Genomic DNA, 72,089 nt, shown 5'->3' on the forward strand with positions numbered 1-72,089 from the left:
TGCCAAAAGAGAATAGTGTGCTCAATGTACAGCCATAGCTCTTTTCCAAATGAGCAAACAGTCAGGAGGATAAAGAACTTGGTCAAACTCACACAAGTAAGTAGGACAGAATCTGGTCTGTCTGTCCTAAGCGTTGTGTTCTTTAACCACCAGGCTAGCTTTTCTCAGATCTGATTCATGCATACTGTAACCATATACCTCTGTTTGCCTCGAAACTTCCCTGTTTATACGTATGCCTGCTGCCGTTTTAAATACGGCCCACTTGGACTCCCCAAAGCAACCGAGAAGACACAATCATTTGGTCACTCTATACATGGACCACTGTGGTGGGGCTGCCCAGGAAGCTTACTTAAAAAGTGCAGCTTAGGGCTTCCCTGGTGGCGCAGTGGTTCAGAGTCCGCCTGCCGATGCAGGGCACACGGGTTCATGCCCCGGTCCGGGAAGATCCCACATGCCGCGGAGCAGCTGGCTCCGTGGGCCATGGCCGCTGAGCCTGCACTCCGCAACGGGAAAGACCACAACACTGAGAGGCCCACGCACCACATACACACACACACACACACACACACACACACACACACACAGACACACACACACAAGTTGAAGCTTCCTGAGCCCTACTCCACATCTAGATAAGTTTTCTGAGGGTTGTCTCAAGAATCCAGGTACAAGTCTTTTTAAGTGCTTTTGTGGAACTCCCCAGGTGAGTCTCTCACTCTCCTAAGTTAAGAAACCATTTATTCGGCCTCCCCCAGGTGCCCAGCCAGGTCCTGTTAAGGTTGGAGTCCCCGCACCACATCACAGGGATGCTCCCAGCCAAGTGATCTCTGGAGCCTTGGAGAATCTGAATGGTCTCATGCTGGCCCACCTGCCACGACAAACCTCCTCCAGAGCATTCCCCTTCACACTTCACCTTCTACCACTCCCAAAGGCAGTCTGCTCCAATGAGGCCTGACTTTGTCTGTCCTAAGGGGCACCCGCTGATTCAAGCACTTTAGGAGAACAAGGTGCTGTGCTTCTCAACCAGGGTGGCCCGACCTCTAAAATGGTAGTCCAAGCAGTCTCTACCTCCTGGGCACATCCGCTCTGCAACAGCCCAAGTACACGAATGTCCCATCTTTGCTTTCTCAAGGTCGGCAACAGGGAGTCCCCTCCTAAAGAAGGTCCTCTCTCATTGCCACACTATCCAAGGCTGCCCCAAATGTGCTTCCTCCCTGTGGGCCTGCTCAGGCTAAGGGCAGAGTCGTCTCTGAGTCGGACCAAATCGTCTTAGTAACAACTCTTCACGGTGTTGACCATGTCTTTCACGGGGGCTGCTGCTGAGCCTTTCTCTCATCCTTTCATGGTGGAGAGAGAGAGGGGATTCTAATGATTCTTACCTCTAGGGGAGAGGGCGAGTATCATGATTATGTGATCATTCGGTATGATGTCCTTTCGACAGGAATTTGTTTGGACTTTCACGTTCAAGTGGGCCCACCATTCCCACTTTGTGAGGTCATTTAGCACCCTCATTTTGCACCTTTAACATCTCTCTCAGTATCACCTTGGAAATGTTTGAAACGGCATGAGTTTGTCCTCACGTTCCTATCAGCTGGGAATCCGGGGCCCCAACATGAACCTAACCATTGAGCGCAACACCTCTCCACGACCTGTGTAACACTGGGTAGGGCCCTTCACCTCTCGGGTTTTTGAAGCCCTCGGGTGTAAAAATGGGAGGGTTCTATGAATCTATATTTGGGGCAGGACAAGGTCGAGAAGAGTGTGTCTCTGCTTTTATTCTTCCAAAATGGAATGTCTGCCCTCTCTTCCCCATGGGTCCACATGTCACTTGTCCTTCAGGCCCACTGCCAAGGAGCCTTCCCTGATTCCCCAGTCCACACAAATCTCTGCCTCTTAGGGTCAGGGCCGTACAACCTAGCTGCCTCCTAATGTTCATCTTGCCTCTCAAGCCGATCTCAGGATGTGGGTCTCTCTTGCCCTCCTGTGGCCCCTGGGGCTGTGCCAGCCCACCGGCATGCCCCACGTGGGGTGTCTACTAGACTAGGGCATGGATGGGGAGGCCCCGGCGTGAGGGCCCAGGCAGAGTACCTCTGCCTCCACCCTGCTCTCCTCCACAGAACTGCCCCTCCTCCTCAAGCCTGACCCCCAAGTCACAGGTTCCATACGATGACCTCACTGGCTAGTGAGGACCTCACAGTCCTTCTCACTGTTTCCATGGCAGTGTAACTGTGCAAACAAAGTTTGCTGCCCTCAGAGAAACTTCCCTACTGGTTCTCCACCAGAGACCAATCTCTTTGGTTGTCTGAGACAGAATGTGTGACCGGATCCTCTACACATATTCCAACCTGTGCTCTGTTCCCTGGCTGGGCGGTGCAGGAGGAACAGCGAGACCGGGCATCTGCGGAACAGGCGTGGGGTACACACAACCTCACCTGGCTGCCACATGTTTCTGTGGCTCTTGCCCACTACGTACACCTGAGTGCTTTCCCAGATGTAAGTAATACCAGTGACCTGGGACACCTTCAGGGTCCCACAGTGCTCACTGTTGAGGACAAGTGAAAGGTCAGCCCCGGACTAGTGTGCAGGAAGCTTCTGATCTTTATAAATATAGCCTTCCGCTTTGGGCTACAGGATGCTTCCATTCAGACCCTTTCTTGATGGGCCTCTTAGCAAAAGACAAGTGTGTTGTTGTGGGCAAGTGGTAAATGGAGCAGTTTGAGGAAGAGGGCCACTCTTGAACCACACCTTCAAACCCAGGCACCTCTGTGCTGGCACGGAGACATCGAGATCGGTCCCCTCAGACACATCCCATACTGAGCTGCTGAGTACTAGGGGAGACGGTGGTACCATAGTCATGGGAAGGACGGAAGAACCAAGGGGCAGGGGGTGATGAAGTGCTAGTGAGACCGGAGGGCTGAGGAGATGGTGCCCCAGGAGGCTGGGTTGATGTGAGCCTAGATATGGTACCCAGAAGCCGGGTTCTGAGTCTCCTGTTCACTCTGCCTCAGTAGTGGACCTCGTGCTACTCTAGATACAAAGATCCCAGGGCGAGAGTTCAGTGTGTTTGAAACAGGCAGTATACATGGGGCCCAAGAGGGGTGGCCAAGGTGGGAGTGGTCCTGAACCAAGTTATATTAGATGATTGTTTTCGAAATATTGAAAGGCATTTCCATGAAAGCCTCAGAAATGACAGACAGCAAGAAATGGTTGGTTTCTCTGTTGTGGAAGGGACAGATGGAGAGGATCATGAGTGCAATGACTTTCGGGTTCTACTGTTTTCCCTGGAAACGGTGAAGAGACTTCCTCATGTGCTGCAGCCGTAGGCTCCAGGAATTGCCTTTGCAGCCAGTTTCCCTTCTCCAGGGACTCAGAGAGGTGATGGGCCAAGGCTGTGTTTTGGATGTCCAGGAGATGAAAGGTCTTCGGCCAGAAACTGGGAGAGACTTGAGACAGGGAAATCCTGCCAGGAGACTGTGTACAGCCGAAGGGACTGATCACTTCTGATTTTCTTTGCAGCAGCAGCGGCTCCCATTTCTCCTCCGACACCTGGTCACTACCACGTCCTCTACCGGGGATGTGAAGAAATGCAGTTGGGCTGGCACGGGGAGACCTACTGCCTGGCTGGTGGCTACCGGGCCTACGGGGACGTTCCTTTGGCCACACCAGCAAAGGTGGAAGCCGAGAAGCCAGTCGCCAGACGAGCTCTGAAGAGAAAGCGTGCTCCGGAGGAGTTGGACAAAGATCTCCGCTGCTCCAGACCAAAAATCCGGCGATTGCAGGAGTCAAGCAGCTTACTAGGATTACAAGGTGCTGTGATTCTCAAGCAGAGTGGCCCCACCTCTGGGCACATCCCCTCTGCAACAGCCCAAGTACACGAATGTCCCATTTTGGCTTTTGCAAGGTCGGCAACAGGGAGTCCCTTCCTAAAGAAGGTTCTCTCTCATTGCCACACTATCCAAGGCTGCCCCAAATGTGCTTCCTTCCTGTGGGCCTGCTCAGGCTAAGGGCAGAGTCATCTCTTTCCTTCTCTGAGTCGGACCAAATCGTCTTAGTAACACCTCTTCACGGTGTTGACCATGTCTTTCACCGGGGCTGCTGCTGAGCCTTCCTCTCATCCTTTCATGGTGGAGAGAGGGAGAGAGAGGATTCTAATGATATTTACCTCTAGGGGAGAGGGCGAGTGTCATGATTATGTGATCATTCGGTATGATGTCTTTTCGACAGGAATTTGTTTGGACTTTCACGTTAAAGTGGGCCCACCATTCCCACTTTGTGGGGTCATTCAGCACCCTCATTTTGCACCTTTAACATCTCTCTCAGTATCACCTTGGAAATGTTTGAAATGGCATGAGCTCTTCCTCACGTTCCTATCAGCTGTGAATCCGGGGGCCCAACATGAACCTAACCATTGAGTGCAACACCTCTCCACGACCTGTGTTAACACTGGGGAGGCCCCTTCACCTCTCGGGTTTTTGAAGCCCTCGGGTGTTAAAATGGGAGGGTTCTATGAATTTATATTTGGGGCAGGACAAGGTCGAGAAGAGTGTGTCTCTGCTTTTATTCTTCCAAAATGGAATGTCTGCCCTCTCTTCCCCATGGGTTCACATGTCACTTGCCCTTCAGGCCCACTGCCAAGGAGCCTTCCTTGATTCCCCAGTCCACACAAATCTCTGCCTCTTAGGGTCAGGGACGTACAACCTAGTTGCCTCCTAACGTTCATCTTGCCTCTCAAGCCGATCTCAGGATGTGGGTCTCTCTTGCCCTCCTGTGGCCCCTGGGGCTGTGCCAGCCCACCGGCACGCCCCACGTGGGGTGTCTACTAGACTAGGGCATGGGTGGGGAGGCCCCGGTGTGAGGGCCCAGGCAGAGTACGTCTGCCTCCACCCTGCTCTCCTCCACAAAACTGCCCCTCCTCCTGAAGCCTGCCCCTCAACTCACACGTTCCTTATAGGACCTCACTGGCTAGTGATGACCTCACAGGCCTTCTCACAGTTTCCATGGCAGGGTAACGATGCAAACGTGCTGCTGCCCTCAGAGATACTTCCCTACCGGTTCTCCACCAGAGACCAATCTCTTTGGTTGTCTGAGAGAGAATCCCTCACCAGACCTTCTGCATTTACTCTAACCTGTCCTACGTTCCCTGAGAGGGCAGTGCACGAGGTACACCGACACCGGGCATCTGTCCAAGAGGCATGGTGTACGCACAACTTCCCCTGGCTGCCACATGTTCCCTGGGGCTTGCCCAGCACATACACCTGAGCACTTTCCCAGCTGTAACGAATACCAGTGACCCGCGGCACCTTCAAGGACCCACAGTGCTCACTGCTGAGGACAAGTGAAAGGTCATCCCTGGACAAGTGTGCGGGAAGGTTCTGATCTTTATCAAAGGAGCCTTCCCCTTTGGGCTACAGGATGCTTCCATTCAGACCCTTTCCTGATGGGCCTCTTAGCAAAAGACAAGTGCGTTGTTGTTGGCGAATGGTCAATGGAGCAGTTTGAGGAAGAGGGCCACCCTTGAACCGCACCTTCAAACCCAGGCACCTCTGTGCTGTCGTGTAGACATCTAGATCTGTCCCGTCAGACACATCCCATACTGAGCGGCTGAGTACTAGGGCCGACGGTGGTGCCCTATTGATGGCAGGAACGGAAGAACCAAGGGGGCGTGATGAAGTGCTAGTGAGACCGGAGGGCTGAGCAGATGGTGTCTCAGGAGGCTGGGTTGATGTGAGCCTAGACATGGTACTCAGAACCCGGTTCTGAGTCTCCCGATCACTCTGCCTCAGTATGTGGCCTGTTCTAATCGAGATAAAAGGATCAGAGGACTAGAGTTCCGTGTGGTTGAAACAGGCACTGTAAAAATGGGACCCAAGAGGGGTTGCCAAGGTGGGAGGGGTTCTGAACCAACTTATATTAGATTACCTTTTTCCAAAACTTGAACGATATTTCCATTAAAGCCTCACAAGTGACAGACTGCAAGAAATGTTTTCTCTGTTGTGGAAGGGAGAGATGGAGAGGATCATGCTTGCAATGACTTTCGGGTTCTACTGTTTTCCCTGGAAACGGTGAAGGGACTCCCTCATCTGCTGCAGCCGTAGGCCCTAGGAATCGCTTTTGCAGCCAGGGTCCCTTCTCCAGGGACTCAGAGAGGTGATGGGCCAAGGCTGTGTTTTGGATGTCCAGTAGATGAAAGGTCTCTGGCCAGAAACTGGGAGAGACATGAGAGAGGGAGATTCGGCCAGGAGACTGTGCACAGCAGAAGGGACTGATCACTTTTGATTTTCTTTGCAGCAGCAGCGGCTCCCGTTTCTCCTCGTACAGCTGGTCACTGCCACGTCCTCAACCGAGGGTGTGGGGAAACGCAGTTGGGCTGCCATGGGGAGACATACTGCCAGGCTGGTGGCTACCGGGCCTACGGGGATGTTCCTTCGGCCACGCCAGCAAAGGTGGAAGCGGAGCAGGAGCCAGTCGCCAGACGTGCGCCCAAGAGAAAGCGCGCTCCGCAAGAGTCGGACGAAGATCTTTGCTCCCGACCCCAAATCCGGCGATTGTAGCATGGTGCCAGGAGGCGGACTCCACAGAATCTTGCTGGCTGAGCCATTCTCAAGAGAGGGCCATGGCAAAGCTCACAAGGTTACCACCCGACCCCCCCCACAACCCCCCATTTCCTGCTCCCCGAAGCAAGAACAGGATGAAGAGTCAAGCAGCACGCACCCTGCCCCGAGGTTCACATGCTCCTTTATTCCCAGCCCCTTCTGTCCCCAGTGGCGTTCCCTACTGCTCGGCAAAGTGTTTTTCTGTTACAGATTTCTAAAGGTGGCCACAGCTCAGACTTAGGTCACTACCCCTGTGCTAGGCACTCCTGCCACCCGGGAAAGGTTCCAAAGGTGGAGCAGCTCCAGGGGGTGCCAGGGATCAGAGCAAAAACTTGAGAGGCTGGGGATGAAGGAGTTTGGGCACAGTCCCTAAAGCATCTCAGTGGTTGAGCTTCTGTGAGAAGGCACATCCCCACTGTGTGGGGAGGTGGTGGGGGGAAGGGGTCCCTAGAGGAGGCAGCTAGGGGGAGGGCCTGAGGCTGGAAATGGGGAATGGCATGCGGCCTCTGAGCGAGCACAGGCACTTAGCCCTTGAGGTTTCTGGGAAAGCTAGAGCCACAAGGGCCACGAGAGAAGGCAAGTGGAGCAGCAGAAGCCAGGTGCCAGATCTCTCCCCAGAACCTATACTTATCCATGAGGGCGGGCCTTCCACGCTGAGGTAGGAGCGATCCTGGCCAGAAGGACAGCCAGCGGCAGCTCTGGGAGGAAGGGTGCTGCACTGGGGGCTCTGCTGCCATGGAAATGACTTCATTTCCTTCCACTCAAATACCGTACGGACTGGGTTCCTGCTCTGGTGAGTACAAGGGTCGCTGACTCTCCCCAGAAGGTTGTTCAGTTTACATCCCCAAAGTCACTCTATTCGGGCGCTGGGGGGATGTAGCAACTCCTGAGGGCGCTCTTTCCTGAGGCTGGCTGACCGAAGTGGGAGTGGTTCCTGATAGTTCCCAGGTGCTGGTTGAAGTCCCCAGAGAATGGTCATGAAGGCTGGAGAGTCAAGTAGGTGGAGAGAGAAGGCCGGGGGCAGAGGGCCCCTACCTGAATTCAGAGCTCACAAGGTTATCCCCCACCATTTCCAGAAACTATTTCTTCCCCCATGCCAGCCCAAATGGCCCGGTACCGGGAAACCGGGAGCCCAGAGCCCTTGCGGCCACAGAGACACTCGCACCCAGCTCTTGGTGTGGGCGGGGCCTGCTGCAGGCGCATGGGGACCAGGTGTGCTCCGGAGAGGCCTCAGGCTGCAGGTGGCCCCCTGAGAGAAGCACCCCAGCTTGGACAGGAAGTTTAGAGGCGGGGGAGAGCAACCTAGGGCGCCCCCTCGGAGCAGTGGGAGTGGGAAGAGGGCCGGGGGCAGAGGGCACCCACGATGGGAGGCCACTGGGCTCTCAGCAGAGGCCAGCTGAGCCCACGCGACCTGCCTCTGAGCAGGGGCCGGGAGGGCAGTGCTGCCCTGTGGCTTCCGGGCTTCGTGGATCACAGCTCTCCGCACACGGGTCGTAGGGTCCTCTGACCCTGTATCCCCTCCCTCACCCAGGGCCCCTCGCGAGGCCGCGCCGCTGGGTGGCCTGTGTCGACGGGCACAACCCCATCACCCGCCCCTCTCAGACCCGCCGCCTCTGCCCGCCTGCCTGGCCCTGTGCAGCTTGCGACCCGGTGGGCCTCGAGGGTCCCCGCGCACTCCGCCAGTGGCCTCTGCTGGGTCTGCTGCTCCTGCTGGGTCTGCTGCTGCGGCCGGTAACCCGTGTGCACAGCACGCCGGCCACCTCCAGCACCCCAAGTCCGCGGGAGCGCACGCGGGCCCTGATGCGGGACTTCCCGCTTGTGGATGGGTGGCTGCAGTGTGTGCGGGCTGCTTGGGGCCGTTGGGGGCCTAGCCTCGCCCTGGGCAGTGGAGGAGGTTCGGAGGTGCCCACACAAGCGTGGTGTGAGGCTCCCTCAGGCTGCCCCAGGCCAGGCAATGTATCCTGCCTGATCCCAAGACCTAAGGGGCCCACCCACTTGCCTTGACCTCCCTCCAGCCACAACAACATGCCCTTGGTCCTGAGGCAGTTGCACCACAATGGGCTGGGCTCCAGGCTGTTAATCTGCGCAAGTTCAGCCACTGCCACACCAGCTTTGACGGGCTGAAAGACGGTCTCGTGGGTGCGCAGGCACCAAGGGGACACACAAGGTGTCACCGTGGCTGCTGGGGAATAGTGGGGTACTTTGGGGGCCTCTGAGACCACAGGTTAGTCACATTGGAACTATGTTACCATAGTGACCTAGAAAGTGCCATGCCATGGATGCTGGGGGCTACAGGGGTCACCGTGAGCCACCCTGACGGGCATCCAAGTACCACAGAAAAAAACAACGCGTTACAGGTGACTTCTGGGCACAGTGAGCTGAGGAGGCGATGAGAAGCCCAAGGATTTCCAAGCCCCAAACCAAGCCCTGGCCTTCCCTCACTTCTGGTCAGCCTACGTCCCACACCAGACCCACCAATTGGATGCTGAGCACCTCACCCCGGAGCAAATCGACCTCATCCGCCTCACGTGTGCCTCCTATTCTGCTACCAGGGGACTTCCCTGGTAGTCCAGAGGTTAGGACTCCATGCTTCCACTGCAGGGGGCTCGGGTTGGATCCCCGCTCACCGGGGAAGAGGCTCAGGTTCAAGGGCTCCTGCTTTGAACCATCTTCTACTCAACATGTAGAAAACAAAGCCTTGATCTGCCCTCCTAAGCCTTGTCCTCTATCTCTAATTATGGATTCAACAGACACTTACTGAGCCCCTAAGATATGTCAAGCACTGGTAGGCACTGGACATAACCTGATGAGACAGGAGGGAAAGGTTCAGTAGAACACAGGGTTATAAAAAAGGCACTTAAAAATATGTGAGAAATTCAAACTGTGTATGGTGCTATGAAGGAGCAGTTATGTAAGGCTGTGGGAGTCTACGTCAGCAGGAAAGAGACGGATGCAGCTTGAGGAGGGCCTCCCTTAAGAAATAAACTCTGGGGACTACACTGGTGGCGCAGTGGTTCAGAATCCGCCTGCCAACACTATTTACGGTGGCCAGGACAGGGAAGCAACCGAAGTGTCCATCGAGAGACGAACAGATAAAGAAGATGTGGCACATATATACAATGGACTCTTACTCCGCCATAAAAGGAAATGAAACTGAGTTATTTGTAGTGAGGTGGATAGACCCAGAGTCTGTCATGCAGAGTGAAGTAAGTCACAAAGAGTAAAACAAATACCGTATGCTAATACATATATATGGAATCCAAAGAAAAAGGTTCTAATGAACCTAGGTGCAGGGCAAGAATAAAGACGCAGACATAGAGAATAGACTTGAGGACTCGGTGAAGGGGAAGGGGAAGCTGGGAGGCAGTTAAGAGAGTAGCATTGACAAATATACAATACCAAAGGTAAAATACCTGGCTAGTGGGAAGCAGTTGCACAGCACAGGAAGATCAGCTCAGTGCCTTGCAACCACCTAGAGGGGTGGGATCAGTAGGGTGGGAGGGAGACGCAGGAGGGAGGGGATGTGGGGATATATGAATGCATGCAGCTGATTCACTTTGTTATACAGCAGAAACTGACACACCAGCGTAAAGCAATTATAGTCCAACAAAGACGTTTAAAAACAAAAACAAAAAAACAATCCGCCTGCCAAGGCAGGGGACAGGGGTTTGCTCCCTGGTCCGGGAAGCTCCCACAGGCCGCAGAGCAAGTAAGCCCGCGAGCCACCACTACCGAGCCCACGTGCCACAATTACTGAGGACCGCGTGCAGAGAGCCCTTGCTCCACAACATGAGAAGCCACTGCACTGAGAAGCCCGTTCACCGCAATGAAGAGTAGCCCCGTCTCGCCGCAACTACAGAAAGCCCATGCCCGGCATCAAAGACCCAACGCAACCAAAAATAAATAAATAAATAAATAGATTCATTCATTAACCAATTAATCAAAACTTACATTTAAACAAATCCCAAACACATGATGGACTGGACCTTGAAAGACAAGAAAGAGGCAGGGTGTCAGGTTAGAAAGAGGGATGAAGTGTATAGGCAAACAGCGAACAGGGCTGAAAAGGAAATGATCAGCACTTGTGCAGTAGTCCTGATGCAGGCAGGAAAAATGCAGGAATAGTGAAGGAATACCAATAGCCACTTTTTATTTCTGCAATGCCTTTGCAATTCCCAAAGTGCTTCATTTATAGCTGTGATTCTCAAACCTCGGTGTACATTCGAAACATATGGAGAGATTTTAAACGCTACCAATGGCCAGGCCTCACCCCAAACCAATGAAATCAGAATATACAGTTCACTGCGGCAGGAATTCTATTTCGTTCACTGTCCATATGAAACGTACCTGGCACATACATAGTGCTCAGAAAATATTTCCTGAATGAATAAATGAATGAAGGAATGTACCACTATCACCTGAGATCCAAGGAAGAATTCTTTTCAAACCTTAGGGAGTAACCAGGCAACGTCAGTTACCATGGCAGCCCTAGGAAAAACATTACCAAGTGACACTAACACTCCCAAGAGCCGACATTGGTTTCCACAATAAGTAAACCTTTCTCATTTCTAAAGTGCTATACTGTGAAATATGCATCTCAGTAACAACTAGAGGTTACTCAATGTCTGCTGTGAGCAGGAGGAAAAGACAAGGGCCTTACACAGTATCGAAAGCAATGACAAGAAGAAACTAGGGGCCGTGCGCAGAGACAGACAGGCTCTGACTGGCTCCAGTCCCTATGACATTCTGAGGTGATCACATTCTAAGGGCTCGAGCATGAGAAAGCAGCCACTAACCAGCTACCCTGTCTCAAATATTTGCAGAAAGTCAATTCAAATACATACCTATGTATTATTCTTTTCCGATCACTCTTTCAGTGTATCCCTTCGGGCTTTTGCAAAGCGATTCTTTGCTCTGTACCTGAAAAATGAGTGGCACATGTCAATGGATGAAACATGTCAGAGCAGACATCCAAGGAGCTCTGTAGCTCACAAATGAGGAGCTCTGAGGTCTGGGATAGAATCGTAAAAGTAGTGTAGAATCACAATATCTTAGAGCATCCTTTATATCAGCCTCCCTCTATCATATCACCAATCAGTGGTCATCAGTCTATACAGAAACTTTGCAGTGACAGACCACCCAGCACTCTCTAGACAGATCTAAGCACTGCTAGTTGCTAGAGCAGTCTATATCAAATTCAGAATCTGACTCCCTGGCAGGCATCAGTCCCAGTCTGCCTTCTGGAATGGTACACCCCACGGCACACCTCATCTCTTTTCCATCTCGTCCTCAGACCCCGAATGGCCTTGAACGATGCTCTGCGGGCTTTGTTAGCTCTTCACAAGCTAACAAAGTGAAGGCTTTTAAGGAGAGGAGTGGCATGACTGATCACATTCCCCATGATCACGGTGACTGCTGGATGAAAAACAGACTGTGGGGGCCACGGTAGACACAGCCAGATCAGTTAGGAGAAGGCTCTTCAGTCACCGATGTCAGAGATGATGGTGGCTCAGGATGGAGAGATAGTAGGGGAGGTGGTGAGAAGTGGGCACATTCTAAAGATATTTTGAAGGTAGAGCAACAGGAGTAAAACGAAGAAAATCAAAATCCCATGTTCCAGAGATAACTGTTACTTTATTTATTCTAAGCAAACATGGTCCCCTCTAAAAACCACAAAGCTTGCCAAGGATACTCTTCTCAGAGGTACTAACTCTTTACTCCTCACCCTACTCCAGCCTGGCCTCCCCCTCTGCCACTCTCCCAAAACTGCTCTGATTAAAGTCACCAATTCCCTCGAAGTTGCTCAACCTATGAGACACTGACCTGTCTGTCCTCAATCTTGTTTGGCTGGCAGCACATGGCATGGTTGAGCCTCCCCTCTTCCTTGATCTCTCTCCTCCCTGGGTTCGTCGACCGCACACTCTCCCAGTTTTTCTCCCTACCCCTGCTTTTCACACTCTTGCTGGTCTCACCTCTTCTTCTCACATGTTGAGGGTGCACCTTAGTCGGGGACCCTCTTCCCTTCTAATTTCACACATCCTCCCTCACAAATTTATTCACACCCATGGTTTAAAATATTGGCCATGACCATCTCCAAAGGCATCCCAATCTCACAACAATTGCGCAAAACACATCCCCACTCGGATGTCTTAAGGGCATCTTCTACTCAACATATAGTAAACAAAGCCTTGATCTTCCCTCCAAAGTCCTGTCCTCTGTCTCCATTTCTTTGTTCAACAGACACTTACTGAGACCCAAAGATATGCCAAGCACTGGTAGGCACTAGACATAAAATGATGAGGCAGGAGGGAAAGGTCCTTTAGAACACAGGGTTACAAAAAGGGAACTTACAAATATGTATGAAATTAAAACTGTGTATGGTGCTAAGAAGGAACAGTTATGTAATGCTGTGGGAGACTATGGCAGCAGGGAAGAGACTGATGGGGCTTAAGGAGGGCCTCCCTAAAGAAATAATCTCTGGGGACTTCCCTGGTGGCACAGTGGGTCAGAATCCGTCTGCCAGCACTATTTACAATAGGCAGGACAGGGAAGGACCCTATGTGTCCATCGACAGACGAATAGATAAAGAAGACGTGGCACATGTATACAATGGACGACTACTCAGCCATAAAAAGAAATGAAACTGAGTTATTTGCAGTGAGGTGGCTAGACCTAGAGTCTGTCATACAGAGTGAAGAAAGTCAGAAAGAGAAAAACAAATACCGCATGCTAATAAATATATATGAAATCTTAAAAAAAGGTTCTAATGAACCTAGGGGCAGGGCAGGAATAAAGACACAGACATAGAGAATGGACTTGGGGACTCAGGGAGGGGGAAGGGTAAGCCGGGAGGTAGTAAGAGAGTAGCATTGACAACTATACAACACCAAATGTACAATAGCTAGCTAGTGGGAAGCAGCTACACAGCTCAGGTAGATCAGCTCAGTGCCTTGCGACCACCTAGAGGGGTGGGATCAGGAGGGTGGGAGGGAGACGCAGGAGGGAGGGGATGTGGGGATATACGTATGCATGCAGCTGATTCACTTTGTTATACAGCAGAAACTAACACACCAGTGTAAAGCAATTATACTGCAACAAAGATGTTTAAAAACAAAAACAAAAAATACAATCCGCTTGGCAAGGCAGGGGACACGGGTTTTCAACCTGGTCTGGGAAGGTCTCACATGCAACGGAGCAAGTAAGCTCGCGAGACACCACTACCGAGCGCACGCGCCACAACTACTGAGGACCACGTGCATAGAGCCCATGCACCGCAACATGAGAAGCCACTGCACTGAGAAGCCCGTGCACGGCAATGAAGAGAAGCCCCGGCTCGCCGCAACTACAAAAAGCCCACGCCCGGCAACGAAGCCCCATGGCCACCAAAAATTAATTAATGAATTAATTCATTAATCAATTAATGAAAACTTATATTACAAAAAGAAAAAAATGAAAAGCAATAATATCTGCTGGAATTCCCCGGTGGTCCAGTGGTCATGACCCCGTGCCTCCACTTCAGGGGGCCTGGGTTCAATCCCTGGTTGAGGAACTGAGATCCTGCAAGCTGGCATCACAGCCCAAACAAAAATGCAATAAAATAAAATACAACTAAATAAAACAAGAAAGCATCTCTGATTCAAGGTCTAAAGGGTGAGAAGGTGTTTATCAGGCCAGTATAGGGGCAGAAAACGTTTCCCATTTCAGTAAGTAGCACCTCCATTTACCCAATTCCACATCCTTAACCCACATTCCCCCCATCCAATTCATCACTAACTCCTATTCACCTCCAAGCCATCACTAACCTTCCAAATAGGACTCTAACCTGCCTGCTTTACTCCACCTCCAAGGCCACCACTGTGCACAAAGCCAGTCTCCTAATGAGTCTCCCCAATGCCAGTCCTGCCCCCTCCTAGCCATTCTCTTACACTAGCCAGTATGGTGTCTGAAAAAGGCATCTCTGCCAACCCCACTTCTCTCTTTATACCCTGCAATGGCTTCCCACCAAGTTTAGGATAAATCCCAAATAGATGATGGACTACAGGGTGAATGACAAGAAGGAGGTAGGGTGTGAGGTTAGAGAGAGGGATGAAGGGTCTAGGCAAACAGCGAAAAGGGCTGAAAAGAAAATGATCAGCACCTGCACAACAGTCCTGATGCAGGAAGGAAAATGCAGAAATAGTGAAGGAATACCAATAGCCACTTTTTATTTCTGCAATGCCTTTGCAATTCCCAAAGTGCTTCATGTATAACTGTTATTCTGAAACCTCGCTGTACATTAGAATCATCTGGAGAGATTTTAAAAACTACCAATGGCCCGACCTCAACCCAAGCCTATTAAATCAGAATATACACTTCACTGTATTGCATTTTATTCCCTGCCCCCAAACATCCATTAAGCCCCAGGAGAAGGAAAAGGGGATGTGACTAGCAAGAGATAGAAAATTCCTGCACAACAATGGCCATGGCAAGCTTAGGCACTTTTGGTGAAATCTCTCTGGGAAGTACTGGCAGCGGAAGAAAAGGCAAACTGACACAGTATTGCCTGGTGTGCATTTCCAGCCTCTGCCTTCTTTCTCATCTCTTGGTGGCAGGTGGAGGAAGTGGAGAAAAGCTTAAACATTTTTACAAAACCGGCAGAAGAAGCTTATAGCATCCTCTCACTATCTCTGCATAGGTTCTGACCTCTGCAGCACTATAGAAGCTTTGCCCAAAGTAATGAACAGCTGAAAGTCAAATGTAATACTTCATCAAATGACTTAAAAATGCTTGTACACTGGAAAGGGTTAAGTTGCAGAGAACACAAATGGACCCCGAGCAACTTTTGCCAAAATAGAATATTGTGCTCTATGTACAGCCATACCTCTTTTCCATATGAGCAAACAGTCAGAAAGATAAAAGAACTTGGTCCAACTCACACAAGTAAGTAGGATAGATTCTGGTCTGTCTGTCCTAAGCGTTGTGTTCTTTAACCACCAGGCTAGCTTTTCTCAAATCTGATTCATGCATACAATTACTATACACCTCTGTTTGCCTTGAATATTCCCTGCTTCTACATATGCCTGCTGCAGTTTTAAATATTGCCCACTTTGACTCCCCAAAGCAACCGAGAAGACACAATAATTTGGTCACTCTATACATGGACCACTGTTGTGCGACTGCCCAGGAAGCTTATTTAAAAAGTGCAGCTTAGGGCTTCCCTGGTGGCGCGGTGGTTGAGAGTCCGCCTGCCGATCCAGGGGACTCGGGTTCGTGGCCCGGTCCGGGAAGTTCCCATGTGCCGCAGAACGGCTGGGCCCGTGAGCCATGGCTGCTGAGCCTGCGAGCCCGGAGCCTGTGCTCCGCTACTGGAGAGGCCACAACAGCGAGAGGCCTGCGTTCTGAGAAAAATAAATAAATAAATAAAATATGTTTTTAGACCTGAATGTATTATCTTTTCTTTCCTTCTAAGGTGCTATTATTTTTGTTCCAAGCATTATCAGTCTACTAGTGACCCTAAACTAAAAATTTCAGAATTACATTTGACCCCTATTCTTGCTTCTGCTTTTCTTACATCATCATCAAGTATATAGATCCTTACTATCTTATTAGTCCAGTATCTTTGCTGCTCTCCCAGGTTCTAATTTTTACTTCCCAATCCATATCCAGGAGACCAAATAATCTTCTCAAAGACTGCTTTCATGCTATTCCCTTTCACAGAAATCCTTCGATGGGCTCCTGTTTATTTTTACTGCCACACAAGTCCAATCTCCCTCTACATCTTTATTACAAATAACCCTCTTAAAACTATAATTTTAGACCGGAATGAAGTGAAAGTGTAATCATATAAACCAATTTTGACACAGTGAATCCATATCTAGGAATTTATCTTATAAAAATACTTGCAATGCAAAAAGATACACGTATGGGTTGGCCATAAAGTTCGTTTGGGTGTTCCATTAAGATCTTATGGAAAAATCTGAACGAACTTTGTGGTCAATCCAATACAAGTATACTCACTACAACATTTGTGAAATGTAAAAAAAGTAAAATAAATTATCCATTGAAGTGACATTGGTTTAGTAAATTATGGGACATTTATTTAAAACAATAACACAGAGCTGTTGAAAAGAAGCAAATCTATATGACCTGACTTACAAGGATACCCATTTTATATTGCCTCAATTTCTTGGGAAAACCCAACAACTCATATAATAATCCTTACTCTCCCATGGATAAACGTAACAAACTTTAACAAACAAATTTAAAACAGAAAGATAATACCTGCAGAAAATTCAAGCACTGTAGATACGTATAAAGAAATAAAAATTATTTAAAGTCCCATCACCTAGGGGCTTCCCTGGTGGCGCAGTGGCTGAGAATCCGCCTGCCAATGCCGGGGACACAGGTTCGTGCCCCGGTCCGGGAAGATCCCACGTGCCGCGGAGCGGCTGGGCCCTCAAGCCATGGCCACTGAGCCTGCGCGTCCGGAGCCTGTGCTTCGCAACGGGAGAGGCCACGACAGGGAAAAGCTTGTGTACCGCAAAAAAAAAAAAAAAAAAAAAAAAATTCAGGCAAGACTTGTTATCTACATCTTTTCAGTTAAACAGTTGCTACCTTGTAACAAAACTGTAGAATGAAAATTAACTGTTACATAAAACTGTTAATAATTATATACAAAATTAAAATTTTTATTTGTATCGCCAGTCTGCCCTCCAATAAGGTTATACCAACTTATTCTTACATTAAAGCATTATTTGAGAGCATGTGCCCTCACGTCTCCAACTAGAAACTCTCAACCCTTTGTAACTGTTGTCAAACTACTAGTCAAAAGTAGTATCTCTGATTTTGTTTGCGTATTTTTGAATACTAGTAACATTGAATATCTTTTAAAAAGCTTACTGGTCATCTATATTTGCTGCTTTAAGAACTGTCAGACTTTTACCCATTTTTTCTAATTAGATTGCTTATGTTTTTATTAACTGCATATTCATATTAGCCTTCTGTATGTTACAAATATTAGCCCCAGTCCATCATTTGCTTTCAATTTTAGCTTTGTGCAGTATATGATTCACTTTAATTAGTCATTTTTATTTTATGCTTTCTAGCTTTTGTAGCATACCTAGAAGGGCTTTCCTCATAGCAAGATTACATTAATATTCAGCTATATTTTTTCCCAAGTTATAGAGTGTTAATTTTCACATTTACATTTATGAGCCTTCTGGAATTTATTAGGTCTAAGTTTATTTCCAGATGGCTAGAGACCAATTCTGTCACATGGATAATGAACAGTTTATCTTTCCCACACAGATCTAACACCAATTTTATCATAGATTAAATTCAAAATATACAGGTCTATTTCAAGACTACGCTTCAGTGACATAAATTTAAGTTCTTTTAACTTTATACTATGTTCTGTTATCTGGTAAGTAAAGGTTCTCAAAAAACTTTTCCATAATTTTCCTTAGTATTATTACATATTGTTCTAGGTTAACTTGAGACTAATTTAAGGCTTAAAAAAATCAGGATTTTGCTTGTGCTGGTACACTGATCTAATATATTTAGAAATAAATGACATTAGTATTCTGATGAGTCTGCCTATCCAAGAAATGTATGTATGCCTATTTATTTTTTAAGTCTCTTAGAAGACTTATTTTAAGCCTGCTTCATCTAAGATTTGAAGATTTCTTGATAAATTAGTCATATGTTACCTGCTGTTACTATGAATGGAATTGAAAATATCAGTTAACATTTATTGAGCACTTATTTTATGCCAGGCACGGTGCTAAGCATCTTTAATTATTTCATTTAATTCATCAATTCTATGCCTTGTTTCACAAATGAGAACACCGAGACACACAGGGGATTAAGTAATTTGCCAGATGCCACATAGCTAGGAGTGGAGATTTGAAGCTGGCAACCTGGTTCCAAGGATGATGCCTTCCATTAAATACTCTGAACTAGATAATTTTGACTTGTGTTTTTCAAAGTATAAAAAAAAGGACTTCTTCCTTCCAATCTGAATTCCTTCCAATGTGAATTTGCATTTGGGGAACAAAACATCAATAAAAAATGGGAGTTCATAACTATAACGTGCTCAGTCTTCTAAGTAGTCCATACCTTCCCATCATAAATAGTCTCCCATGTTGCTCTTTTCTTGCTTCTTGGACATTCTTCCATTTCCTGCATGGCTACTTCATATTCCCCATCTAAAAGCTGTAAGCGCCTGTTACACAAACACATACACTTTAAAGTAACCTGACTATTATTGTAAGTACACAAATTCTACATCTTTAGATTTATACTAAAAAGCACTTATTAAATTTATAAACTAGCTTACATGCCCAACAAGACTTAAAGATATACCTACACTCCATTCCTGACAAAAGAAATTTTAATGATTTGTACTGATAATTATTACTAGAGAATTATTTCATTACTGTAGCTACTCAGATATAACTTTAAACATTTAAAGTATAATAGGCCTAAGGTCTTAAAACTTGCTAAGTTTTAAATGTTAAGTATAAAGCATGTGCACAGGCTTTATACTTTTAAAAACAAGGTAACAACGGTGTTATAATACTTGCTTTAGGGAACAGCTAAGAATTAGGTCTCTGTTATCTTTAACTACTGTAAGTACTTGAACTAGAATTCTTGACTTTTATACTTGACCAGTAAACTAATTAACTGTAAGATCCTGGGGGGCACCTGGCACATACAGGTGCTCAATAAACATTTCATAGGTGAATGAATAAATGGAATACTGGTTGAATCGATGAAATTCTACCCATACTCACAGTATACTTTTAATGTGTGTGTACATATCTGTGTGTGTATACATAGTTTATGTTATTTTCTCCATACAATTAAACACTACTAACCTAAATACCATTCTTCAACCATACTCAATAATTAATTGTATATCAAGAATCTGGCATCTCTTCATCAGTCTTAGAGAAATTCTGTTAGGTGGTATTAGCTGACATTTATTGAGTGCTTACTATATGCCAGGCACTATTTTAAAGACTTTACAGAGTTCATTTAATCTTCCCAACACCTCTATGAAGTAGATGTTATTACTCCATTGTTCAGAAGAAACTGAGGCATAGAGAGGGTTAAATAACTTGCCTTAAGATGACACAGTAAGTAGCCAGAGCTAGCAACAGAATCTAGGCAATCTGTCTCCAAAGTCTGGCTCTTAACACCGCATGATTTTGAGCCTTAAGAATTCTTGTCTTGGGCTTCCCTGGTGGCGCAGTGGTTGAGAGTCCGCCTGCCGACGCAGGGGACACGGGTTTGTGCCCTGCTCTGGGAAGATCCCACATGCCGCCAGAGCGGCTGGGCCCGTGAGCCATGGCTGCTGAGCCTGCGCGTCCGGAGCCTGTGCTCCGCAACGGGAGAGGCCACAACAGTGCGAGGCCCGCGTACCGCAAAAAAAAAGAAAAAAGAAAAAAAGATTTCTTGTCTTTATGCTGTGCTACTGAATTTATTCTACTTCAATAATTTATCAACAAGGCTGTTCAACTTAATAATTTAGAAGATAATTTTATTTACTAATTTGAATAGGTAATACATTAGTATACTTCTAAAATGGAAAGGACTTTTTCCTCCTGCATGTTTACATGGCTACATAATATTCTATTTTATGGCTGAACATGTGATAGCTACAATCCAATGTACTCTCCTACCTGTAGTCTATGAAGAGGGCCTTTTCCCCCACAGCCTCATCAACAGTGCTTTATCAAGTTTTTTGATATCTGTCAAACTGCTAAGTGAAAAAATGACATCTCAGTGTACTTTTATATTCAGATGTTTTACCTTTTAGTTGTTTAAAAACCATATATATTCTCTCTTCTTGTAAACATTTTCACGATATCCCTTCCTCATTCTTCTACTGGCCTGTGGTGTTTTTCTTTTTACTTAGTATAATCTTTTTATATTAAAGGAATGAGGCATCTATCTATACATTATGAGTTGAAATTAATCTTCTCCTGACTTGTTATCTTTATTTTGACTTGGCTTATGATGGTGTTTTTGTTTTCAGAAGAAGGTTTTTTTTTTATTTCACTCCATATTTCATACTCTTTCAATATGGCTTTTGAATTTTAGTCATTCTTTAAGGAGACTTTAGCTTCTCAAGAGATTATAAAAAGAATTTTTAAAACATCTAACTCCTCAGATCTTGGTTGGCAAATACTTCTCCTCTACTGAAAAGAACTATGACCCTTTGAAGAAACAGCCAATTCCAGAGCAGAGGTAGGAAAAGGAGAATGTAAAGCCTGGAATATCTAGAAGAATATTGCAGAAAACAAGAAAATAAATAAATAAAAACAAGTCAAAGGGACTTAGGAGCCTGCTTGGAGGGGCTCCTCCTCACCAAATTTGGGACAATTTGAGCATTAATATAGCAACATCAATAGATTAAAACAGACTGAATAAAAGTGGAATTCGTTAATCCATACTGATTTAAAAAAAGGTTGAGAAAAGGAACGTTCTTCTTCACAGAAAAATGCCAACAAACCAAACATGGAAGAACTGATAGAAAGTTACCATGTGGCCACCGCCATAGAATAATTTATTCAAGTAAGAATCATCAATGGATGCTAAACTATTGCGTTAAAAAATAACTGTTGGGAGAAAAAGGATATTTATCCAGTTTCATGTATTATTACAGAGGTTGCATATTAATTAATTAAAGTGAAAAGGGACCATTACAATGGAGAAATATGGTAAACACCACTTTAGCCAAGCGATCAAACCTAATATCAGCTGTGTCTGTGACGTCCACAAAGAACACATCACCAATGAGTGTTCCTGCCCAAAATGTTTAACCTGAATCTAAACATAAAGAAACAATCACAAAAGTCCAAACTGAAAAACATTCTGCAAAACTACACGCCTGTATTTAAAGTGTTGTTACAAAAGGCAAAAAAAAAAAAAAAAAAGGCTGGAAAATGGTTCCAAATTGAAGGAGACTGAAAAGATATGGCAACTGACAGATCGCAATCCTTAACTGGGGTGAGTAGGGAACAGAAAAGGACATTATCGAGGAAACTGGGGAGAGAGTACTGTATTTTTGGTATCATGTTAAATTTCCTGAATATGATAGGCGTACTGTGGTTATGGAGGGAAATGTCCCTGCTCTTAGGAGATACACGCTGAATGAAGTGTTTATGAATAAGGAATGAAATCCAGCGTCATGATCTAACCCTCAAATGGTTTGTCACAAAAATACACTCACAAATAAAGCAAATGTGGTAAAATGTTAACAACTGATGAATCTAGGTGAAGGGTACATGGGTATTACTACCTGCATTGTTCTTTCAACATGTTTATAGGTTTGGAAATTTTCAAAAGAAGTTTGGGGAAAATTCTCCCATGATTTCCTCTTGGTACTTTTTTAAAAAGCAGTTTCTTTGTTTTAACGTACAAGGAATATGTTAATACAAGGAAGGTAGAAAGAATTCTTAAAAGAATGTACCCTTACCCTCACGCTGCCTAAAATATATAGAACATTTACCAACACTGATGAAGCCCAGTGTGCAACAACAGCCTAATTGCTTCTCCCACAGACACAACCCCTATCTCTTAGCATATATGTTTCTGTTGTTCTCCATTTAAATTTTTGATCTACATTCAAATTTCTGACTTTAAAAAAACACTATATTGGTTTCTGCTGGTAACATTAAGCGACATTAAGTGATATATTCTAAGACAATATGGTAGCAAAATCCATGGCATTATTCCTAATCACCTTTGCTTTCCCATTAAAAGCCCTATAACCTGTCTTTACCCTAGTGGCTAATAAGTGGATTACATTAAAGCAACAAGTTACTTTTTAAAGAGCAGGAGAAACACACTCATTGCTTTTCTTGGCTCTTTCTCCTATACCTGATGGTGGACTGTGTTAACTACCAGTGAGCAGCCTAGGACAAGAAATCATGACATATTATAAGTTTCACCCTTCAACCCTATCAAAAAAGAATACTGTATTTGCTTCCCAGAGGTTCTTTTACTGGCACTAAGATGCTTCATTCCCAACTGAAAACTGCAGAGATGATTATAAATCCAAGTGCTCCTTGCTACCCTGTGCCAAATGCACACAGAGCCAAACGATGATCTCACACACTTTTCTTCCTTAACTCTAGTAAATACATAATCTCAAGATTTGCATGGGGCCCACTTTATTCAGGTCTCTGCTCAAATATGACCTTTCCTCAGAGGCTTTCTCTACAAAACCACCATTTATTCTCTTTATTTTTCTTCACAGCATTCCCACTAAGTGACATTAGTTGATACAATTTTGGGGGGTGGTGTCTATTTCCTCCACTAGAAGTTAAGCTCCATGAGGGCAGGGGTTTTGTTGCCTTCTCACTGCCTAAAACAGTGTCTGACAAAGAGGACACACTCAGAAAATACTGGCTGAATGAACAATCTTAACTGAGCCGTTCAAATAGTTCCTCGTCTGTGTTTATTGCTTTCTAGGTGATAAAGACAAAAGTTCAGTATTTGCAAATTTGTTTTTTCATCCATAAGAATAAAGAGAAACAAAGGCAAAGAAACAGTATCATCACTATATTCTGCTTCAAAATAAAAACATTTCTAAAACATGGGAGCCTTGCTTGTCCATCAACATTACCTGTTTTTATCAAATACTGTCATTTGTGCAACAAATGTTTTTCCCCATCTTCACGATTTCGTTTTCTTCTAGCTGCAAGTTCTTCATTGACATCTGAATTTGACAAACATTTCTCATGAATCAAATATTCAAGCAAAAACAGATTTATGATATATAGTCCCTTCACATAACATACTACATTTATCCCAAATGAGGTACAAATAAACTTAAGTTGCAATATAATAATATCCAAACACTCTTCAACTTTATGTCTCAACCTTATGTGTATGTCCTTACTTTCTGATATTCATTGACACTATTAACTCCACATTTTTGCAAATGTTATTTTCTGTTCAGAATGATCTTTATTGCTAGGCAAGGAGAAAAAACCCTCCTCATTCATGGTTACTTTCCAGGAACTTCAAAGGATACTTCAAGACTCAAAGATTATTTCTTCCAAGCTGCTTCTCCCCTGAACTTCACAAATACCTCTATTATACCACATATCATTTAGCTGCAATTATATTTTATGTTTATCTCCATACTCTAGGTTATGAGCCTTTGGAAGATGGGACTGGACTTTTTAATCATCTCTGTGTTCCCAACACCTATATGTTGTTTGAATGATTACCTCAAAGGTGGATTCAGAACTGTTGGGAGGATACAAGGATAGATGTATGTTAACTGTAGACTCTAAGTGGTGGGTAGATAGGTGCTCACTACCAAATTCTTTTGCCTGTTCCATATGTATGAAATTTTTCACAATAAAATGTTGAGGGGGGAATGAATTCATTGTTTGCTGAGAGACTAATTTAAACACCAGTCTTTTCCATCCAGTGTTTTATATATACATATATATATATGTGTGTGTGTATTTTCATTTTGCTGCATGAAATGTTTCATCATACAACAATGAGAATTTTACAGATTAAATACCTAGTACAACATAATAGCCAAAAGTCTAAGAGCAAGGCCAATGTACCATAAAATTAAGTATCTCATTAGACTATAAGAGATTTGCAAATAAATAAAGGCCATGCTATTAGAACACATGCATTTATTTCTAGTTCTGTACCACTTTTCCTTCTAAATAATTATGAAAATAACTAAAAAAAGAAATATTCTGTACACAATTACGAATACTATGAAGATGGATTAGTTCAATCATTTTCACTGATCACCTTAATCTCCAACAACAAACTCTAGTAAAATTATTAAAATAAAAATTACCAATATTTTCATTGGTTTCTCCATTAATCATTCCATTAAACTCTCTTCTTCCTGGACAAGTCACTCTAAATAGCAATGAGTAAGACTTCACCATATGGCTGTTACTAGGTTCAAATTCATTACTGGAAACTGCAAGGGACGGGAAATTTCCAGGTTTTGTTTGATTGAGGTCAGGATTCAAAGGCACCTGCTTTTTACCTGTAGGAACTTGTCTTATTGGACAACGTACATCCTGCAATGGCAAAGATTATTATATTTATTTATGCATATGCAATTGTAAGAATTACAATAAAACCTCTAATCACAGCTATAGGAAATATGGTATAGGCCGTGATTTCCAAATGGCATGCTAAAATTCTAACCATACATCTGAAAATTGTGATGAAGCAAAAAGAAAATTTGGATCAACTATCTTTCAAATATTAGCCCAATTGAGGATATCCTCAATACAATGAAAACAATGATATAATAGTATATCTAATATTTAGCTGATGGTCATCAGAAAGTTTTAAGTTAGAAATATAGAACTAAAACCATGCTTAAAATATTACAACTCATGTAAATTAATCTTTTCCCCTTAAATATTCTATTTTAACAAAATGACTGATAGGACTATTAGAAATGAAAAAAGATTATTACAATAACCCCACTGTCAAAAACACTGAGAAATAGTAAATCCATATATTTAAATAATTGTTTATAAGAAGTAACATTAATCATCTTATGAGTAATGTTCTGTAATTATATAACTAGTTATGCCGAAAGAACAAAGCTGAAAAATTGCAAGATGCAGAAGACCTTTTTAACAAGAAAATATAGTACATATTTTAGGTAACTTCTTTTTAAAAACAAACAGAATACATGCTTATGGTCTTAAAAGTCTGCTCTACAAGAATATAAAATGAGAAAAATAAAAGTCGTCTCCACCCCCCTCCCCGGGTCTTATACTCCAGAGAAGACTAATATTAGCAATTGGTTGTATTTATCCTCTGAAGAAAATATGTATGCCTATTACTTTTTTTTAAACACAAAAAGGATCATACTATAGTTACAGGCACATTTTTTTGTCTAAATAATAATATTATTTTGAATTTTCACATCACTACTTGTTGTGTATGGGTGTTGGGTGAGAGCGTGGAGTATTACTAGCTAACTTTATAGAGTTTTTAATATGTACTTACACTGCTGTCTCCCATCACCTTGGTCTATTCCATACCAATGCTCTAGCACAGTTTTCACCATATCACCTTACTGTGATTGATTTTGGAAGAGCATGAGCAATCAGAACCTCTATACAGGTCATTCCTCGTTTTTTTGGTTTCACCACATGGCTTGTGGGCTTTTACTTCCCCGATGAGGGATGGAGCCCAGGCCCCCTGCAGTGAGAGCATAAAGTCCTAACCACTGGACCGCCAGGGAATTCCCTCCCATTCTTAAAATACCCAAGGACTTAAGGCTACTAAAAGTATCTCTGTTGGCTTTGGTGGGTTGCCCAGAAATTTAACCACCATAATACTTGTTTCGACGGTGAAATGATTTCATCTTATAAATAAAAACTTGAAGCAATATATTTATAAGTTAATGGCTGATAATTCTAGAAACAGAAATTTCTTTGCCTGAGAGTAGTGTTACAATATAATCCTTTTGGGAAAAACTCTCTCTTAGACCTTATTTAAAACATTAATGTGTACAAATAGCTACAAAAAATAAGCTAAGAGGCTGAAGTGGCAGGAAGCAACTGAATTTATGTCCTAAGATGCTAAAAGATAGCTTCTTCCCTTCACTGTCATACTCCTGTAACAGAAGGTTCTATGCAGATACCTATAGCCAGATTAGAAAAAAACATGAAGATATGGGAGGTTGGCAAAAGAGCTTATCAGTTTTACAATTCAGCCATCAACATATTTAAAAGCTTTTAAGGTTTATATGCATAAACAATATATATGCATAAACATATTCAATGAAAAAAATTATTCCATTTCATCTACCAGTAGCATCCTATACATTACCTTTCCTTTTTTGTGGCAAACTTTCACAAGCAGGACTTCCAGGGTAACAGAATTTTGTTCATTTTCTGAATTTTGTGATGGCTTATCTAAATAGAAAATCAATACTTTAAAATCTATTTTACACTTGATCTTAGCCAAAAGGCCGAGAAATGATTAAAATCTATTTTTAAAAAAATAGTATTCATTTTCCTAAGAAGTCTGAGAATTTACAAAAAAGACTTCCTATAGTGAAGTCTTCTCAGAAGTTTACTCATTCCTGTTTCCCAAAATCAGTTTCAAATTTGACAAATACAGTTAAGGCTTCTTAGTAGAAAGCACAAATGAAATAGTTCAGGCGAGGTAACACACAAAATAAACATTAAAAATTTTTTTCCTTCTTCTAAAATCTATCAGAAAAATTATTTAGTTTAAGATACATTTAAATTGAACTGGTTACTATTTTTACATATTTCATTTCATTTTGAATGCTCAGATATTTAAACTTAAAAGGCTCTTTGATTTGATCGAAACTTATAACCAAAGGGATTAAAAAAAGTTTTCAAAAAATATTAAACATAAAACTTACATGCCTAAATGGGATAGCAAAAATTAAGATATTATTTACTACCTAGGGAAATCTCTTGGTTTATAATGTTTAGGAAATTTAATTTTAAAGTAATAGTCTATATTCTCTATATCAATGAACTCTAACAAAGGTTTCTGCAAATTAAGGTTCCAGAATACTTCCCTACAGCTTGTCTTTAATCCCAAAGGCATTAATAGTCCAAAAAACTTTAATATTTAATCATTCATTCATCATTAAGTTCCTAATATATTGAACTACTATGTACACTTCTATATAGTTCTCTATATATTACAGAAAAATCTATAAACATATACAGAAATAAAATAATTTTTGTTCTGAGATTTTGGACAATACTTCTTTCTACTTGAAAACATTCTTCTTACTCAGGGTATATACATAAAATACATTTCAATCAGTCTCTTGAAAGTTGCAGCCAGGATAAAAATAATTTAATATACCAAAAAATAACTGAATATCTAAAATGCAGTAACAAAAATACTCTCTGAACAATACTCACCATGAAAATAGTACCCTAATAATCTTTGTGTATTCATTCTAAGCAGTCTCAAGTAGTAATTGCTAAACAAAAGTCTTCATTTAAAAACAAAAGAAAAAATAATCATATTTTAGGGATTGTGATGTTGCTTTTCTAACCTGATTTCTTAAAAATATTATTTCTTTAAAAAAAACTACAAATATACCTTGAATAGACAAAGGAGGCAATATATCTGCTTCTTTCCAACTTCCACTCATTTCAAAGTTACAATGGGAAATTATTTTCTGGAAATAGAAGTATCAACAGAGTTTACTTTCTCATTTACTTCAGTAATATCAAGAAAATAAAGTTTAAGTGAATTTGTGCAATTTTTGAACTTTTTTGCCATGTAGATGGGAAAGAAGTTTATCCTACCATGTTCCAGTTAATTTCAACTAACTAATTTAAGTAAATTCAATTACTATTAATTAAATAATATTAATTAGTAAATATTATTCAATTAATATCCATCAATGATTTCAGTGATGAATAATTTATATGTTTTATAGAAGTCCCTGAGAACAAAGGGCAAACAAACCTATAAAATTCAAATTATAAGCTTCTAAAGTATTAGAGTTCATGTACTTTTTAAGTATCACAGAAGACAAAGTATGATGAGTGATTAGAAATATGATTTCTACAAGATGATTATAAATGATTTAGGAGGAAAAAAACATGAAAATGCTACTGAGGTTACTTAAATAGACCAGATGTAAGGCAAAACTATAAGTAAAGTTACATTAGCTGCTAATACAGATATGACCAGACTTCAAATTTCTTACATTAAAAACCTGACTAGTTATCAAACTGTTCTAATATAACCATTCTGCTTATTATTAAACTTTGTTTCTTACTAAACAATACCAAGGATGACCAACTTGACCTGTTTCTTATAAAGGTTTTATTCCATTACCTGATTATTAAAGGATACACACACAAATTTAAGATGGACAAGCCTAGAGGCATTTTATTCATTCTGAAACCAACGGAAACTTTACCCAGTATGCTTTCACCTCTTTTAATGAAGTAACATTTATGACTATATAATTTTCTTTATATAATATCTAACACATTGATATATCCCATTGGTAGCAGTGGTTGTTTCAGTTGTTTTATTATTGTATTAAAAATACTCAAAATGTTTATGCAGAAAGGGCTCTACTCAGGAGACTCTTCACCTATTCCAGGTTCTAAGGCAATTAATTACAATTCTCATCATTAGTCTTTATAATTTAAAGTTTGAAAAACGTTGGAAATAAAAAAATGACAAAAATCTAAGAAATTGAATTTCATTACAAGTCCTTCCCATTATTTTCTACTTACAATCTTTGGAAAGATGATGGCTCTGAGTTGGGTAAGATAATGTTACACAGCATTTTTAAAACTGTGATACTTAGAGCCCTAAAAGGTACGGTTGAGCGGTAAGAGCTGGGATTTCATCTATTTAGATATGAACCAGATGAAGCTAACATTTACCTTCAAGAATGATCCCACACAGCACTGATTATTTTAATAATTTAAAAATCTACTTAAAACTTAAATAGACAGCAAGACAGCAATAAGAAAACAAGGCGATGAACACAACCTTATGTATAAAGTCTACCTACAATTTTTAAAAAACTTTTAAGGCAGAGTTTCTTATTTATTTATTTTTATTGAAGTGTAGTCGATTTACAACGTTGTGCCCACCTCTGCTGCACAGCAAAGTGACTCAGTTACACACATATATATTGACACATTTTTTTTAATGCCAGAGTTTCCTAAAACTTGTTCCTCAGACAACCTACTTCTGAATTACCTTGGTGCTTTATTACAATGCAGACTCCTAAGCTCCACCAAAACCCTGCTAGATCTGAGTCCCTGTAGGGTCCAGGTATATGTATTTCAAACAAACTGTCAAAATGCTTCTACACACACTAAAATTTAAGAACTACTACTTTTAAAGTTTAATGAGTTGCAAGTTACCTCCTCCATATCCCACCATTGACCAAATAAAGCAATAATTGAAACTGTTGGAGAAATCCACTAAAGAGAAATTAAATTATCAACATCAACATCTTTTCCATTAAATATAATTTTCTGAATTTACACGCAATTTTTTTCAGTCACAAAGGTGTTTTGTTGTTAGAATGCCAATATGTTTAAGTACATACCATTTTTGTGGAAGAAACCAGTAAATGTAAGCTGCAGATGAGTTGACAAGCCAAACAGAACAAAAAAATTTTATCACTTTAATATTCTATAATAAAAATAACCTAAACTTTAAAATATAACACTGAAATCAAAGCTACTTCAGCTAATATATAAATATTTGGCTGCCTAATTCTTAACTCTGTTCAAGCCCATGACCCCATGCTCTCCCTGTTAAGTATGACATCCAATACAGTGTGTCTATACACATTAAACACACACACACACACACACACACACACACACACACACACACACACACAAATAAAAACAAAAACACCAAAGAAGCAAGGCAGAAAAAAATAAACCACCAAATAAGAGGCAAGATAATTTACTGTGCTTCAGTGTTCTACCTATAAAATGGGGACAGGTTTCCCTTCCCACCCGTCAAAACGGTAGCTGAATCCAGGCAAAAGTTTTTGAGTATTTTCAAGCTACGAAATTTCAACCTCCTAACAAATGATGCAGAACCATCACTTTCTACTTCAATTAGGGATGAAATATTACAATCACAAATCTGCTATAGATTTGTAATTTACTGTTTCAACTTGTCATTTTCACTTTTAGTTTTAGAAGCAATGAAAAGGAAGCATAAACTATAATGATCCTTTTGTTTTGAAAAATATTTACTACCAGTGGAAAAACTAGTAAGTTGGGATAGAATAAACAAAAACATCAACAGGCTTTTATAGTACCTTTCAACTGGAAAAAGAGCAATCTATCTCGTGATCAGGAACCATTCATAACTTTCCAGAACAGATGTTGGGAAAAGGGAAGCAGTACTTTTACTCAAGAAACTTACTAAAGAATCAAAGTAAATAGCAGTAAAAGGGCAATAAGGATCAATAAAGGGTATGTTTTTGTGTTTTTTTTTAAATGATGGTGACAATCTACGCATCCTTATAATCAGAGGGGAAGAGTTATGTAAAGACTTTGAGGCAAGTGAGTGTTAAGGAACAGGTAATGACTGGAAATGAGGACATGTTATAAAGAGGTTAGCTCTGTAACTTTGCCCAGGACTCTTCTTCTTAGAGAAACAGGAGGTAAGTGAGATATTTCAACAGAAGATGTGAGGATACCTCTATTTTCTTAGTGAGGTAATCCATGAAAGCGTATGCTTAAAAAAACTACAAGGTGGGGGTCCTGAAGGGCATTTCTAGAACAGTACTAAGAAAAGTATGCTAGGATATCAGTAGAGAACAAAATGACTATGGTAGAGTAGAAGTGTAAGGGTCCAAGCAGAGTTAGAAAGCATAAACATAGAAAAGAAAAACTAAGAACAGCAACTATAACTTAAGTATCAAGAAACTAAAATGGGATTCTTGAAAACAGTTAATTCATGTATCTTACTTTCTAACACGTATCAGATACATTTCAAAAACACAGAGGAAGTGGAGAGTTGACTATAAACGGGGCATGAGGGAATCTGTAGGGTTTATCTTAATTGTAGTGGTTGTTACCTGGCTGAATGCATCAGAACTATACACCAAAGAGTGAACTGGACTGCATATCATTTATACCTCAAAAAAAAAGTACATTAAGGGGATCAACTGTAAAGGAGCTCAAAGGACTTTTTCAAGGTAATGAAAATGTTCTATATCTTCACTGTGGTTATGCTTGTGCGAATGCATACATTTGGCAAAACTCAAACTATATACTTAGGGTGAGTGTATTTTATTGAATATTAATTATACCCAAAGTTGATTTTTAAAAAGTATATCTACCATCTATGAAATCTACGTGCCATTTTACTAAAAGATAATTAGCATTTTCCTATCAAAACTGTTCCATAAATGTAACCTAACAATGCAGAATTGGTGAAACTCCAAAACAAAACTGAAAGAGAGAAATATTCTACAGTTTCCTTGCTAGAAGATAATCCATTAGTCCCAACCAGTTTATCCTATTCTTAGTTGCTTCAGTTAAACCTACCTACTAAGGCCAGGTAAATTTTCTTAAAATGATTTTGTATGAATCATTCCTTTCTCCAATTTTCTAATGGGTCCCCAACTGTGAAATCTTTTGTCTAACCGCTGTCTGTAATATGGTTCCCATTCCTTTTTACCTCTAAAGCCATATATAGGAAAGTAGAATAGGATGACAAAATCCAAGTTTGAATTCTGGCTCCAGTTATTAGCTGTGACCTGATATCTATAAAATGAGGAGATAACCTCTCTCAAGATTGTGAGGCTTGGATAAAATACTAAACAATCCATCAAAATACCCTCTCCCTCTTCTACAAAGACCCATCCCCAAACATCCCAGAGCTTAATTTCCTTTACAAGCACCTGTATTTACCACTTTTTTTGTCACAATTTTTCACACACATTCTCTCTTGACATATCAGTGTCCTTAGCACCTAGCAGTGTCTTACAGAAAGGCACTCAACAAATGATTTTCAAAAGGATAATGATGTCCTCCCTAGAGTAATAAGATTTCTAAGGTCAGGGATCAGGACCCATTATACTGTAGTACTTATAGTATTATTTACATTGTTTTTATAGGGAATGCGATTCTAAGTTCCAACTGTGAAATGACAGAAATACCTTGCATTGATCTACCCCAGAAAATATTTTAAATTAGTGTTATTCAAAGCGTGGTCTGCAGACTGAGGTCATCCAGGATACTGTTACCATTCCACAACACGGCAAGAAGTTGAGAATAAGACTTTAACCACTTTCATAAAAATTTAACATTGCCATAACATCCAAGTATGTGATCAGTACATTTACAAAAGTATCCATCTACAAAAGACTGGAAATTAAAAACAAACAAAAAGGTCACCAAAGGATGGTCTGAGACACAGTTTTAATTGCTACATTATAAGTTAAATAAGATGGCAAGCACACACACAAAAAAAGACGGCAAGGACATTCAGCCACCATTACAACATTTCTTTGAGAAAAGGAATTCCAAATTTCAAGTAACCAACTTAAAAAACAAACTTGGGAATGTGATTTGCTATGCACAATTTCCCCTCCTCCTTCCCCTCCTAAAAGTAAACACTCTTGATATGGACCTAGAATAAAATGTAACAATGAGGCCTAGTTGATGGCTGAGTCCAAGGAAAAAGGGCAGTTTTCTTTCCCTTTCTGATTTACCCTCTTCCCTCTCTTGTTGCTACTGTGTCCACATCTTAATAGGTTAAACTGGATCAGAAGAGGGGAATGAGAAGGGAAGAAACAAACAAGGTCAGGCCTCTTTAGTTTTAGGCAGCAAAGGATCTAGCTTAGGTGATCAAGATAAGATATCAGATAAGGATTTGGTTCCTCTTCCTGATGTGTTCCCTATCTGTATCTTAGGAAGCAAGCAATATGGCAACAGGAAACTAGAGGGGGAATGTGAAATTTGGGGATAAGAGTCTAAACACAAGTACCTGACAATTCTAAAGAAGTCTGCAGAATAAGGTTGAGTACATTTAAATTCATAAGGGACTAACATTTTGCGATGAGATTCATGTAGGAAACTCAAATTTTAAGAACAGCCAGATGCCACAGGAGGACCAACATTTTTATGCAGGAAAGAAACCAAGATTAGGGCCTTGAATTTGTACACATTAATCTGATAGTGGCAGGTGTAAGGCTTCATTTCTAGGGTCACGGCTGTATCACCTCAAAATAGCCCAAGTGTGATGATAAGCTATTTGGCATCTACACTGTTACATGTCATGCTGTGATGTATTATAAAGCTGAGGAATTGGTGACTGCATCAAGCCCATTATTCTGGAATGACGTCTTTTTCTCTTAAATGCCAATAAGTTCCATACAGGCAAGGTCTTCATCTGTTTTGCTCATTATTATATCCCCTAGGACTTAGGATAGGGTCTGGGACATGGTACACTGAGGAAATGGGAATCCCAGAAAAAAATCCCAGACTTTGTTACAGTACAAAAAGATGATAAAAGGAAGATTACTAATTCAGAACTTTAGGTTGTAATAACAACAACAAAAAGTGATGAAAGGTACTTTACCTTATCAACCTACTAAAAACATAGGTTTGAAAATATATCTAGTAGATGTTCTAGTTCAGTTACCTTTGGAGGGGATTTCTCCAGCTACTAACAGTAGACCAGGAACAGAAAATGATTAAGTGGAAATGCTTCTAATCTGACCACAGGAAATACTTCTGGAAGCAATTCCAACTTGGAAATCTTTTCATGATACCTTTCAGTCAGTGGAGATGCACTTAGAAGACAAGAGATATGACTAGAGAATTCCAAAACTGGTAGGATTAATAGCCCAAGAGACCCCCTGGGATCCTGCTAGAACAGAAAACTACAGAAAGATCAGAGATTTATACCAATAAACCATGGCACTTGGTCAAAACTCAAAATAAACTCAAAACCCACAATATACTGGCATGCCAGAAACAAGAGACGGAGAAGACAGAATATAAGGCATTACATCAGAAATTCTAAAAAGAAAATAAAGATATTTTAAATATACATAACCACACCAAAAGAGCAAGGAGAAAGATTAGGAAAAACCTGGAGACTAGTGGTCTGGTCACTAGACTATGTGAAAAACCTGGTCAAGTAGTTTGACCACTATGAATTTCTAAAATTTGCTAATTGCTGTGGAGTTTTTAGAAGCCACTGTTCGAGAAAAGAAAAAATCTTCATAGTTGGTGGGTGTTATGGTTGAGTTTTAAGGTTACAAATGCAATTCTGGTCTATTGTCACAAATGGTTACCTTAAAGAAGTGAAAACCATGAAATGTCCCATGTTTCTTTTTTCTATCAGCTCCTTCCCCTAATAAATTTCTGCCATTATCTGAGACAAGTAAGACAAATATAGATCTAGAGTATAAAACACAAAAGAGATCCTGGGACACCAACTTTATTTTGTACAGACAATGCCAGGAATTTGGGTTTGTTTGTAAGTCACTACAACTGTCATAAACAGGTCAGGCATTTGACTGTTCTAAGCTTTGGGCTGTAGTACTACAGTAATTTGGGGTATCTTGATATTCTCCTGGAACTCTGAGAATGAAATACATTGGGTTTGAGAGTGGAGACATTAAAACTGTGGAAGTACTAAAACAACATGAGTTCCAGTGGGAGACATCCAGACAGTAGCTACTGAACAGACCCAGGATCCAATTAAACTGAACAAGATCTCTATGTTTGAGATGGTAAAGAATAAACATACACATGGAAATACCTTTGTGTATGTGATTTAAGATTTTAACATCTACGAATTAACAACAAAGGCTTATTTTGTTCTCTCAGGGAATTTGCCCATAGATTTTACAAGTAAAGTTTTACAATGCTGGCATTATATACTGGTATCTAGAGAACTTCTTACAATCCTATGTGATAAGTTTAGTAGACCTATTGGTCTACTAAACCAATTATGCCTAATTTGAGATGAGAAATACACTGAAGAAATTTAATAATACAGGGCCTTAGGGGTAAACTTAAAATGAAGCAACTTCTCAATTAATTTTAGTGACTCGGGGAGCAACAATGAGACATTCATAAAGATGGCGGCCAGGGGGGCGGTTGAAGCACCTAGTACAGTAACTCAGTACCTCCTGGGCCTAAAGTGCCTCACTGGGTATTAAATAAGCATGGTCAGCTCTAACAGTTAGGTCTGTTTGAAATAAAAAAGATCTTGGGTGTTGAAATGACCAACTCACTGGTCCCAGCTAGATCCTAAAGAGTGAAAAAGTTGCTTTTCAAAATTACAAGCAGGAATTCTATGCAACTCTCTGATGTTTCTGTGAGTTGGTTAACAATACCCCTGTTATAGTACTGGCCTAGCTATTGAACCCATTGGGTCGAAAGAAATATAATTATTGGGTGAGTGATTATTCAGAGAGAACTGACCAGTATAATCTATCTTCCTCACAACACACACTATCAAGGAAGTTCTGTAATATTTATCAAAGCCAGGGTCACAATGAGATAGTAGTAAGGTTTAGCAGTGATGAAGGTAGAACCCTGATGGGGAAGATGAAGAAAAGGGTCAAGTTTTCTTCCTCTTGGTTCATTCTTCCTTCTCACATGAGCCCTGAAAGACCTGGAGGGCAAACTATTAAGGTGTTTAGAAGAAAAGAAGTGAGGATGTCACATTAGGTTCTGACTACAGCTTTATACTTTATAAGTTAAAAAGGCCCTGAGGATCCCAAAAGCTCTGTCCAGGGTAGGTAAACAGCCAACGATCTGGAATAGAAATTCAAGCAAAGAATAGAGAGTGCATGCGCTGGGAATATTCTCAGTCTTTATAAACCTGTATTGTAAGGTATTCCTTGGGCAATAACAGATTAGGTAAAGATTTGGGAATGGACTATCAAAGTCTATTTACAAATCAAGATTGCCTAGATATGGAAATATAAATTACACTTCAGTCCTACAAGACTGCAAGATACTGATACAAAAATTTTAAAATGCAATAAAAAATTCCAGTAAAATAACCTAATTGAAAAGGCAAACTTAAAATAAAAGCAATTGAAAAATGACATCTTATACTAGTCACAAAAATGAGAAAGTATAAATGAAGCATCATTAAGTCAGTGTACATCCTATCTAAACTGGCAAGATATGATTTAAAACTTCAAGAGAAAAAGAAAAATCCATGTGGCAATTTTCCCAATTCCATTTTTTTTAATCCAGTATTTTTAGTTCTACATTCTTCCTAAAAGTAGTCAATGAATAAACAAATACCACCCAAGTCCCTGTTTCTCTTTAGAATAATATTCAACTTTCTTTAGTTTTCATATGAAAGAACAAATAGAAGCATACTGTCGAGGAAGGGAAGCATACTGTGTAGCCTAGGCAGATATTAGGCTAGTCAGAACATTTAGGGATTAGTTCTGGGTAACACATGTGAAAACAGACAATAAGAAGGTTCCATCCAAAGGGCCAGGTTTCTGAAACTATCATGTGATAAACATATTTCAAATATAAACTAAAGTTAAGAATATTTTGCCTGAAAGTTGTAAATAAGAGCAAGGACAAGATGGGGAAAAAAAAGAGAGAGAGCCTCTCTCAGAATTGTAGATGATTACTTAGAAGACATGTGATGTTGTGAAGCAGCTGGCACAGTACCTAGCATATACCATAAAAAATGAGTCTCCATCATTCTTTAGAGGAGATAGTAGGATTAACACTAAATACAGAAGTTACAGAAACTCTGATTCAGAATGCAAGAAATTGGTAGTAGAGAAAAACAATAATGAACAGAACTGCCTTAGAAAACAGTGAGTTCCCAGCATTAGAGATATTCAAGATGAGGCTTAAGAACTGATTCTCTGCCAGGGATGCTACAGAAGTAATCCCTGATCTGTGTATGAGTTTGGACCAAGTGAGATCTAAGGTTCATTCTAACTCCTTACAATATTGAGGTGATCACTAGGAAAATGATCACTGTACTTTTTCCTCTTTCCTCAAGTATGTCACTTCATGTAAACTTTTAGGTTATCTTACCTATGAGATTTTTGCTCTCCTTTCATTTTCTCTACTTTTGATAACATATCATCAACTTTAAATGTTTTCCTGGAAGAGACAGATAAACAAAATAATCACTTCTCAACTGGGAAAAACAAACAGATTATACTTTACTGTCACTATAATAGGCAAGTTGGAGATCTGATTTTATTTATAATAAGATAAATTATGGGATGGTTAGCCGTAACAATGAATACTATCGAGACAGTGTTATGTTGTAATACAGCAAACAAGCCCTCAAGCCCCATCTCAAATGCTAACTTTTCTACGAAACCTTTTGTAATTATTCCCAAACCAGAGTGATTTTTCCCCACCTATATCACCTGGTTTACATTTATTTTGACATTTAGTCTCCTAAACGTGAAACTTGCATAAATATTTTATTTCTACTAGATTATTAGCTCCTGAAGGGCAGAGATTTGTTTTCTTCAAGGAAAGCCACATAGTGCTTGGCATATTGCCTTATACTTGGTAGGTGTTCAAGCATTTGTTGGACTGAGCCAAACAAATGCAAATTATGTATATTTTGAAACACTTGTATTTCCATTAAGTAACCTGACAAATATGGATATTCCATAAAACAAATATGAAGTTAGTAAAACATCCTCAAAGATTAGCAGCAATGGCTAAAGTTAAGTATGTCATTTTAAAGAGATGGTTGTCACCATCACAAAAAAAATTTGAAGTTTAAAGGACATACCCATCAAATCATAACAAAATTATCAGCTTTTAACTTAACAACTTTAAGAGAAAAAAGTAATTTCCAATAAAATAGAAGCTTATATTAAGAATAACCACACCCTTAGCAAGCAATTTAAGAATGAATGGATTCTAGGGCTTCCCTGGTGGCGCAGTGGTTGAGAGTCCGCCTGCCGATGCAGGAGACACGGGTTCGTGTCCCGGTCTGGGAAGATCCCACATGCCACAGAGCGGCTGGGCCCGTGAGCCATGGCCACTGAGCCTGTGCTTCCGGAGCCTGCGCTCTGCAACAGGAGAGGCCACAACAGTGTGAGGCCCGCATACTGGAAATAAAAAAAAGAATGAATGGATTCTAAAACAAGCCTCATCTTAGTTCTTAAGGTGCTCTACTATATACATTTTCTAGAGGCTGAAAAATTAGACCCATATATGTTAATTGGAAACAAATATTTCTATTTATACTCATATATTTTCTTCAAATATAGAACTTGGAAAGATTCATGTATTCTTATAAAATTTGAATTCAGATATTAGAAATTACTAATATGCTCATTCCTCAAAAACAGCTATTGTACTCAACTACTATAATAAAAATTATCAGTAGAGAAATGTTAATGTAAATATATTGTAGTAAAACACTGATAGGAAGAGCAGAATTGATACGATCTATATTTCAGGTGAATAAATAGCCTCCATTAACAAAAGATCTTTTTTATAAAAAAAGCTTCTCTCTTTACCTTTAGAGTTACTGAAAACCTCAATATTAAAGTTTCCCCCAATAAAGCACAGTAAGGAGTTCTTTAAGGAGGATGGCAGGCAATACATTTTCAATCTCCATAGATAAGAGAGAAGAAAGAAGAAAAATGTAGGATTCTTTTAGGCTAGTTACAAAGAACTTTTCAGTATAAATACTGAAATGTACTACTGAGGAGGGTTGTAAAGTTACTGAAAACTTTTTAGAATAATATGTTTATCTTTGTGTAATGACTAAGAAGAAACCCTGTCTGTAGGAAGAAAAGTTAAGACTGTAGGTCACAAGGTTCACCTCTTCCAACTTTATGCAGCTGTACATAGGAAAACTGAATATTAACAACCATTTGAATAGATCATACAGGTAACCCAGCATTCCTTAGGAAAAACAAAACGAACTGTATAGGCAACTATACAAAAGCAGCCCCACCTCCCAACACCAAGTATTTCTGTTTCTTTAGAAAGGTACTGCTACTGTAGCTCAGATTTAACAAGGGAAATAGTTATCAAAAGGTCATCATAAAGGAGAATATTCTTAAAATTCAAGACATTTTCGGGGGAGGATTCAGAAACAGCTTACATAAAACCTACTAAAATGGATTCAATAAAAGACGCCATTGTCCTCACCAGTATTTCCACTGTGCCAGTGTAGTGTCAGGCTACAGAATCTGAATACCTCTATGAAGTGCAACTAAAGTAAAAGGCAAGTTTAACAAATATATCAGATTAATGTTACACCTGCTTGTACAACTTCAAAAGGAGTGATAAGTGTACTCCAACAATGAATATGATGTTGTTGTGTAACAGTACAAAAGGAGTTCCAAAAACATTCTGAGCAAAGGGATTGTACTAAAAGCAATTCTGTAAAAGCAGTTCCAAAAACATTTGGAACAAAGACCACAATCGCTGGGCTGAATTCATCACCTTCCAAATTCACCAACTTACTTTGAAAAGGACAGCGTTCATTTGAAGATATTAAGTTGTAGTATAATTTGTTAAAAATCAGTCTTATTGTCTTATATATGCCAGGCATACAACAAAAGAATTAAGTGATTCCTAATGCATTTTTACATGGAAGTAAATTAAATGGAATGTATGTTTCTTGGCTGGCAAACTGCTTCAAAACTGTCCCAAAGGAAATTTTTTTACCTAAGGGGTACTAAATTAAGAAAGTTCATTTCTACTGCCATGCTTTTGAAATTGCCTCCACTCATTAGCAGACAACAGAAATGTATCCCACAATGAGGCAGTCAAATAGTCTAATAAACAAACATGATGTATATTTTTAATATACTTATGGATTAAACTCAAATTTATTCTGAAAACACTTTATCATTTTAAAATTAAAATCAGGAAGCATTCTAGATGATAACTGCAGTACTTAAAAAACAATTTTTTTTGGCCACACCTCAGCATGTAGTATCTGAGTTCCCTGACCAGGGATCGAACCTGTGCCCCCTGCAGTGGAAGCACAGAGTCTTAACCACTGGACCACCAGGGAAGCCCTCTACATGGTAACTGATCTTCCATATTAAAAATACTTAAAGAAAAAGTTTACTACTAAATCAAATTCACCTAGATTTATAGAGTAAATCAAGGGTCTGCAAATTATGGACCATTGGTCAAATCCAGCCTGTTGTCTGTTTCTGCACAGCCCATGAGCTAAGAATGGTTTTTACAGATAAAACATTTGCAAGTGATTTGATAACAGAGAATACTAACTCTAAATCCCAATTAAGCTAAATGTTATCCCTCCCACCCTACCCCACAAAAATAAAAGAATCCCACATTTCTCACTAGTAGGCACATATTATAAAACACTGTACTCCCTGGCTCCAGTGGTTAGGACTTGGCGCTCTCACTGCCAGGGCCGAGGTTCAATCCCTGGTCAGGGAACTAAGATCCCGAAAGCCGTGCAGCAACCCCCACCCCCCAAGAAAGAAAAGGAAAAAAAAAGAAAACACTGCACTCAATTATTATGTTTTGAATTTCATCAATTAAAAAAAAATGTTGATATTCGTTTTCTCTTTCTGTGTAAGTACCTACATACTACCTAATATCCTCAATTCCGTTTCCTGGACCACAAAGGCTGAAATATTTACTATCTAGTCCTTTAGAGAAAAATTTTCCTGATTCCTGGCATAGAGGAGACAGGTAAAGAGCTGACATAATTCTGCTGCTTAATTCATCACCTTCTTCCTAGTTATTTAGGCACCTGGCAGGTTTCACCCCTTAAATGCAATGCGCGCTCGCTTGCTCGCTCGCGCGCGCTCTCTCTCTCTCTCTCTCTCTCTCTCTCTCTCTCTCTCTCTCTCGATTCAGAAAGATTACCAGAAGACAAATAGTTTTAACGTTTCAATCCTTCAAAATACATCTAGATATATCTACAAAGCTAAACTATGTCTTGCTGTAAAAAAAGCGGTGCTTATTTAATAACCAGTAGGAGTCTCCAAAGGAGTTTAGTTTCAAAGTTTATTGAAAAGCTTAATGGTTTTACTAAGTCAAAACTATGACAATACCAAATGCTTAGTAGAGGTTCCCTCCTTTAAATGTAAAGTTGTTCACTTGATATGCTCAGTAAATAGTCATGGGTGCAGAACAAGAAACTACCATTCTATAATTATATACGGTTAAATGTTACATAGCAAAAACAAGCTCTCTGACACCTTCAGATTCCACTTTAAGACTAGGTGATTAAGATTAAGAAGTTTTTAAAGACATTCCTCCTACTGACTTCAAAAGTATTTCCCTTTTAATAAGACAACCACCAAAGACATAAAATGAGACTTTCTGAACCTATCCTCATAGAAGTGAATTCTTTATTGTTAGAACATATAAGAAATATTCAGACATTAACTGCTAAATTTATGTATCAAAGATAGTTCCCATGAGCCCTTTAGTAAATACTTAAATCCTCAACTTCTACCAAACTTGAAAATAACTATTAGCACAGAGTAAAAAACATTAGTCAGTAAAATCACTTCATTTACTCCATTACCAAATCACTTGTTAGGAAAAAACTGGCAATCAACTGGGATTTACAGAAATGATACTATTAAAAATCACTTTGCAACCAATTCACTCTTTCACCTCGGTTTTCATATTTAATCTTTCATTAGAAATCATACTTTAAAACAAAATTTTAACATGGTTTGAACAACTTGAAATAAGATTCATAAAATGTACCTTTTGATGTTTGTTCTGGAGTTTCGATGAGACATGTAAGTAAGAGTTCTATGCAAAAATACTGGCTATAAAAATAGTTAAAATATTAAAATTAAATAGGTGAAATTCTAGGAAAAAAATAATATCAGTAAATTTTGTTGATTACTTACCGTGCTATAAGATTTCACGTTCGAAGAAACCTATAGATCTGCGTTGGTTCTAGGTAACAGAAACAAAATCCAAAGTTATCTAAATTTACTTATTACTTAAATTGTTAAGAAAATACCAACCCAGACCATGTTATATAAACCAATATATAAACCCATAACCTATTATGGAAACTATGTAGTGAACATTTACATCAAGAAAATAAGTAAGCACGATTAGATCAAAAGACATTCAATCTACAGCATACATTCACAAAATGCATCTACATTTACTTTAAGTTTCTCTACAATCTAGTTCTTAAACCTTGCATTTCTAAGGTAGCTATTTTTAAACTAGCTGTATGAAGAACTGAAAAGTAGTTATATTCATTTAATTTATTTAATTAAAACTATTTATAACCCATCTCCTTCTAAAAAGTAGCTAAAGTGAACGAGTTGGATTCAGTAAAGGAACTCTTTATTGAAGCCAAATAAGAAAATAAAATGTTCACTTTTTAACTGGTCTTTTCAAAAGTCTGTACAGTAGTAAGCCGAAATGGAATAAAACCGTTACCTGGATAGATGTCCTAATACAGATATAATCAAAGTGAAATCCAAGACATAAATTAGCTAAAATTTTCAATGAATATTGCTAGTTATAGTTCAGGTTTCTATTTTGCTCAGTGTAAATATTACCTCAGTATGTAAATACTGCCTCAACACATATTTTTAAAGTACCAGATTCCCACAGTGTTTTTAATGCTGTTTAGTTAAAATCTGTTATAAAGGACTTAGGTTACAGATAGAAAATATTTTATATACAAGTACCATAATAGCAGTTACATTAATGACCTGTTAGTATTATGTTTCTTTAAATAAAGCGGTATAAAAATGACCTAATATAACTATATTAGTAAATACATCAAAGCATATAAACTTCTCAGAAACTAAGATCAATATTAGAGAACAATCAAGTTGTTTTGTGACCATATCTAACTCTTAATGACAGTTCATCTCTCTGAAGTACACTCATCAAAAAAGCAAAACAGCTAAAGCTTTCTTGCAGGATTTGTCTTCTCACTACATTTGGAAAGAATTTTTTAAATTTCCACTTAATCTTCAGTTAGTTTAGTTTTAGTTTCAAATAAACTAAAAGGAGATGAGATGTTTTAGAAAGGCTGCAAACATGTATGTTTACTGTCATCACTGTGCTTTAGTTCTCCACCATATTTCCAACTGAAAGCCTCTCCAGATTTCTGAAAGTATATTGAGCAAACGCTAGAATAATGTGAATCTTTCTCAAGCAGGTTCCATACGAATTTCAATAAAAACCGAAATTCCTTGTATTAAAATCCAATTAGAATTTCATGAAGCACTAATGAGAGAGAATGAAAGAAGGGTATTAAACAACGTAATACATCTTTCCAAGAACAGCTGATACCAAGCCCTTAACATATGCCACAAAAAAAAATTGTAAATAAAGACACTGAGTGGTAGAGCTGAGTTTTTTCAAGTCTCTCTAAGATATCTAGCTATTAAAGGTCATCCAAATTACAACATCCATACAAAAGCAAAGAGGAAAACCATCAGGATGTAATATTCATTCAAGAACAGTTCAGATTACTCACAGTCATGACATTTCTTATATATTTTATTGCTTCTTTCCAGACACCTTGCCCCCTTCCCAAATTAAGTCGTAGCTCTGCCCTCGAAACAGACCTTAAAAACAGAAAGTGACATCAGAAAATGTCCCGAAATGAAGACAACTACAAACGGACAGAATTCCGAGATCGTCTAGAGAGAAATAAGATGCTTAAACACTGCCTGTCTCAGTTTACGTACCCATGAAACTGGTGGAAAGATGTGAAAGGTGTAGAGCATCAAACGGTGCCATGTTAATGCACCAAGTTAGTGCGAAGGCATTTCAGACTAATGACAATTTGGTCGATTTTACTGCACTCCTCTCTTCACAGGCTTAATTTTGCTCCTCTAAACCTACAACCGACAGCCTTGTACTTCTAGAGTATGGAAGGCATGAAAGAAAGCAAGAACTAGTCCTGGGATCTGACGGTAGATCCAACTGTACAGTCCAACTGTGACCTCCCCACCTAAAAAGCAGCCTGCTCTCAACGCGGGGCACCATGCCTCAGCTCGCGTGTAAATCTTCGGGGAGGCACGAACCTCACCTGGACCCCCTAATCCACCTCCCTCAAAGGCCCTAGACTTCGGGCCCCCTCGAGCCACAACCCCGGAAGGCGGAATGGCCCCCTCTATTTCGCCCTCCACTCCCGAATCAAACCGACTCCCGGTGAGGAAGGGGGTCCCAGCACGAGTGTCCCGGCCCCCTAACGCTGCAAGAGTGGGGATTCCTGCCCTCAAAGCCTTCATCACACTCACTCTCAAAGGCCTGGAGAAAAAGCTCGTGGTCAGCCTGGACGTGCTCCATTTTCGGCTTCTTCACCGGTAACACCGCGGCCCCCGCCGCTGCCGCCACGGAGGAAGAGGAGGAGGCCAGGTAACTACCGCCGCCTCCACAGCCCCCACCACTGGATTTGCCGCCTGACGCCGCCGCCACTGAACCCCCGAAGCCGCCTCCCCCGGACGCCGCGCAGGGCCCCGAGCCGCCCCCTCCCCCACCGCCGTGCTCCTGAGGCGCCCTCGCGGTTCCTGCCTCCTCCCCCACGCCAGCTACCCGCCGGGCGGCCCCAGAGAGTAAGCGCCGGCAATACCAACCGCTCGCCCCAGAAGGCTCCGGCGGACCGAGGGGGGAAGGACGAGAGAGGCGAGGGGAGGGGAGGGGAAGGGAAGGGAGGAGGAGAAGAGGGAAAGGAGGGAGGGGAAAAAAAGTGTCTCCTCCTGAGAGCCCCGCTCCGCTCGGGAGACCGCTCACTTCCCCCGCCCGGCGCTCTGACGCCCAGCCTGTTGGCCCGCGCATTCCCCCGTCAGTCACGCGGAGGCGCTTCTCGCGCAGGCGCAGCTTGGTTGGCCCGTGCGCGCTGCTGACCCCGGGCCCTGCCGCCTCTTTGAACTGAATTCGCGGGAAAATTAGGGGTCGGAGCGGCCTTCCTGCTGGCCCCGGTGCATTGTGGGGTGAGAGGGACCCAGCGAGCGGCTTAGGGAGCCGTTTCTCGCCTTCTGAGCGTCGTCAGTCGCCACCCCCGGAGGATACAGGACCCCTGAGGAGAGGCAGGCCTCTGAGGAACGGCGGGGCGGGTGCTGGGGGGTCGAGGGGCTCATTAAATGAACTGAGATCCATGCCGGATCATCGAGTCTCTAACTTCACAGGAAGGGGCCTGCCTGGGGTTGGTCGGGTCGCTTCTGGTCTGAGGGGCTCGCAGGGCGAGGATCTCTTCCCCTGTCCCCTCGCCACCACGTGACTCAAGCCACCCTTGGCCGAATCCCACCCATCGAGCCCTGGAGAGGACTGGGGGCAGCCAAGGGGTTGCGGCTGCTGCTCTCGGACACCGCTGGGCTCCACCAAAGGGAGCGATTTCTAGGGAGCAGGAATGTCCTATCAAATGAGGAAAAGGATTTTCTGTAGGTGCGGTGAGGCACCAGGATCGTTACTGAGAGCGGTCGTGGCTTCTCAACGTGTTGGAAGCAACACTTAGATTTTTGATTCCCGGACACCACAGGAGTGGCCAGAGGGACAAACTGGATGATTTCTTAGAAGTACCTACACCCATCTTTGAGAACCTGCTCATTTTGCGCTCCAAAACTGGAGAGGGGATCCGGTGTTCAGCCGGTCTCGCTTAAAAAGAGAGATGCATAGGCCCGGACGGGTTTGGAGTTGAGCTAATACTCGTCAAGATTTGAATTTCAAGTCGGACAAGATGATCTCTAAGGATGTTCTTCCAAGTCAAATCCTGTAATCTTGTGTTACATTAAAATGAAACATTATCTTCAAAAATTCTAATCTGTAAACACAGAGCCGTTTCATACTTTCAATAATATTTTTAAATGCCTGCTTTGAGCCCTTTAGAATTCACTTCAAAACGCTGTTTACAAAGCAAGTACCTTTGGAATGGTTATTTAAATAACCAAAGTGCTGATTTTACAATGCATTTGCTACATAAGAAAGTGAGCTCTACAAATGATGCCTGTAGTATAAAATTTGGCATTTCAGGAACACATCTGAAATTATGTATACCTGTTGCTGATTTTTAAGTACAGTCTATATTTTTAGTCAGACAAAAAGTTCAGAATGCTCTCTTTGTTATGCTGTTCTGTACTCAGTATTTTAAAAAATGTTCGCCCCTACCAAGAAAAAAAAAAGGTTTTGTTTTGTTCTTTAGATTTCTCAAATAAGCCTTCTCTGATTAGTGCCACCCCTAGAGGCTTGTGGGGTTTTAGATCTTGCTAAACTGCTCATCTTTAGCTTTACAGGGTTAGAAAATGAAGTTTCATCAATTCAGTCAGGGTCTGGAGAACTAAAGCACACTAAGCAAATCGCAAGATATCAAATTATAAACCAGAATGCTCATTTATGAATTAACAGTAAATGTAACTGGCAGAATTACCAGTCTTTGTCATTTATACAGGGTTCTTTGGGATGACGGGAGGGTGGAGATACAGGTACAGTCAAAGAAAAAGACCGAGTCACAGGTTATAAATCTTTGATGAACAGAAAAATGCGGCCAAAGGAGTTGGGATGTTCTTAAAGGGTATTTCCTTTAGGAATGCCATGGTAGCGTTCTAGGCTTCAGCATGGACATGGTTTTAACGTACAGTCGCTTACCAGTACTGGTCATGAGAATCAAAGCCATCCATTCTATGGGAGGGGCATAGTAACAAATTCTCCCTTTTTGTAGTCTGCTTTGTAGAACACTAAAAAAAATCCTTATACCCTCGGACAGGTTAGAATTAATTGAGGGGTTTTCTTGGTTACATTACAGTACTCTTAATCAGACTCTGTCCTATAGGTAAAATGTCTGTATATCACCTCAGTATTGGTCACTTCTGTGGCCAGCTTATTTATTTTGTGTTGTTATTTTTAAGGTTGGTGTGGCAACAGTTTTTGAGACTTTCGATGCCAATTCACTGTCAAAGACAGGTGTATGTTTAGTCCCCTAACTCACACTGAATTTGAATTGCTTTCCAGGGTTTCCTTTGTTTCTGCCTTCATGCATATTTGGAATTGGTAAACTCCTAAAAGGCAAAGGCCCCTGTTCATTTCTTTTATATTTCCTAGCACAGGACTAGATATACATGCAAGGAAAGAAGAAGAGCAATCATTTTGACCTTTATAGTTGTGAGTATGCTTTTATGTATATTACGTCACTTTGTCATAATGATCCTATGAAATTGGTACTAGTTTCATTTTACAGAAGAGAAAATAGTCTCAGAGACGTTAAGTGATTTGCTCATTTAGTGGCAGAGCTGTGAGTTGGACCCAGGTTTTTTTTTGTTTTTTTGTTTTTTTGTTTTTTTTTTTTTGGCTGCACCCTGCAGCAAAGGGGATCTTAGTTCCCTGCCCCTTGCATTGGGAGCACGGAGTCTTAACCACTTCCCTGGACCACCAGGGAAGTCCCTGGACCCAGGTTTTTAAAATTCAATTTCTATGCACTTTTGCAATCAGCATAAAGTTACCCTTAGTATCTCAAGTTGATGGTTTTTAAGTATGTTTTAAAAACTGAAGACCACTTAGCTTCTCTTACCCAAAAAAATCATTTTATACTCCTTCCTATTGTGCCCTTTTTCATCAGTGTCCCCACTTGGCCTTACAGAGACTTCTGTGCTGGGATTTTTAACCTTTCTTGTTCCATGGACCCCTTTGGCAGTCTGATGGAGCCTATGAAAACTTCTTTTGTAAATGCACAAATATAAAATGTATTGGATTATAAGGGAAACCAACAAAGTTGTGATGTGTTAATATAGGTGCTTCTTTTTAAATTTACTAAATAAGATCTAGCAGCAGGTCAGTCTTATGACTATCATAATTTCAAAGCAGTGATGAGGGCAAATAATATTTTGAGATACCTGCAAGAAGTGTAATGTGATATGAAAATATCTGTAACTTCTCTTGGAAACAAAGCCACAGGCATTGCTAACACTACTGTGATTTGTCACCTATATTAGTAGTTGAAGGAAATGCTAAATTTCAGTTAGAGGTTAATGTACATAAAGAGGTAATTTATTTTCTCCTCTAAATTCGGGGACTCCCTGAATTTGATACAGATTTACAACTTGGCGTCACAGCATCAAGTCTTTTTCTTTCTACTTGGCTGTAAGCTCTTGGGGGCAGAGATGATGGGTGATTTGTTTTAGCAACTGAGGTGTCTGTCACTGTGCCTGGCATAGAAGAGGGGCTCATCCAATGAGTTTTGATAAATAGGAATGGACACCAGTGCATAAATATAAATACTGATAATAATAATTAAGTACTTACTATGTGCCAGGCAGTATTTTAAGCTTTTAACAATTCCAACTCATTCAGACCTCCCACCAACCCTCTGATGTTGGTAACTATTATTTTTCCCATTTTATAGTTGAAGAAACAAAGGCAAGTCTTGTTAAGTAACTTGCACAAGACAATTAATGGAGCTGGTATTCTAACCCAAACAATCTGCTTCCAGAGCTCTCACTCTTGACCATCATGCCATGAAACTGGAGAGCTTTAGAGATATAAAATATTGCACGTGTCATTTCTAGGTCAAGAAAAATTAGTAAATATTGCCTCTGATGCACTGGAATGAATGATCCTCAGTATTGAATGCATTTGCTGAAAAATAACCTAGGTATCAGTTTTCCTTTTTACTTGTATAGTGTCTTTCTGTCCTCCATCCACTCCCATCACCTTAAGATTAAGCACTGAATCTAAGCCAACAAAAGCTATATCAGAAAAAAAATATATATGTTTAAGTCTTGCTTTGAGTGAACTGAAGTTATATTTGCTGATAAATTCTTGGAGAGATATAATCAAATTTGATTTTTAAGAAGGAATGGCCTCCAAAGTAAAAATACTAATAACCTCCTAATACAAGTTAGTGTGAAAGAACAATTTTAACAGTTCTATTTGAAGTTTAAAATCAAAAGCTTGCACATTTTTGTTTCCTTTGTCTAGAAAAGAAAACTATAAGAACCATGGAACGTTCACTGTGTATTATGGGGTTTTCATAATAAACCCCTGATTTGTGTGTGTGTGTGTGTGTTTATCTAGTTTTAACTAGATATAATAAGGGTGCTAGTAAGGCATAGTTAGAACCCCTGAGACAAAAAGAAACTTGACACTAATAACTTGAGGGAGGAAAAACCACCTGAGACAAATTGGAAATATCTAAACCTGAATTTTGGGAGGCCTACATCTGGAGATAGCTACTATGCCCATTTTTAAAACTATAGGACAGGTGGTTTTATCTTTAATTTTAAACAAAAGCAGGAGTGAATTGATATTTATTGAGCATTCTATCCATACAACAATCATAAACAGTTATGTTATTTACTATTGTTAGCCTCTTACACATGAGTAACTGAATCTCAGTAACTCTCTCCCCATCTCACAGCTTTTAAGTGGGTGAGCTGAGATTTGAACCCAGTTACAGGGAACTCAAAACCCCATGTGTTTTCCAGTATAACAAAGGTATCTAGGAAGCATTTTGGAAGCCCCAGAGTTTCAAAAATCTACCTCAAGGGAAACAGTGTGGACTCTGCTTCCCCTTTTGTTCATCTTCAATCAGATCTGTTCTGCTTTTATGTGTGTATAATTTGTTTGAAGATAATGGATCTACTTGCTGAAAAAATATTTTTTGAAAACCACCGCATTACACTCAGCTACCTTCCCAAGCCTGATAATGAGAAACAATGAGCTAAAATGACACTAATAATGCATTCTGGGCTATACTCACCTCAAAATTTGACACCATTAAAAACAAGAGTATGCTAAGAGTAATGAAGGTTACTTTAATAGTAATGAAATATAGATGAAAAAAATCTGTGTATATCTCACGCATGCCCTGCCCAGAAAAAAAAATTCAGTCTTGCTGTTGTTACCCCTTATCTTTGTGTGAACTGATTGTTTCCAAACTAAATGTTTCCTTCATTTTCTGAGGAAAAAAAGAGCATTACTATGTCACCATTCTTCATAAATAATATCAACAAAACTAGGTATTATACCACTTCCATAATAATGGTATAGTCTGGATTTCCATTTAAAGTTTATAAGTTCACCTTCATTTTACAATTGCTGATTACTACTTTTAATCAGAACAAATTAAGAGATACAGGTCTTTAGTTTTAGCTAGTTGTCATTTTACAAATATTGTTCTTCTTTCCATGATATGGTTTTTGCTTGTAGGATACATTTAGCAATTACTGTTTATAACTTAATTTATTAGATGAAAACAAATTTTATAGCTAGAGGAAACTTAGATAGTATCTAGCTTAAGCCTCTTTTTATACACCTGAGGAAACTGAGTTCCACAGTTTAATTTGCCAAGATCACACAGGAGGTTTAAGTATATGCCGAGAGAGAATCTATAGGGCTAAATATTTGTGGAAAAGCTGCCTCTTAGCTTATACATTCAGTATTCTTTAGGATGTTTGGTATGTACTTCATTAAAAAAAAGTCCTCATCCACCTTACTCGACTCAGAATTTTATTTCTGCTTGCACACTATTCAGTGGAACTAGACCCTGGGAAAACATTGCTGTTATTCCTGGTTGAACTACTTTTTTTCTTCATACTCAAGGCTTCCTACAATAACTTATTCACGTGACTAATTTGCGAAAGTTGCCACCCTCATGGTTGAGCTGAATAAGAGAGGTGTCCTGAAGAGACCGCAGAGTGCTTTAGCAGCTGTTTTTGATAGAACAGCACAGACCTTACCTGTTGCCACTGGGATAGTTAGTACTCCACGTGCCTGGAAAAAATTCATTGAGGTCATAAAAGCATTTGACAATAGATTTCAGAATTCTGTAACCATTTTCTATCACAGAGGCATTGTAAGTGACGAGAGAGAGAGCGATTGGGGGAGTGTGACTTCAACTTGATATCAAGATAAATTGTTTCTGTACTTTTAGTGTATCAGGATCAAAATTGACACGCAGAGGCGAATTTTAATTTGGTTGAGCTGTCTTCAGAGCGTACTCTTCGAGGAGAATTTTCTTACTAGGAGAGAAATGCTTCTGGCTCTATTTCTATTTTTAAAATCTATTTTTTTCCTCAAGTTCCACTTTGCAACAAACTTAGGAGAAAGAACATTATACTATCAATCAAGACTTGACTTGGTCATTATTTCACAGTGTGAGTTTGAGAAAGTTATTTACGTTCTCTGGTCTTTCTTTTCTCAAATATAAAATTAAGGATTGATTTAGACCAGTGATTTTTGTCCATAACAGAATCCCTGGAAGTTGAAGGTAGATCATGTGTAATGTGGAAAATCATGTTCAACATTATAATTTTATTTTTGGAAAGCAAAAACAAAGCTATCTGCAGTTTTTACCCTATAATCAGTGAAAATAAAGTTCTGTATCAGTGGGTACATGAAGAGATAGACAGTTTTCCAGATATCAGTGTTCTTAAGGCACATCTCCCTATAAAGATAGACATGGGTTACAGGGGTAGGGGAATAGGAAGTTTTCAAAAATCAAATTAGATATCGAGGGAAAAAAATCAAGAAACACTGATATAGGTTATTGTTAAAGTTATCCCCGTTCTTTAATTCTAAGAAAATCACAGAAATCACCTTCTAGTGTGCTATAACAAAGTTAAATTCATCCTAATGTTCCTTTTCTGTAAAAATCATAAAACTTGGGTTCTACTTTTGGTTCCTGAATGATCAATAAACAAAAGGCAAATAGTGTTATCTTTTCTCCAATGGAGCAAAAAAGGGTTAACAAATTCAGCTCAAAACATGTCAAATGGTGCAGAATAGTGCCGGGTAAGAAGGTGAATTGCACAATAACCCATCTTCTATTAATTCTGTGTTACACTATGGTAAGAAGAAAAAAAAGCCCTGTATAAATTGCTTTTGGGAATTTGTTCAGTCTTTTTTTTAATTACCTTTACTTCTTTTTATTTTTTAATTAATTAATTAATTAATTTTTTGGCCGTGTTAGGTCTTTGTTGCTGCGCACAAGCTCTCTCTAGTTGTGGCGAGTGGGGGCTACTCTTTGTTGTGGTGCTCAGGCTTCTCATTGCAGTGGCTTCTCTTGTTGCAGAGCATGGGCTCCAGGTGCACAGGCTTCAGTAGTTGCAGCACGCAGGCCTCAGTAGTTGCAGGACATGAGCTCGGTAGTTGCGGCACGTGGGCTCTAGGGCACGTGGGCTTAGTTGCCCCATGATGGCGTGTGCGATCTTCCCGGACCAGGGATGGAACACATGTCTCCTGCATTGGCAGGCAAATTCTTAACCACTGTGCCACCAGGGAAGTCCCCAGTCTTTTTTTCAGGGCCCCAAATGGTCAATTATTTTTAATGTTCCATGGATGTTTCAATAATATGGATATTTTCTGTTGTGTCCAAAGTTAATCATCTAGGGAATTCCCTGGCTGTCCAGTGGTTAGGACTCAACGCTTTCACTGCAGGGGCCTGGGTTCAATCCCTGGTCGGGGAACTAAGATCCACGCAAGCCACTCGCGGCAAAAAAAAAAAAAAAAAAAAAAGAAAAGAAAGAAAGAAAAAGAAAAGAAAACACATACACAAATAAAGTCAATCATCTATATCTGTCTACCTATCAATCCACCTGTCATCATCCAAGATACCACATTACTTTTGTTCCTCACGTTCCTTAGTCTCCTCTGGTCTGTGGCCTGTGACAGCTCTCAGACTTTCCTTGTTTTTGATGACCTTGACAGTTTTAAAGAGTACTGGTATTTTGTATAATATTCCTCAGTTTGGATTTGTCTGATGTTTTTCTAATAGAGTGGGGTTATGGGTCTTGGGGAGGAAGATCCCAGAGACGAATTGCCATTTTCATCACTTCATATCCAGGGTACCTGCTATCAACATGATTGTCATTGATGATGTTAACCTTAGCCACCAGAACAACTAAGTATTTCACAGTCTTCTCCACTCTACTCTTTGAAAGCAAGTCCCCACGTGAAGCCCACACTCAGGTGTGGTGATAGAGGTTGTGGTGGTGAATTAAGCTCCACTTCCTTGATGGGGGAGTAGCTTTGTAAGTTATTTACAATTCCTCTGTATAGAAGACTTTTCTCCCTCGTTTCTGTATTTATGCAATCATTTATTTATGGATATTTACTTGGATACTTTGGGCTATATTCAGTACTACACCATTTAATTTGTTGTTCAGATCGTTGCTGCTTTGGCCATTGGGGAGATGTGCCCCTTTGACACAGCACCATCATTTGTGTTTTGCTTTTAGCCATTTCTTACTTTCTTGTACTATGACAAGTGCCAGCCTCATCTTGTATATTCCCTACCCCAGTCCTAGAGCAGCCATTTCTCTAAGGACCTCTGGTTCCTTTCATTATGATAAAATGATGGAGAAACCAAGATGTGGGTGCTGGGTGTGCTTATAGCTTCTGAGGTGTCATTTCTTCTAGGCCCTCTCAGTGGATAGGATATATGTGTATGTATTCTAGCATGTGCATACACACAAATATGTAATTATTTCTGCCTGTCATCTCTATTACATTAAGCTAAACTTGAGTTTGTACTGATGTCTCAGACTCTATTTCTTTTATTTTAATGTTTGCTTTTCAATAGTAGTAGTCGTGTTCTTTTCAATCTCTCTCCCTTTCCTGAGCACTTACCCCAAGAAGCTCCAGATGGTGCTGTTAATATAATTACTTGTGTGTTTAACAGGTGCTACCACCTTTTCTTTTTTGCAACATGCAGGTTTTCATTTATTTTAAAATTGAGATATAATTGACATATAACATGATATTCATTTTTTTAAATAGATCTTTTTTGGAGTATAACTGCTTCACAATACTGTGTTAGTTTCTGTTGCACAACAAAGTGAATCAGCCATATGCTCGAGAAAGAACTAATTTCATTTTCCCAGGAAACTTGAAATGTTACAGAGGAGAGAGGTGACAACCAAATCCCCCAGTAAAAGGAAGGGTGGCACAGCTCATTGCCCTTCCCAGCAAACACTGAGAGAAACAGGCAATAGGGACAGCAAACTAGTTGAAGGTCTACTTCTCAGTTATCCTTCCTCTTTCCTGGCAGAGCTCACTCTCCAGACTGGGGGCTTCCTCTTTACTTTAACGTGAGTCCCCATCATAAGGGGCATGTTTCAGGTTTCTCACGTTAAGGGCTCCTGGAAAATTGTAGTATCAGTTATATCTTTCTGATTCTAATTATGTTTCTTATACACTCAATTATATACTCAAGAGTTCCTTTTCTTTCTCGTTAGAAGCTAGTTTTCATTTCTTGGAAATCTTAAAATTTTACTGACGTGTCTGAGCAGAAGAAGGGAGAACAGAATATATCTTTTTTTTTTCGGACGCACAGGCTCAGTGGCCATGGCTCACGGGCCCAGCTGCTCCGCGGCATGTGGGATCTTCCTGGACCGGGGCACGAACCCGTGTCCCCTGCATCGGCAAGCAGATTCTTAACCACTGCGACACCAGGGAAGCCCCAGAATATATCCTGAACAGAGGGAACTTCACCATGAAACCCCAAACAGAGTTGGGGAACTTGTTTTACTCTGGGATAAATGTTTCCTGACACTGTGAATTCAAGAGTATCTCATCGAGGAGTATGGCATATAGCGAGTAGTCTGGAAAGTCATGAGTCTTGAAGACTTTTTCAAGTGCCTAAGCTACTGAATCCTGCTTCCAACAACACTATGATCGGGCCTTTTGCAAAGTTAATAAATACCCCTAATTTCTCAGGAAAATGGCTTGCAAAATTAGAGTCCTTCTGAGACAGGCTGGGACCTGGGACCCTTTGCTGCAGTGCTGCAGTGTTTGCACATGGACACACCTCTCCTCGAGCAATAAAATACAAAGAAACTATATGGGACTGCATGCAGGCACAGCTGGGGCAAATTCTGGATCCAAAAGATACAAAGAGACCAAAAAAACCCAACTGCCAATTTTGAAGAGCCTGGAGCAAAAGCAGGGTACTGCGCACTCCCCCTGCACACAACACCACTTAAGGAGTGAGCAAAACACCTAAGCCACCCCTGGACACACCCCTACCCTCACCGGGTATAAGGAACAAGCTTGCTCCCCCTCAGGGAGCCAGCAAGCAAGGGAACCTGTTACTTGTTTTCACTCCCCCCTGGTGCAGCAGGGGCCCCAATAAAGCCTTGCCTGAATTTCTTGCCTGGCCTCTGGTCAATTTCTGTTGATTGGGGTAGGCCAAGAACCCTTGTCTGTAACACTTCCTACTTTCATATTTCATCTCTTTCTATTCCTGGCTGTACTGCCTGCTCTCCAGTCATACTGGTTTCAGCATTATTCCATGAGCACTTCTATACTTTCTTACTGTGCTTGGAATGCCTTCCCCCCTTCCCTCATCAAAGTTCTGCACATTTATCATTTTCACTTAGATGTCATCTCTGACATGAAAATACTGCCTAATCTTGCCAGATAGAATAAATTACCCATAGTGTATGTGCTTGTCTACCCTATTAGCTAACATCTAATTCATCTGTGTATCTTTAAAGCCTATTGCCGAAAAGGCATTCAATAAATGTTTGTTGAACTAATTAACAAAAAATGAATATATCTACATAAAGTTGCTTCAGCGCTGCTTGGTGGACATCAGAGCTTGCCCCTAGGTAAATACTGAAAGTATTTAAAGGGAAAGATACACTGAAGTGGGAGCCAAGTCACCTAGCTTCTCGGATCCTAGCTCAACCAACATCTACATAGCCTTAGAAAAGTCGCTTCAACTTTCTGGGCCTATTTCTTTACACAATTAGAAGATTCCGCTGGATCAGTTATTCTCAGTCTGGAATGAGATCATAGCCTCAAATACTTTGGGTCAGAAAAATCTCTGTGATCCTCTGATAAGAAGATTGCTAGTCCTATGAAATTCTACCTGTATGATTTCTTGAAAGCTTCTTAGAGCTCAGTTACAACTTTTAAGTGTATTTCATCCACTGCCTTATATTCTATTACTTCCATTTATGTTTTACATTATTTCTATGACATTTCTTCTATTCATACATGTAAATATGGTCCAGAAACTTAGCACCACATACTTTAATATGCCTATCTTTCCCATACATAGCTTTAAAAAATCCTCTGTAAGTTCAGTCTAAAATTTGTGCACTTAACTGGATTAACCAGCAGTTTATTCTGAGGACATCTCTTGTAGCTAAAAAAAAATACACTAGCACTTTTCAAAATCAAAACTCCATTTTACCCTTAGAGCTTGTGATGAGAAAAATATATAATGCTGAATAAAATTTAAAAACCTGACCCACTAGTAGACCTAGAAGACAAGGAAAAACATGCTGAGTTTTTTCTTGGTAGATCACCCAGGCTGAATTATTCATTTGCTAGACATTCCTATAGTACTTTGTACATACCTTTTTAAAGGTACTTACCACATTCTATAGAATGTATTTAGGTTTCTGCTTCTCCTACTACACTGGGACTACATCAAAGAAAGGAAATGTATATTATTCATCCTTTTTTAAAAATTAATTTTTCTTGGAGTATAGTTGCTTTGCAATGTTGTGTTAGTTTCTGCTGTACAGCAAAGTGAATCAGTTATACGTATACATATATCCACTCTTTTTCAGATTTCCTTCCCATTTAGGTGACCACAGAACATTGAGTAGAGTTCCCTGTGCTATACAGAAGGTTCTCATTAATTATCTATGTTAAATATAGTAGTGTTATATTATTCATCCTTGGATCCTCAGCCTCTTTTAATTTAGAACTTAGCAGATACCGGATCAATATTTTTGGATGAACAAATAAGAAAGGTAGAATGTGAATTGAGCCTTGAATTGAGGGTTTCAGAGGGCAGAGAAGCAATAAAGAGTTTCACTCAGGGGAATGATGTGATCAGAACTGCATATGGAGGATTACTCTGATTTAATTTTATTACATTCGAGACCATGGTTTTTTTATTTTGAAACAATAATTTGCAGGAGCTGGCTCATACCAGCTTGCAAGAGCCAACTGGTGGATCTTGAGGAATTTTGTAAGCCATTTGTTAAACACAGTTGTTATTTAAAATTAGGTTATATAAGGTTAAAATTAAGGATATTAAAAATAAAAGTAATACTCAAAACCCATCACTTCCAAATTATTTTATTATTGATATTTTATGATCACCTATGCTCTTGAGATTGTCTCTTGTATCTATATTATAGAAATACTAAATTGTATACTATTGTGCTTCTCTTCCCAATTCTGCATTCAATGGTATAATGTTGGTAGCTTAAAATCAGCCACTGTGCAAATATTTACACTTTGAAAATGGGCAAGCACTACCAATCAAGGCTCCACACCCCACACACACACACACCCCGCCTTTGGAGAGTTGGTTGTTAGTCATTTACTGGCACAACATTGTTTAGAAGGCAAAATTGGCCAAGGGGTAATGAAAAGTTTGGAAAATAGAGATGAAGAAATCTGCAGACAGTAGGGAAAATAAAGACATGAGAAGTGGAAGAGAAAAGATGAGAGAATTAGAATTATTTGGAGAGTCTGATGTACAGATAAGAGAAGTTTGAGAAAGTAAGAACAGAGAAGACATCCGGATGGAATGGAGCAGAGTATGTGTGTGTGGAGGGGAGAGATCTAATGAGTAATGCAAGGAAAAAAAGAAAAGTGAGGAATTTTCCAGAACTAAAGGGCAAGAATTTCTAAATTGAAAGGGCCCTTGAGTGTTTAACACAATGAATGAAAAGATGTATAGCAAGGTATATCATTGGGCATTTTCAGAACACCAAAGATAGAAGATAATCAAAGTTTCCAGAAATAAAATACAGTAATACACAAAGGACTATGGGTCATGTACAAAAGTAAGAATTTCATTAGACTTCTCAACAATAACTGTTGAGATAACTGGAAGCTAGAAGACAATTCATAGTTGTAAGGAAAAATGAATTCCAAACTAGAATTATATACCCAGACAAATTATCACTTCAATCAAGTGAGGAGGTAAAATAAAGATATTTTCAGACATGCAAGATCCCAAATAAAATTACCTCCTTTACACTCCTTCTCAGGAAGATAGCAGAAGATGTGCTGCACCAAAACGAGGGAGAAAAAACGAGACATGGGATCCAGGACACAGGGGACTCACACAAAAAGGTAAGGAAAATTCCCAGGATGACGATGAAGGGAAAGCCCAGAACAACAGCTGTGCAATTGGCTTAGTGAGCAACAGTTAAGATTGGAATGGGGGGAAGATTCCCGAGAAAAAACAAAATAAGATGTATTTTACCTGATGAATGAATGGAGATTTACAGTTTGGGGGAAAATGAGTGAGATACGGCATGTAGAATGCTTAACAAAGAACTGAGACAGTGATTAACTCTAGGGACTAGACAGGAGATACAATCATAGTGTATTACTCAGACCCACTGTGAAAAGTATTTTCAATGCATAATAATGTAAATTTAAAATTGTTTTAACCCACGGTGTGGGGAGGATGAGTGTGTGTGGAGAAAAGGGGACAGAGTTGGTGAGAGACTGCTAAGAGGATACCACATTGAACGGGAAACAGACTGCCCCCTCCATAAACAAAGGACATTTCCCTCAGAAACTGCTCAAGTCTTGGACCCCTTTAGTCTGAGAAAGGACATACAAACGGGGCCAGAAGGGAAAAATGGAGGGCTTGGTTGCAGCAGCTCTTTGGAGCAAGGCTGCGGGATTGTGGACCCTCTCGTCCCCCGAGGAAGGGACAGGGGTGCAACCCTCGACCCCGAACTCGGGGGCGGCTTTCGGGCCGAGGGGCCGGGAAACCCGGAGCCCTGGTGCCTGACTCGCGCCACCTGCGACCCGGGCCGCCTCCTGCGGCGAATCCGTGGCCTGGGAGGCCAACGGCCTGCGGGCAGCAGGGGAGGGCTGGCGAGTTGGGCCCGGGCTGCGGCGCCGAGTAGCTGCGGGGACCAGACGGGAGCGGAGGGCAGCGCCCTGTCCACGGGGCTGAGGCCGCTCTATCGACGGCCGGCAGGAGGCCCCCGAGGGCCACCGCGGCCCGGTGGGGAGGCGCCCGCTCCGCTCCGCTCCGCCTCCCTTCCAGTGCCCATCTCCGCCGCTGCGCCCGCTGGGCCCTCTATCCCTGACTCTGTTCCTTGTCCCCTGACCCCGGCCCTCGGCCCCCCACCCAGACCTTCTTCTCCCGCTGACACGGATCTTCATCCCGCGGGCCAGGCCCTGGGCCTCCGACCCTCCGACCCTGACCCTCTCCTGCGACCCCAGCCTCTCGCCCCCGCCCAATCCTCGCTCACAGACACCGACCGCCGCCCGGAGCCCTCCCTGTCCGCAGCCCTCGAGGGGTCTGGGGTGAGCCCTGGCCGGGCCAGAGGAGGCTGACAGCTCAGCCCGCATCCCGGCCCGGGTCCCGATGGTGGTCCCTTGGCCCTGGCCAGCCTAGTTACCGCAGCGGAGGTGCTGGAGACTATGTGAGCGAAGAGAGGGGCCCCGATCGAGTTTCCAAGCTGGGCGGGGTGGGGGACCCCAGGAACCAAGAGCAAGCAAAGGGAGTGGACGGTAGAGTGGTGTTTTGGTTATACCGTGGTTAAATCTGTGCAACACACGGGTCATGCGTTTATCTAGAAATCTGGAGGTAAACCAGTAGACAGAGCTGAAAACTTTGCACGTAGTTGCACAGGCACGTTAGAATAGGAGAGAGGGGACGTGTGGGGTAGGGGAAGGCTGTTTTCCTTTACATGTTCTAGAGTACTATTTGACTTTTAAAACTAGTTAGTTCAAAAAAAGGAAAAAGATAAAGAACCATTGGAGACCTTTAGTAAGCCTAGATTTCCCAGCAGACTCCCCCACTGACTAGCTGTGTGAACTTGGGCAAGTCTCTTCACCTTCTGGAACCTTGGTTTGCCCATCTGTGAAATGAAGCTTCACCCACCCACAGAGTTTCAGTAAGGATTAGTGTGACAGGTAGGCAAAAATGCTTTGTCAGATTCAGTGATGGGCACAAGCTAGTTGTTCAATGAACCTTATGAATGAAGTTATTTTAGAGTGAATAAAGGGGTTTGCAGCCAAAAGCAGCCTCTCTGCCACAATACCTGTGTGCAGAAGGGCTGGAGTGGATGTGATCCTATTTGAATATGGGTTTTTGAGCAGACCAAGGCTGTAAAGGAGAGAGCAATAATAGAGCTGCTTGTGTGAACACCTAGAGGTCTTTGTACATGTTAATTTGTACCTGGACAGCTCCCAGGTTGTGGAGGCTTGGGGTGAGAAGGGGAGAAAAGGGAGCTGGATTTTCGAAAGCAACAGAATATGCCCTCTTTATTATGAATACCTTATTAGCAAACAGATAACTTAAGGAATGAAATTACTCACCTTACAAAAAGTATTCCTCACGTGAAACACGGATCCTAAGTCCCTTAAGGCAGAATCTTCTCTGGTGTTTAAAAACAATGTGCACAGTAAAAGTTGAGGTATTTCAAGCAATTGCTGTGAAGTCAGTCAGAAGGTAAGATAAAGCACGTTTTCGTTTTAATATCCCAAATAACCTGAAAAAGATGACACAGCTGGAATTTGAACCAGAGTTTGATTCTGAAGCCTCTTCCTTCATTTTTCTTTTCTCTTTATTGAAATGTTTTATTTAAATAAAAATGACAAAAATAATACACCTTTGCTATATTGCTCCACAATATAGTCAGGTAGAAAGTCACCATTCCACTTCTCAGAGGTAACCAATGTGTGAATGGTTTGGTGGACAATCCTTCTAACTTTTTATTTTGCTCCTAACACGCACATACACACATTTAAAATGGATTATACAATAACTGCTGTTCTGCAACTTGCCTTTTTTAGATTTAACAACGTGTCATAGGCCTATTTCCATTTCATTACATAACACACTCCTCATTCTCTTTAATAGTTGCCTAGTATACCATTGTATGGACGTATTCTAATTCATTTAACCACTTCCCTGATAGACAATGTAGGATCTTTCCAAGGTTTTGCTATTACAAACATTGCTTCAGTGACCCTGCTTATATGTATATGTTCGTGCATTTTCGTTAGTGTTTCTGTAGGATAGATTTGTAGGTGTCAGAATGGCATCAACGGCTGGGCCTTAAGCATGCATGTTTAAAATGTTGGTAGATACTGCCAAAACGTATTCAAAATAAAGCTGGTTGTGTTAACGGTTATGCCCCACTGCCCCTTGAGCAAAGTAGTGAATGCATTTTGAAATAGCTGGCTTCCTTGGGTAGTGGCAGCTGTGTGGACCCATGGGGGAGGGCTACTCATGGAGAAGGAAAAAGAGAAAGATTGTGACCAAGTCTTTGAAGCAGAAAGCACCTTTCCTTGGGTGCTTTGTGTTTACCCAAGCCAATGGTAGTCCCTGAAACATAGCAAGGGAACTTGAGGTTTGTGGCTCTCTTGTGGTTCATAAATCCTCACTATTGAAAAGAATATGCTTTGAATTTCTAACAGTATGTGACTTTTCTGATTAAATAAATAAATAAAAGATTGTTAAAAGTGACCCCATAATAATCTATTGCTGTAAATCCAGAGTTTCAAATCTGTTTAAAGCAAGGTACATTCACAGTATACGTGGATCCTGGCTTGCCACAGGAGGGTGACTTTAAGGGAAACCAAACAGCTCTGAAGAGAACATTTGTCCCTGTGCCTCCCAATAAAGGTTCAAAGCTCAAAGGGTCAATTGTCAAAGGCTCTGAAGAACATCTCAAGTGTATCATTTGGTAGAAAATACGAAAATGCAATACTCTCACTCTTTGACAGGTGACCGCAACTGTATGAACCAAGAATGGTGTTTTAGTTAGGTTGAGGGTTGTAAATTACAGGGACAATCTCTTTAAGGCACCTCAAGCAACTGGGCATTATCGTGACACAGAGAGCAAGAAGGGGCCCAGAATTTCAAGAGTACTGGATTCAAAACAGTTCAAATGGGACTTCAATTGCCAGAGTCTGTGGATCCTCATTCCAGGGCACGCTTATTAATGTTATTCAGTGACTCTCTCTTAGGTATTGTGTTCCTTCCCCCATCCCCTTTTACTCTGTACACCTTTTCTATATTTCGGAGTTTCTACTTAATGTAGTTTCTGCTACCTTAAAACTTTGCCTTGCCAGGCTCCTCAAGCTCCTATCTTTAATTCTTGGATTCTCTTTTGTTTTAACTCACATGTTCCCATCACGTAATTTTTTAAAAATATTTATTTATTTATTTATTTCTGGCTGTGTTGGGTTTCATTTCTGTGTGAGGGCCTTCTCTAGTTGCAGCGAGCGGGGGCCACTCCTCATCATGGTGCGCAGGCCTCTCACTGTTGCAGCCTCTCTTGTTGTGGAGCACGGGCTCCAGATAAGCAGGCTCAGTAGTTGTGGCTCACGGGCCCAGTTGCTCCGCAGCATGTGGGATCCTCCCAGGCCAGGGCCCGAACCCGTGTCCCCTGCATTGGCAGGCAGACTCTCAACCACTGCGCCACCAGGGAAGCCCCACGTAATTCTCTTTTTACTTCTTAATTCAGAATCCAAAGAGGGAAAGTTAAGTTAGTTCATTTCATCTTTTCATGCCAGGGTACATTATAGGTTTTTGGCCAGCCAATGGAAGGGTTGTTCTTGAGTCAGGAGCTTACTTGTGGTCTGAGCAGTAGTGGCAAATTGCCCAGGGTCAGGTGGTAAGAAAAAAGTAGCTGTGGGTAGATCAGTTTCCTGCAGGAAGGGTTTTGGGCATATTAAACTCTGCGAGTGACTCTTAGATAGTATGTGTTAGTAGAGTTGTTTCTTTTCAGTGAATATTTATTGAGTACCTAATGTTTTCCAACACTAGGTTTTAGGGACTTCAAAGATAAATAAAATATTTGTTCTCTTTGTCATGGAAGTCACAGTATTATACAGGGTAGACATAGATTAAAGAAAAAAGTTACAGCACACACTAACTAGTAAACTGCACAAATATTCATTCATTTATTCAACAAATATGTAATGAGCACTTACTATGCACCTAACTCTGGAGATTGAACAGCAAAAAATGTCAGCTCCATGGAGCTTCTGTTTCAGTGTAAGCCTGAAGAGACACAAATAATAAACACTACTGTAACATGTTGGATGGTGATCAGTGATATGGAGGGAAAAAAAGCAAGAAAGTAGAATTAAGGATTGTTGAGGATAGGAGCTGCAATTTTAAATATGAAAAGCTTCCCCAAGAGAGTGATATTTGAGAAAGATTGAAGGAGGTGAAAGAATGAGCTAAGAATTTATCTGCATAAGAGAATTCCAGGCAGTGAGAATAGCCAGTGCAAAGGCCCTGCATTGCCCTGTGGAGGGATACCAAGGAATCTAATGTATCTGCAGTGGAGGAAACTAGAGCAGGTGAGAAATAAGGTCAGAAAGGAAAGGGAGGGGCAGGGCTCCAGATCATAGGAAGTTTCTAGGCTTGTGGAAGAGTTTTAGTTTTTACTCTGAGTCATGAAGCCACTGCAGAGCTTTGAGCAGAGGAGTGATGTGGTCTAACTTATATTCTAACAAAATAACATTGGCTGTTCTTTCTAAAATTATTTGTATTTTTTGCGGTACGCGGGCCTCTCCCTGTTGTGTCCTCTCCCGTTGCGGAGTGCAGGCTCCGGACGCGCAGGCTCAGCGGCCGTGGCTCAAGGGCCTAGCTGCTCCACGGCATGTGGGATGTTCCCGGACCGGGGCACGAGCCCGTATCCCCTGAATCGGCAGGTGGACTCTCAACCACTGCACCACCAGGTAAGCCCCTTGGCTGTTCTTAAGAATAGACTCCTGTTAAGAACAGACTCAAGAGGGCCAGGAAGAAAGCAGGGAGACAAGAGTCGGAGGCTTTAGCAATAATCCAGGTGAGGGATAATGGTGGTGTACACTAGGATGATTGCAGTAGTAATGCTGGGGAGAGGTCATATTCTGGCTATATTTTGTAGAACAGAGAGGATTGCTGACAAATTAGATGTGGAGTCAGGGACAGCTGCAAGGTTTGTGGTCTGAGAAACTAGAAGAATGGAATTGCCATTAACCAAGATGGAGAAGATTACAGCAAGAGCAGATACTGGGGGAGAACATCAGTAGCTTGGTTTTGAATGTACTAATTTTCAAATGCCTGTAAGATCTGCAAGTGGAGATACTGAGTAGGCAGTTGGGTATACTGGCATGAGTCTGGAGTTCAGGGGACAGTTATGAACTGGTGTTAGAAATATGGAAGTCACATAGATCTATGCTGTCCAATGTGACAGCCACTAGCTGCATGTGGCAATTTAAATTTAAATTAAATGACATTAAAAATTCAGTTTCTCAGTTGCTCTAGCCACATTTCACATACTTAACAGCTGCATGAGGCTTGAGGCTCTTGTATTGGACAGTGCAGATGTGGAACATTCCCATCATCACTGGCATTCTATTGGACAGCACTGAAAGATGACATCTGATGTTACGGACCTAGATAAGTTTCTTGTTTTATGGACCTAGAGAATTAGTGAGAACGGAGTAAAAGAGGTTCAAAGACTGAACCCTTTAGTAGAATTCCCTGCGGTCCAGTGGTGAGGACTTGGCACTTTCACTGCTGGAGCCTGGGTTCAATCCCTGGTCAAGGAACTAAGATCCCGCAAGCCTCATGGTGCAGCCAGAAACAAAACAAAACAGGAAGACTGAGCCCATTATATAAATGTATATACATAAGTACACAAATTGGTGGTGATGATGGGATAGTGGGGCATTAAGGGCAGGCTTCCTTTTTTTTTCCCATGAGCTAAATTTGCCAAGTGGATAAGGGGACAAAGACATCCCAGGCACAGGGAATAGTGAGTGTTAATAGAAGTATAAAACAGCACAGTATAGTTGGGGAGCTATAAGAGAGCTGGCAGTTTTGGAGCAAGGCCATATTATTTTAGTATAGTTAAAAACACACACACACACACACAACACAACTCCAAACCTCTTCTTTGCTTAAACAGTTTGGGACTGAGCATGTGATGCTGAAGCTAAACAGTCCAGGTCTAATTGGAGGGCAGAACGAGAAGGGGAAAAAGAATTTTCCTTGTCATTTGTAAACTGTGCAAGGGGAATGGATGTAAGAATTAAATTTAGAGAAATGGATACTACCTTGCAATAGATACGACCTGTTTCTTTCAGTGATAACAATTAAGTGTGATATTAATTTTCCATCTTTTGAAGATTTGTTCCATAAAGACCTGAAAGTTACTTAGCAGGGACTGGGGATTCTATCTGGATTGGGGGCAAACTGAAAACAAGTTGATGTAACTAATGAGCTATGGTTTTGATGAAATGTATTCATACACAAACAATTGCCAGGCCCCATCCTGGAAGCCAATCATTTCCAAACATGTTTTTTCAAGATCTTAGTTTGTTTTAATAGTAGGTTGTTATCCTCAAAGTACCATATTCTTGGTTTTCTTTTTGGTTTTGTTTGTTTTGAGTTTGCAAAAAGCAATAACTTAAGCCACAGGGGAAAAAAACCTCAAAAATGCTTTTCACCAATTAAAAGACACTCTTTCCATTTACATGTGTTTTGAACTACAAGAACCTAAAATTTTTTAAAAGGATTTCACTAGAATTAAAAAAAAAAACTTTGAAAAGTAGAATCTATTACACTCTCACGTTGTCATTCTAGGCTCCTGCAGTTAAAGACCATGTCATTATTTCCATTATACTTACCTCCTAATTTTCAGGGCTTATTAGCCCGGCCGTAAAAACTTGCTCCAGTTGAAATTTGGCAAGCTGACAAGGCTGCGTGCCAGAAGTAATTTACTATCCAGTGTGGTTCACAAAGTAAAAGAAGCTATATATGATAGAAAAAGAAATGAAAAGTTCCTGTTTCCAAATATTTTGATGTGTGTCACCTCAAACTTTTCAGCTTTGTTGTTAGCAGCTGTGAGGTAACATGAAAGGTTTGAAAGGTACAGATACTTTGCATTCACATCAAACTGAGGGATACGATGTTCTTAGGCATCAAAGACCAGACTCTGTCTATCACTTCTGCTCTGACTTTGAAGTCTACCAGGGTTCTCTGTGTGGGAGAAGCAGGCAGGGGACTTTGAACAAGGTAGGGGGATGGGATTCCAGGCGTCTCTCCTCTCATTATCACTGAAATTAGGTATTTCTCTTCACCTAATAATAATAACAATAGGAATAATGGAAAAAAGAGAGGAACCGTTCTTTTTCTGCTGTTGTTGCTTTGTTCTTTTTTTTTTTTTTTTGGCTGCACCACGCGGCTTCTGGGTTCTTAGTTTCCCAACCAGGTGTTGAACCCAGGCCCCAGCAGTGAAAGTGCCGAGTCCTAACCACTGGACTGCCAAGGAATTACCTTTTCTGCTGTTTTTAACCACTGAGCTGTTGGTGAACTTAATCTTCAGACGTGACAATGAATACTCTAGGGAAGAGCTCAAGTTTACTTTGAAATTAACATTTAAATAATTTGAAGGCCATAATAGAAATTTTAACTTGATTTGCAAACATCTGGGTACTGTTCATCTGCCAGACTCCTTAAAAGATTGTCTTGGGACCCTAACTGAGACCCCTCTTTACTATTTTCCAAACTGTCTCGCGAGCATTGCAATGGGGCCAAGTGTTTCTCCAACGTGGGGTGAGCAGGTTACATCCTTCTGGGATTAATCTTACTTGACAAGCTGGGAAAAAACCCACAATAATTTATATTCGAACAAATACTAATCTATCGTGGGCTAGAATGCAAAATTCAAATGAAGTCTTTCAGAGAGGGAGAAGGCTTTTGTCTTTTGGGTTTCAGTATTTTGACCCTGCCACACTCCTAAAAATAATAGTTGAAGCTCTTGAAGATCCTCAAAGAGAGAGCTGGTCATTAATTTTTTTCTTTTAAAGTATAATTTTCATAAAAGGCAAGAATCTTTTAAAATAATTTTTATAACTTTAAAAAATAAATAATTTATTTTTGGCTGCATTGGGTCCTTGTTGATGTGCGCGGGCTTTCTTTTAGTTGCAGCGAGCGGGGGCTACTCTTTGTTGCGGTGCGTGGGCTTCTCATTGCAGTGGCTTCTCTTGATGTGGAGCATGGGCTCTAGGTGTGCGGGCTTCAGTAGCTGTGGCACGTGGGCCTCAGTAGTTGTGGCTCACAGGCTGTAGCGCGCAGGCTCAGTAGTTGTGACGCACGGGCTTAGTTGCTCCACAGCATCTGGGATCTTCCCGGACCAGGGCTCGAACACGTATCCCCTGCATTGGCAAGTGGATTCTTAACTGCTGCGCCACCAGGGAAGCTGCAAGTGCATGAATCTGAAGTGTATACCTCAATGGATGGATTTTTATATACGTATACATTCATATAATGGCCACCTAGATCAGATATAGAAATTTCCAGCACCCAGAAGGCGCCCTTGTGCCCCCTACCAGTCCATACCTGCTTACAAATCTGACATCTATGGTGAATTTTAAAGGTCAAATAAAGGAGTAAAGATATGTCAAGCTTTCTGAGGTACACCTTAGAACTCCAGACTCAAGAGCACTTTTTCTCAGGCCCTTGGGTTCCTTACTTAGAAGGTGTGCTCAGCTAAGTATTCTGAGACCCAGTGGCCATTATGCAAAGACAGTTTCTTCTGCTGTATTGATCTTTCTCTATAAGGTGCTTTTTACCTCTTCAAGAGCTCCTTCTTGTGTTGATATTTTAAAATGTTTGTGATAGGAGTAGAAGAGTTAATATATAAGAAACTTAGAACAGTGCATATAGGAGCTGGGCACATAGTAAGTCCTAAATAAGTGATAGCTATTATTATGAGATGCAGAAGAGGCACGAAGTTTTTGCCATTATCGTTATGATAATTCCTAGAGCAAGATAAACATAGAAGCTAAATTTGAAAATAAGGGAGGAAAGTGTTTATAGTTGGGTTGATTTGATGTAGTTATCCATCAAATTTGCCTTGAAAGGAAAGATTACAATCTCTCAGAGCTTGCTGACTCCTTTGGACCTAAAGAACATTTAGTACATTTTCTTATTCTGTCATGATTTTACTAATTGAGTGCTTATTATATTTTAGGCATTGTTCTAAGTGCCCAGGTATTGAAGTAGACAAAACAAACACAAATCCCCTGCCCATATGGACCTTACTTTCTAGTGGCATTCCTGCTCTTACTGTTAACACAGGCCCCTAAAGACTTTCCTATTACAAAGAAATTCCATCTTTGTTTTACATCCACTTCCCTCATGTCTTAGAGCTGAGGGAATCAAGAATCAAGCCAACCTTAGCCTAAATTCTGAGACCAGTGGAAAGGAAAGGCACAAGGGTCAAGGGTGGAACTCTTGCTAAGCATATATTCCTCTTTAATAAATCACACGGAGGATCAAGGTGCTAATGCCAATGTTGAAGTAAACAGGTCTAGCAAGAACTCCAGCTGTGGTTTTTTTAAATCATCTTTCAGAACTTAAAAAGAACTGAGCCATGTAGTTAATATTTTAGGTTTAGTAATTACACCAGCAATGTCGCTTTCAAGCTCGGTTGTCTGACGTTTCTCTTAGAAATGCTAAGTTGCTTGGGCAAAGGTTGAAGGAGGGTCTATATCGTATTGATTCTTCTTTGGGTAACTCCCAAACTTTTCAATACCAAGATTCCCTCTTCTGAAAAAATACAGTTTCTGATACGCACCCAGGGCCATATTTTGAAAGATTGCATCTACAAAGCCAGTATAGTTTTTAAGTAATAAAAATGTCTCCCCATTTAAAAATTAACCAGCCGTCTAATTGGCACATGGAAAACCAGGATCACACTGGTTTACTAAATCTAGTTGAAAGCAAAGACATAGTGTTTGGGACAGCCTGATCCGTTTTAGCGCCCCCTACAATTTTCATTATGCCTCATTGAAATGTTTGCTATAATTTCAGGATATCCTCTAGCCTTTCCCTTCGGTTTGTTTGCATTTTAAAAAAAATATTTATGTATTTGTTTAGTTGTACTGGGTCTTTGTTGCAGCAAGCAGCCTCCTTAGTTGTGGCTTGCGGGCTCTTTAGTTGTGGCATGCAAACTCTTAGTTGCGGCATGCATGTGGGATCTAGTTCCCTGACCAGGGATGGAACCTAGGTCGCCTGCATTGGGAGCGCAGCGTCTTAACCACTGTGCCACCAGGGAAGCCCCGGTTTGGTTGTATTTTGGTTCTTGGTGTTGGAAAGCAGAATAAAAGGAGACAATATCTTGCAGAAAATGCATTTCACGCCCCTTTCAGGTAACCCCTCTAGACCCGAGGTGATTTTCGCGATCCCAGATCCCGCGCACTGAGCCCCGCCCCCATCCTAGCCCCACCCCTCGATTCCTGTCCTCCAGAGAAGGGGGGCGGTGCTCGCTGCAAACCCACAGTCAGCCTCCAGGGGGAGAGCCAGGGTTCCCTGTCCAACGGCCAGGCGGCGGAAGCGGAAAAGGCGGGACCTGGGGCGCACCTTACATCAACACGTGCGAGCATCAAGGCCAGGTCCCCGGAATAGGGAGTGGGAGCTTCCTGCGCGTCTTGGCTGTGAGAAGGTCTTTTCCAGGTTGTAGAGTTCGACCTCATGGCGGAGATAATTCAGGAACGCATAGAGGATCGACTCCCCGAATTGCAACAGCTGGAGCGCATTGGACTGTTCAGTTGTGCGGAGATTAAGTGAGAGAACGGAGGAAGGGGAAGGGCTGGGGAGGGTAGGGGGAGGCTGGGGTGTGTGTGTGGCGGGGGTCAGGGATAGGGGGCACTTGGGTTGTGTTTATTTTTTTTTAATGTGGTAGAAGCCCATTTCCAGATTCTGATGATGCCCAGAACTAATTTCTCATTCATTGCAAGGTGATCCATCCATTTACCCCTCAAACATATTGACAGCTCTTCATGAAGGGTTCTGAGGCTATAAAGGGGATAAAACCAGGATACCCGCCCATCAAGAGCTAGCTGCCCTGACACAGTATTGTGGGGGAGACAGACAAGTGAAACATTTTGATCACAGTGCAGCATACTCAAAGTTGATTGTAGTTGAGTACTGCCCTAGAGATGTGAACAGAGAGCCGTGGGAGCCCAGGAGGAGTAGATAATTCTAACAAGACTTGAAGATGGGGATCATTTAATTCGATTTTATATTTTACCCCAGGGCTTAGCCAACAACTAGTATATAGTTGTTACTCATTAATTTGTATAATAGTTTTTAATGGTTTACTGTGACTATTTCTTCATTTTACAATGACTGCGAATGTTGTACTTTGGCTATGGGAACCTTAAAGTAAACATTTGTTTATGAAATGCAACATATTGTGGACTCTTTAATAAGAGTGGACTCTATTCAGTTCATTCCTTAGCTAAATACAGTGAGTCTTCTCCCATAAGCCCTTTGCAGTAGTGATAGAGGTAGAGACAATGTAGGTTTTTTTTTTTAAATCTACCTGTTGAAAATTCAGAAATAAGAGGATTTAGGAAAGAAATTTGATGATTATTAAAACCCAAGTGACTTGAATTTGGAGGAAAAGAAATCTCTACTAATACCACATATAAATAATGTAAAGTACTACTTAACATTATTTACTTTGCTGGTGGGAATGTCAGTGGTCCTGGCAATCGATTAAGGTGATTTTCATGAAAGTTTTAAGGTACATCTTCATGCCCTTAAGACCACAGAAGTCCTGAAACTAGTATATTGTAAATCAACTATACTTTCATAATAATAAAAAAGAACACAGAGATAATTATGTAAGAGAATATGGGGACTTCCCTGGTGGTGCAGTGGTTAAGAATCCACCTGTCAATGCAGGGGATACGGGTTCGAGCCCTGGTCCGGGAAGATCCCACATGCCGTGAAGCAACTAAGCCCATGTGCAACAACTACTGAGCCTGCGCTCTAGAGTCTGTGAGACACAACTACTGAAGCCTGCATGCCTAGAGCCCGTGCTCCCCAACAAGAGAAGCCACCGCAATGAGAAGCCCCTGCACAGCAAGGAAGAGTAGACTCCACTCACCACAACTAGAGAAAGCCCACAGGCAGCAATGAAGACCCAATGCAGCCAAAAATAAAAATAAATTTATAAAATAAAAGAATATGTACTTGCTTATGAAGGATAATTATTTGGGAATTATATATTTTGGCAAATAGATGTTTCAAATATATTAAAAATACTTTAAAAATTCCAAAGTTATTTATTTAACTTCTTGTTTCAAGTGTTACATTTTTTTTTTTCTTTTGTGGTATGCGGGCCTCACTGTTGGGGCCTCTCCCATTGCGGAGCACAGGCTCCGGACGCGCAGGCTCAGTGGCCATGGCTCACGGGTCCAGCCGCTCCGCGGCATGTGGGATCCTCCCAGACCAGGGCACGAACCCGTGTCCCCTGCATCGGCAGGTGGGTTCTCAACCACTGCGCCACCAGGGAAGCCCAAGTGTTACATTTTAAATGGCTTTCTCCTAAGGGCTATCATTAAAAAGGCTTCAGATCTAGAATACAGAATATAGCAAAGAACTCTTTTTAAGGAAGACTTTATCAATTATGTTCAAGTAAGTGAATAATTTTGTTACTTTTTAATCCCCTCACAAATTTAAAATCAGTTATAGAATAGTGAGCTTGATGTCAGTTTTCTACAAAATTCTGGAACTGATGATTAGACAGGTAATTTTTGAACAGGAATAGAGGTAATTTGGTAATAGTGTTGCTCCACGAAGGCTTTGGTCCTTGGCAAACTGAACTTTTTTTTTCTTCTATAGGGTTAGTAGATCAGAGTCTGACAAAGACCCAGTGTATCAGGATTTCAGCAAGAGGTTTGATCAATTATGTCTTGTGGGGAAAAATAAAGGAAAGTGAGTTTGATGATAGCACGTGGTTAGGAAGTTAACGCTTATGTGCCTGAGGCCTGTCAATTTAGAGAGAGGTGAGGTATGCTGCAAGATTCTTCAGTCCTGTAAATGAATGGAAGATTTGAGTGAAGATAAAATATACATGCTTGGGACTTCCCTGGTGGTCCGGTGGTTAAGAATCCGCCTACCAATGCAGGGAACACAGGTTCGATCCCTGGACTGGGAAGATCCCACATGCCGTGGGGCAACTAAGCCCATGTGCCACAACTACTGAGCCTGCACTCTAGAGCTTGCATGCCGCAACTAGAGAAAGCCCACACACAAGCAACGAAGACCCAACAC

At 41.1% G+C, this 72,089-nt stretch overlaps 1 pseudogene; it reads right to left on the minus strand.

The window, feature by feature from the left end:
- Positions 1 to 11,444: 11,444 nt before the first annotated feature.
- Positions 11,445 to 45,181, minus strand: LOC131765170 (polycomb protein SUZ12-like; annotated as a pseudogene).
- Between the last annotated feature and the right edge of the window lie 26,908 nt (positions 45,182 to 72,089).

The sequence above is a fragment of the Kogia breviceps genome, chromosome 11 (assembly GCF_026419965.1).
Source record: "Kogia breviceps isolate mKogBre1 chromosome 11, mKogBre1 haplotype 1, whole genome shotgun sequence".
NCBI classification, from domain to species: domain Eukaryota; kingdom Metazoa; phylum Chordata; class Mammalia; order Artiodactyla; family Physeteridae; genus Kogia; species Kogia breviceps.